The following is a 57,819-nucleotide window of genomic DNA, read 5'->3' on the forward strand; positions in this document are numbered from 1 at the left end:
TTATATTTAAATGTTGAAGTATTTTCTACAGGGAAATTTATTTCAGTGGATTCATAATTAGAATGTCTAGCTGGTAACCATGAATAACTTGAACTAGGTCTTTCTCTTAATGAAGCAAATCTTATTAAAGTGTTTCCATCAGGTTTTTCTATAATATCTTCAGCAGTAGTTTGTTCTATATTTCTTGCTATTTGTGGATTTTTAATTTCGAATTCACTTGGTATGGTTATTTCATTCCATTTTAATCTTTTTGGAGTATAAGTTGTAGGTCTATCTGCATCTACTTACAAACATCTAATATACATTTTGATAGATGTTTGACATCAAAAGTTTCAAAACAACAAGTCCCAAGTCAACTTAGGCTATTAGGCTAGCAAAATTAGGGTTTTCCAGATTTGATTCAGTTTGGGAATTGGGCTATAACTCACTCAATACAGCTTGAAATTGAGAGTAGTTGGTGGTGTTGGAAACTAAATTTAACAAGATATATTTCATCAGAAGAAATCGTTTTGAAATTCAGTTCATAGCTAGCTTGAATTCAAGCAACAATCCTCAGCTCATCACTGACCCTCGAGCAAAGCCGTAAAACAGGACAGGTAACTTTGGTGAACCACTATGGCTGACTCAAGTTGAATTAGGAAATGCATTTTATACCATTAGAAAACAGAAAGTGTCTAGTTTCAAATGCCATAAACGGCACTTGATTTCAACATATGAGTAGAGAGATATGCTTGTTCAAAAATCACTGCCGGAAGACACCTGTTACGCGATTTCCAGTTTTGTTCTTGCCCAAAACTCAACTTTTTCTCAACCAAATCAAGTGATTTTCGATGAAAACTTTCCACACATCCTATACAACATATCTACATCAGATTCAAGGTCATTTGATCACTAAAACTTCGAATCAAAGGCTCGACAAAAACAGGGCAGAATTGGTCAGCAACCAACCGAAATTTTCCTTAACTTTCAATTTTCCAACTAATCTCACCTTGTTTACCACTTAATTAACATAAACAACACTTATAAGCATCATCTCAGCCCAATATATCCATTGTAGGATTTCGTAGAGCCCACTCCAACATTTAAACTCAAACCACAGCCCCCATAATGAAGCTACAAGCTCCAAGGCCAAATCAAACCCACTAAAGCCAAGTTTAAAGGGTTGGATGATTACTACCTCTTAGATGATGAAAAACCAGAAATTTTGGGTCACCAAAAGCTCCAAGAAACTCGGCTAGAAGACCTCCTCCACCAAGCCAAGATGAATCTCCAAGTGTTTGTGAATTTGTGTGAGAAATTTGGAGTGAAATGGTGAGAAGATTGGAAGTGAAATGGAGTGAAACTTCCTCCTTCTTCCTTGCTAAATGTTTCAGCCAGCCTTGAGTGAAGAGAGAGAGAGAAAAATCTGATGGCTAAAGCTTCTCTTGGAAGCTTGATAAAACTTGGGGCCAAAGTTTGGTGAAAGTCAACTATCAATAGTAATCACGCGCACGTGTTTCGAGTCCGTTTGTCTCGGGTTTGTTTCACTTGTGCACTAAACCTCTAATGCACTTCCTTAAACATTATAATTATTCAGTCTTAGTAGTCTAGAATAAGTTTCTTAAATCTCCACTTAGCCGTTCCGGCTCGATATACATGAAATTTCAATTCGCACGCAATAAGGCGAAATTTACGAGAAATTCATATAACGATTACATAATTAACTACTACTAATGTAATTAATTATGAAATAACCATTTTAGAAATAAAACATGAGTCCTCACAAATATTAATTCCTTAAATCTCCAATTTGTCGCGCAGTATGACTTTCGAGAAACTATCGATGCGCATACAGTAAAAGCTTTATTGAAGTTAATCACATCTAATCCCTCAATTAAATTTCTTAATCTACTAGTAATCATTCTTAATCCTCCAAGATTTTTGCACTCTCGAATCGATTATTGCATTAAAAAACGTGTATTCACTATTTCTTACTAAACGAGTCTCCGAAAAATTAAATTTGCTAACGGAACGTTTTAAAAATATAAGCGAGACATTATTCCATGTAAATGAATTTAAAATGGTTGAAATAAATTATTCAGAGAAAACGGATGAATAAATATTTAAATATAGAATTATAAGTGAGAAAAATTCGGGTCCTCACAGAGAATGTGCAGTCTTCTTTGTTGGATCATAAAAAACAAAGGAAGGCAAATCAGGATTTGACACAAAAAGTTGCGGTAATTGCTCGAGGTGAGAATAAAAGAGGAAAACAGTTTGGCGATGAATCTACGGTAGGTAGTTCAAAGGCCAAGAGAAAGGGTGGAATCCAGTGCTTTGGTTGTCATGAGTTTGACCATATCAAAAGATATTGCCCTTATCAATAGAAAAATGATGAGAATAACTATGATGGTGTTGCTAGATATGTATCGGGTGGAGATATTCTCACAATCTCCAAAGGTAATAATACTTCTTCTGGTGATGGTTGGATTTTAGATTCTGAATGTGTTTCACATGTTTGCTCTAGATTAGACTATTTTGATACTCTACAAAGAAAGAAGGCAGGTTTTGTGTCCTTAAGTGATGGATCTACTTGTCAAGTCAAAGGTGTTGGAGTGGTGACAATCAAAATGTTGAATTGAGAGATTCGTTCTTTGGCTGGTGTGGCTTATGTCCTAAAATTACGAAGGAATCTAATTTTTTTGAGTCAGTTAGACTCCAAGGGTTACCATTTTTCCGCTGCAGGTGGAGTCTTGAAAATTACACATGATGAGACGGTCTTGTTGATGGGGAAGAAGTATGGTAATTTGTACCATTTGAATACCTCGATGGATTGGGAGCAGAAGGGGATCCAGGAATGCTCTCAAATTACAAATGGTGATGAGAGAAAAAGTCCTGTTATGGGAAAAGGTGCGAGTCAACTAGATGTTGGACTCGATTAGCTACACATGTTCATTTGCCGATTAAATCAACTGAAAACAACACCGTCTTGATTCGGGTGTGTAGCTAGGCATCAAGGTATTTGGTGAAAAAAGGCAAATGAAATTTTTTGGATGGTTTGCTGTATTTGCTAAAAGAAATATTCGCCAAATTTGAGATTTGTTAGAAAATTGACTTAATTTTTTTAGTCAAAATCCCTATTTGGTGTGGGAAGTAACTAATTTCCTAATTGGATTTAACTACTTGAAGTAGTAGTCAAGGAAACTCCTATTTGACTTAGGATTTAGATGTTATTTCCTATTCTATATAAGTCTAAGAATTAGTATTGGATTCTAATTGTTATTTGATTTTTTGGCTAAATAATGTTCTCTATAAATAGGTAGATTGGCAAACTACAAAGACAAACAAGAAAGAAGTGAGAGTTTTTAGTGGGTAAGAGGGTTATACAAGAGTTGGGACTTGGGAATCAAGTTGTAATCTTGTAAAGTTTCTCTCTCATAGTAAGAACAAGTTTTTCTCTCCGTGGCCGTATAACTTGGTGATTAAGCCGAACCACGTCAATTCTTGTGCGTTGCTCATCGTTCGTGCTAGATATTATTTTCTATTAAATTTTTGGTCTTTTCCTTTTCAAATAATTGGCCTGATACCCTAAAAAGTTTCACCCGAGGTTTACAAGGTAAAGCCTCCCAAGCGGTTCAAGTTTTCGCCAGGAATGGTAATTGTTTTTTCAAGCTTTGTTTTCTTTTTTTTGGAGGTGTCTGATTTTGGACTTAAGCTATCGTGCTTAATTAAATATTGTACCATATTTAATAGCCCCCTTCCCTCTCCCAGCTTCTTAAATTCCACCCTCTCCCCTACTAGAATTTTTTTTAAAAAAAAGTAATGAGCAACTTCTTGCGATTTCAGTGCTCAATGCTAGCAAATATCATGTATTATTGTTTGTGAAAGGGAAAATTTAAACAATGTACAAAAAAATTAAGAAGAGAAAATACACACAAAAGAAGCATTTTTATGGAAGAAAACTTCCAAATCCTAATAATGGGTTCTAGGATGAAAAGCTGAAATTAATTGTTAGCTTTAATATTGCAGTCATAAACTGAATTTCTTTTGCTTTCCTTTCATTTTTGGGTTAAAATATTTAAGCTGCATTTAAGTTCAACTATTACTGCAGATATACCTTATAGTAAAAAAAACAAAATACTTTTGGTTCTCTAATTAAGATAATTGAAAGAGCTACCTCACAAGTTGGAGGGTGGGATTATTTGTTTGAAGTGTTGCTGATGCCATGAGAACCTAAACTGAATCCTTCTACAGAGGAAGAAAAGTACTTTTGTGAGGTTTAGGTTTTTAAATATATTGTCTAACATTTGAATGTCATTGTGGTAGCTGATAAAGCAAAGTCAGGATGATGGAGGCGATGAGGTCACATAGAAAATTTCTTCAATAAATGAACGACTTCATTCCATGTCAAAGAATTTTCCTGAGGTGGTCAAGGTTTTGAACGATTTGACACGGTTTAACTATTTAAATTTTCAGCAAAGTTCCATGACAAAGGTTTCGCAAATATTTTCCTTTTCTCTTAATGTTCTTTTTTCCCAAGGCACTGAAGGCTGAACCTCAATGTTGGTATTGCTATATACAGACTTCTCCCAGTGCAGCAGGAAAGCTTGAAAAGTGGCTTTCGTCTCCACCTGTCAAGGCTACTGAAAATTCTTTGACGTGCTCAGATAGGGTTAGCTTGAGAAAGCATACACGAAGACACATTGTGTGTAAGGTTGAAAATCTTGCAAACAGAAATAGTAAGAATAATTCTGAAAAGGTTTGTAGTCGAAGTCCCTTTAAGACTCCGCCATCCCTGTCCTATTGCCATGATAAGGTGATAATTCTTCATTTTGCAAGATTAACTTGACTAACTCTAGAAAATTTATTTATCTAACAATTTATGCCATAAATTAAATGCAGCCTCATAATGGAGTCATTATTCATGGAGAACCTGATCAACACAATTCAAGGCCACATAAAAAGGTTGTAAGACTACCTTGCATTTGATTTGACAAAGCTATCATCTTGTTCCTAAATGTTCATCCATAAGTTTCAAATACTGCTATGGAGAATTACATGATTTGAGTTGCTCATTGTGCCAATCTCTTTTATTTATGGTTTCGGGCACTGATTGAACTATTGGATGAAGTAGAGGACGTAATTTCTATTGAAGAATCAGTATGTGATAAAACAAAAGCGTGGTTTGATATAGGTAGATCCATTAATGAGCTAGATTTCATTGTAGAACAACAGTTAATAAACTCAAAAGAACTAGTCACGAAGGAACCTTCAAACAATTATTTTCTTGTATTGGAGGTACGGAACAATATTTTTCTATTCAGCTAGACACATGATGGTTTATTGACATTTCCCCCATTGCTGCAGGTTTTTGAGAAGCATGGAAATATTGATTCTTCTGGTTTACGGAATTCTTTTAAGGTTCAATTTACTTAAATATAGAAAATTAAAAGGTTTGATATAAATGCTCATTTTAAAAGCTTAAACTCTGCCTTCTAGATTATGCGGGTACTGAATGAGCAAAATGGAGAAGAGAAGGCAGTGCATTTATGGGATGAATGGTAAGCAAATCTAGAGCCTTCTCTTTATGAGTTGACTAGTATCAAAAATAGACTCTCCAAAGTGAGAGCTTCTCTCTCTAGAATTGAGAGCATCCCCTCCTCAGTGTAGGAGCAAAACTTTCTACACCCTTTTCGCACCACTTTCCACTTCCGTACCAGAGCCCGCTTATCTTTCAAAACTTTTCAAACTTCAAGATCACAGCTTGTAAAACGCATCTGGCCTAAAATTGGGGATACTATTGCAAGATCTATGCTGAGACCATCAAGGAAGAGAGTAAGCTTCGAAGAAGATCCAGCTTACTAATGGTCCAGTAGCTCTCGTATTCGCATTTCTTTTGCTCTGTCTTCATTCTTCTTTGACAACCTTGTTTTTTCTTTACTCATTTTTGCTTGGTCTCCACTTGACAAAGGGTAGAAGTAAGCTCATGTGCTCTGCATCCGAACTGTGAAAATCCAGATTTCCAGCTTAGGAAAAAGAGTGGTTTTTTCCTTGCTTTCTGCTTTTAGTTTTTACTTTTTTTTCTCACATTTTTCTTGTTATGCTTTGGCCTATCTCATGTAGACTCAGGTGAAAGGGTCGTTTGTTCATCCTGAGATAGTACTGGGAACACTGTAGGGTTGTGAGGAAGATGGAGGAAGCTCTAGCAAATGTTTTACAAAGATTTGATCTATCAGAAAAGGAAATGGGTGGAATAGACTTGAGCAATGATGATATAGAACAGAGTGTGCAGGATTGTAGAGGAAGCTTAGTAGGCAGAATCATGGGAGATAAGATAACCAACTTCACTGGGGTAAAAAACTTTACCAACCACGTTTGGGGTTATCCCAGAAACTTAAGAGTTACTGAGATAGGTCCAAACGTGTTTCAATTTCAGTTTGAAAGGGAGGAGGATCGGGAAAAAGTTCTGTAACATCCCGAATATTAGGAGGTTGTTTGTGAAGAAAATATTAAAGTATATTTCTTCGGGTTTGATTTAAAACCTTATTTTATTTTAAAAGACTAGAAACCCTAATATTTTAGTCAAAAACCCTAGTTTACTTGTGACTAACCGGTTCTCTTAAATCTCTCACATTTTGATTGAAACCCTAAATTTAATCATTGGAATTGGAAAATTCCTCACGTTTTCTTAAAAATTTCCTTTTATTTGAAAATTATTATTTATTAAAGCCCTACTACCCAATTGTTCAACAATAAGTGCAGATGAACCTGGAAAATAGGGTTTTACACTTCGGTTTCAAGATTTGAGCAAAATTAGGGTTTTCGCGATTTTCCGCCGGATGAATTTTCGGTACGGAGCAAGGACCAAATTGGGTGATTAAAAGTGACTTTTAAGTGAGAAATAATATGTGAGTAGTAGCAATGATATAAGGTTAGTGAATGGGAAGTAAAAACCCTAGTACGTGAGTTTTAAGAAAAACGGCGCGAACCGGCGGGTCCCGCGCACTACCGTTTGAACGCACCGCTTGACCACCATTTTTCTTACCAAACAAGCTTATTGACTTTTGCACAAAATATCTTCCTAATTTGCAGCTGGTTTGACCGAAATTATAAGGCTAGAAATGTAAGGGAAGAAAGAGAAAAATTTGTGGACAAGATTAGTCCAAGTGTTGGCCAAAAATTGTGGACACAATTAGCCTTAATCTTCTTACTTCCTTATAAGACAAGTTAAGCTCCATTTCCTTCATTTTTTTTGCTCCATAACCGAAATAAGAGAGAGAGGGAAAGACCAAGAGAAAAACTTCTTCATTTCTTCTTGATTCAAGCTACAAAGTGAGAAATCCAAAGAACTAAACCGATTAATCTTGTTCTTGAGTGGTTAGTTAGTGTTTGGTGGTGAAAGTTTGGAAAGGGAAGGCTTGGGCTGCTCTTTGTAATCTCTATTCAAGGTAAGAGAGCTTATCTCTCTAAGTTTTACTTTCAATTTTGTTAAATTAAGTTTAGTAGTTTGATTATAGTGGTGGAATCATGGATGATTAGCATGTTTTAGAGGTTTTTCCCCAATTTATTTGATGAACTAGGGCTTATGGAAATTCTGCCCAAATTGTTGTAAGATGCTTATATGTTGCAATTGAGGTTTCATAAGGTGTTGTGGGAGTGATTAGACCAAGAAATTAAGGAAAGTTCCACTAAAAACTAAAGATTTCAGATTTCTGGAAATTCTTGCTTACATTCTGTCCGAATTTTTATCTGTATGTTAGAGGCCGAATTGGCCTTAGGTCAAAGAAGAAAAGTTGTATATAATGACATTTTGTAGGTGACTGTAAAATTTCAGCTCAATCGGAGCAACGTAGGATGTGAAAAGTCCAAAATACCCTTACTGTTTTAAGTATTTTCCAGCAGTCCGTTTCTTCAGTTCAGTCCAGTTTATCACGATTTTTGACCAGGATCCATTCTGATTTAGCTCTGGGCCAAAACATGAAAGTTGTAGTGTTCTGAAGTAGCTTTAAAATCCCTCTAAGAAAACTTGAATTGGACTCTTGTACACTGAGTTATGTCCATTACAGTGTAATGCGTTTAAACAGCCGACGAATTGATTTCTGGTTTAGTAATTTGAGAATTTGACCAAGTTACATTAGAAACTGGACTAAGTGACCTTCATGAACATTGTAGCTCTGTGTTTTAGCTTCGAAACGGCATAGGTTACGCCTCAATTCGATAAGCGTAGCCTCAGATATGTTATTTCCGCATTCGTACGTCAAATCTGTCTTGTGCTAAGTTGAATTTCTGCACTTGTAATTGTTGTGAATATTGTTTTATGATATTGTGAGCCTATGGAACGGCTCTTGGCTTGAATTGTTGACATATGTGAGGTTGGGTTGTGGTTGAGAAAAATAATGAAGCCTAAATGGCTGGAAAATTAGGTAAACACAAAGGGCATGCTGCCCAAATTTACGCTCGAAGACTAGAGAACTACTTGCAACTTGAGTAAGGGTTAAGAGTGATGACTGCTTGAACCATCTAGGGTACTTGAGTATTCTTGTTCCGAGGTATATAAGGAAGGACTTGGCCGAGGTTGTACCCTTGAGAAATGAAATAATGACTATTTGGAATATGTTTCTCTTGTACTTTCGACTCGCATGGCATTTTCAAGTATAAATGTTACAAAGTTTTACCGTTTAAAAAGCGAGCAAGTGTTTCACGACTACTATCCGAGCGAATTTCAATTTCTTGATTTTATTGAACGAAACGTCTAAGTTTCGAATCTTAATCATGTTTCAAAGTTCTCAAACTGAATTTTATCGCAGATTTGGACTCCGAACCCGGAGTATAACCTGAAAGTGACCAGTAAAGGCACTATATCTTTTGGTGAGTGCTTTCAAATACCGAATTGCACTAGATACTTGAACTTGATACGTGACCAATATGAGTACACGTTATATACGTGAATTGTAAGGGCAAGAGTGTACTTTATCGCACTTGCCCTTACGTGATATACTTGTTTATTGTTGCAATTGACTTGATATACTTGTTTATGATGCGCGCACTTCCTGGAATTCCAGAAACTCTGTGGCAAGTTACTCTAGTCGAGCCGGCAAGGGCTTGGTCGATTGGGTAACGAACCCTGGGTCTCTTGTATTGTCGAGTGGAGTGATATCTCCTCGACTAATCGGTATACTCGAGCATTACCACCCGTGTTCTTGAGGATTTTGGGCCCAGCTGGGGGTTGAACGGTGGACGGAGAGTCGTTTAAGTGGTGTTCTACTGGATTGGTTACTTACTTGAAAGTTGACGGAGTGTCAACTGTTACTTGATCAAGCTCTGGAGATGCAATGGGAATTTGGCTCCTGAGAGCCTTCCGTATCCTTATACTTGAAAATGATTATTGCTTATCGGATTGATGTTTCTTTTGAAAACCAAAAGCATTTTACACTAGTTCATTTGGAAATTTGCTACTTGAAGTGTTGGTGTTCACCTTCCTGAACTTGTTAAGCTCGCTATCTTTTGCTACTTTTAATATGGTCAGTTTGTTATTTGGAACCTCACTGGGCTTTCAGCTCATTCCACTCCATTTGTTTTCCTTTCAGGGGTACGAGCGAGGTGTGAGATATGTAAAGTCTAGCATAGACTAGTTGTTTGATTTTGGCTTATACTCGCGCTGTCACTCGAATAGAATGTTTTGTATCTGGATTGTATATACTTTGAACCAGTTTGGGTATATTGAGGTTTTGTATCTTGATTTCGCATCAATGTAAATTATAAGCTGGAATTGCGACGTTATTTATGGTCTATGGATGTTTGCATGTGATACGAGTGAGTGAGTCCTGGCGAGAGTTGGGCAGGCGGCCCGCCGAACCCTTTGGTACGCCTTAGGGGGAGGTGGGGTCGTCACAAGTTCTGGCAGGAGGCCCTTGGATTTTAGACAATCAGGTGCTCGTTATTAGAGATTGGTGTGTAGGATTTGAAAAAAAAAAGTTGAGAGGTTTAGATTTGCCAGTTTCTGGATCCAAGTCTGGAACCTACCGGTACATTGGATGAGTAATGCAGCAGGAAAGAAAATAGGGGGTGTGTTCAAAAAGGTGAGGGAGGTCCTCTTACCACCTGGGGGTGGAAAGGAGGGGAGACATATGAAAATATATGTTGAGATAGATTTGTTACAGCCACTTGTTAGAAGGATAGCAGTAAAGCTTAATGAAGAGATGGTTTGGATTGAATTTAAGTACGAACGATGTCTAGATTTTTTTACAAGTGTGATATCATAGGACATGGAGACAAAAACTGCAGGATGGAAATGAGGACCAACCAATCTCACAGGGAAGCACAATTTGGACCATGGATGAGAGTAGGAAATATAATGGTGTCACCACTCAGGGGTGAATATGGAAAAGAGTTAAATCTAAAGGGGCAATCGAAATTACCAGAGGGGGCAGGTTTTGGGGGAAAGGGGGATAGGATAGGGGAGAGATTGGTACAGAAAGAGATAATGAGACAAAGAGAAGAGAGAAGGGGAGGGATATGAGGAAACTTGCAGGCAAGAGGAAGGTAGGGGAAGGGCATTAGTAATAAGTGACAAGGTAGAGAGGGTGAGGGAGCCAAGGATAACCGAGGAGAGGAAGGGAGATCAGGATAAGGGAAAAAGAATACAAGTACAGGAGGAGAAGGATATGATAAGGGAGGTGGAGGGTCACATGGAGTTTGAAATGCAGATAGGTGAGTTTGGACATGAATCTATGGAATGGCCAGCGAATAAGAAGAACTCACAGAAGGCAGGTATAGGGGAAAGCCAGGAACATATGATGCAGGAAATTTCTATGAAGATGGAAGACAAATAGAAGCTTCAAAGAGGTTTCCATAGGATCAAAAGAGCCCCACTGAGAGAGATTAAAGAGAACATTCAGATGGGGGATCGAGGAAAAAGGAAGAAGCCTATAGTAAATGAGGAGGGTGAGATAATGGAGGAGGATGGAGGGGACAAAGAATTGCAGAAACAATGGAGAAGGAAAAGTCAGAAAATAACTAAAATAAGGGAACTAGAGGCAATCCCATCAAAGCCTCCACAGTGTAAATGAAGGTCCTAGTATGGAATTGTCGAGGTGTCGGAGGACCCTTGACAATTCCCCAACTAAAGGAGGTGATAAATCTCCACTTTCCAAGTGTTATTTTTCTGGCTGAAACAAAAAACCAGAAGACAATCATAGAAAAGGTACAAAAATATATAAAGTTTGACAAATGTTGTGTGGTAAACTCCAATGGTAAAGCAGGAGGGCTTGCAATGTTATGGAAGGAAGATATAGAAGTGATGAGCATTAATCAGGAGAGTTTCTTCATAGAGATGAAAATAAAAGATACTGAGTCAGGTTGTGAATGGTGGCTGGTAGGAATTTACGCTAGCATAGATGAGAATACAAGAAAGGTACAGTGGAAAATGATAGAGCAAAAAAGGAGGGAGTGGGGGGAACATTGGGTACTGGTAGGGGATTTTAATGATATAAGATTTAGAGAAGAAAAATGGGGAGGGAGGAGGAGACATGAGAGTAGCTTTGCTGAGTTTGATAGGTTCATAAAAGAAAATGAGTTGGAAGATATAGGATTTGAAGGAAAACCATGGATTTGGTGCAATCAGTGGGAAGGTGGGGGGGGGAAGTAAAAGAAAGATTGGATAGGTGTCTTGCTAGTGTCAACTGGTATCAATAGTTTGATGGATCTTCATGTAGTCATATAGAAAATGAAGCATCTAATCATAGCATGCTCATGATGGATCTCAATTCAAATCAGAAGAAGGTAAGAAGAAGATTCTATTTTGATCAGCGTTGGGCCAGGAATGAGGAAACCAAAGGGGTAATAGAAAGAGCCTGGGGATCAAGGATGTTTAAGGTGACAAGAAAGATAACGAAGTGCAGAATGGCATTGTTAACATGGAAAAGAAATAACAGCATGAATTCAGGAAAGAAGATTCAGGAGATAAAAGAGAAAATACAGGAACTCAAGAATAGCAACAACTTAGGAGAGAAGGGTCAATTAGTGGATTTGAAGTTGCGGCAGAGTAAAGCATATCGAGAGGAGGAATTATATTGGAGTCAAAAGGCAAGGACTAGGTGGTTACAAGAAGGAGACAAAAACACTGCATTCTTCCATGCGAGTGTAATGACTGTGAGGAAATAAAGGAAAATCACAAGTTTGCATAAGGATAATGGAGAATGGCGTAAGAACGAGCAGGAAGTGATGGAGGAGATTTGTGGATATCACAAACAGCTGCTCACTACTGGAGATTCAAAACAAATGGAGGAAGGGAGTTCCCACTACTATATCACGACAGATGAATGAACGCCTGATCAGACCTGTGGGGGAACAAGAGATACACAAAGCACTGCTCTCCATGCATCCAAGCAAATCACCAGGGACAAATGGTATGTCTCCTCTCTTTTTCCAAAAATACTGGAACATTGTTAGATTAGATGTGGTGAATACAGTAGCTAGTTTTTTTCATACTGGAAACATGCTTAAGGCTGTCAATGAAACTTTAATCACTTTGATTCCTAAGGTGGAAAATCCTATCAATCTGACCCAATACAGACCTATTAGCTTATGCAACACCTTGTACAAAATCATTTCAAATGTGCTAGCTAATAGACTAAAAGTTGTCTTGAATACATGCATCAGTGAGACCCAGTCTGCTTTTGTTCTGGGGAGACAAATTGTTGATAATGTTCTCATTGCTCATGAAGTGATGCATTTTTTGAAAAACAAAAGAAAAGGAAAGGTAGGATTCATGGCTCTTAAACTTGACATGTCAAAAGCATATGATAGGGTGGAATGGAAATTCATAGGAAGAATGATGATGCATATGAGCTTCCGTCCTATATTTGTTAGGTGGATTTTATCTTGCATTTCCTCAGTCTCTTATTCTTTCAATCTTAATGGGGCTAAGGTGGGATATATTAAACCCAGCAGAGGCTTGAGACAAGGAGACCCCCTTTCTCCTTATCTTTTCCTAATCTGTTCAGAAGGCTTGTCCCACTTGATAAACATAAAGGTTGACAAAAAGATGATCACAAGAATCAAGGTGAGCAAGAATAGTCCACAAATATCACATTTATTTTTTGCAGACGATTCCTTGATTTGCTGCAAAGCAACAATCCAAGAGGCTAAACAAGTGAAGGAGATTTTAAAGAGATATTCAATGGCTTCAGGACAGTTAATGAATTTTGAGAAATCAACAGTGTACTATAGTAGGAACACCCCAACGACAAGTAGAGTAGCCATCTGTGAAGAGCTGGGGAACTTAAAGAAGGCAACCAATGGAAAATACCTGGGGCTACCAATGGCGATAGGAAGGACAAAAAACCAAGTGTTTGGTTATATCAAAAGTGCAGTCACCAAAAAGCTGAAAGGTTGGACAACTAAAATGTTGAGCATGGCTGGGAAAGAAGTGCTTATCAAATCAGTGATACTAGCGATGCCAAACTATGCAATGGCTTGTTTCAAACTGTCAAAAGGACTGTGTGTGGACATTTGCAAGAGTGTAGCAAATTTCTGGTGGGGCAGTAATGAGCAGGAAAAGAAATTTCACTGGATTAGCTGGAAGAAGCTAGCTGATGTCAAAGGAAAAGAGGGGCTGGGATTTAGGGATTTGGAAGCTTTGAATAAAGCTTTACTTGCTAAGCAACTTTGGAGAATTATTTGCTATCCAAATCTGCTTATGAATAAAGTGATAAGAGGCAAGTATTTAAAAGATCATAAATCTTTGGATAACTAGCCTCTTACCTCAGCCTCTTGGTCTTGGAAAAGCATACATAGTGCATGGAGCTTCTTGGAAGAAGGATTATGGAAGAGAGTGGGGGATAGAACACATGTGAACATATGGAATGACAGATGGGTGATAGGTTCAGAGACAGGACGGATTTCAACTACATGTCCCATGAATTGCCAATTACAAACAGTCAGCCAGCTAATACGAGAAGGAAGATGGAATGTGGAGATACTGCAGAAAGTTTTCAATCAAGCAAATAGAGAGCAAATCACTAGCATGCCTCTTAGTATGTTTAAAAGGCCAGATAATTTTTTTTGGAATTTTGCAAAATCTGGAGTCTATATAGTCAAGACAGGTTATGCAAAGGCTGTGCAGGGTGGCAGTAAAATCAAAAGAAGACAAAAGTTGGGGGAGGAAACGAGCTGGGAAATAAGGAAGCATAGTGTCTGGAAAAATCTTTGGAATCTTAATCTAAAGCACAAAATCAAACACTTCACCTGGAAGTGTTTGCAGGATGGAGTTGCTATGAAAGAAGCCATCTATAATAGAACTGGAAGAGGGGATAAGATCTGTACAATTTGTGGGGATGAAGTAGAAACAGTTGAACACATGCTCTTCATTTGCCCAAGAGCCCAAATAGTGTGGAAATTAGCACCAGTTAGATGGGAGGAGCTGAGAAACTTGCAATGTAATTTGTGGAGATGGTGGGAGGCGGTTGCTAGGACAGGATCAAAGGATCATTGGACGGAGCATATAAGTTTGAAAGCAAACATCCTATGGCACATTTGGAAAGCAAGAAACAAGGGGGTTTTTGAACAACAAAGAAGTGAAGCGCAGGATATAGTTCTGAGAGCACATCAAGAATGGTTGGAGTATGAGGAGGCGTAGCAGCAGGAGGGGGTGAACAAAGCGAATAAAAGAGCTGTGAGGCAGGAGGAGCAGGTGAAGGTACTAGCAGTAGGAGGAGTCATCCGAATCAATACAGATGCTGCACTTAATGCAAGGATGATCAGAACAGGAAAAGGAATAGTAGCACGACATTGGACAGGCGAGATTTTAAGAGCAAAGGGAGTAGTAGAACGAAAGAAGGGTGAAGTTCTAATGGAGGAAACACTAACCATTAGATTAGTTCTCCAAATGGTATGTGAAGCAGGCTGGAGGAAGATAGCCATCCTATCAGATTGCAGGATGGCCACAGACTACATCAAAGGCAACAATGTACAAGATGGAATCCTAGCAACCATCTTGGAAGACATTGAGGATCTAATATTAGATTTTGACTATTGCACAATTTCTTGGGTGCCAAGAATGGTTAATACAACAAGTCATAGGCTAGCGCTTTTTGCATCAAAGCTAGTTAATAACATAGATTAGGAAAGTCACTTCCCAAGTTGGTTGATAGAGGCAAATAGATTAGATGAAAGGGCTATTGCCCCTTTTGTAAGAAATTTTTGTAGTATCAAGTGTTAATATTTATAAAGCTATTATCGTTTGTTGAAAACAAAAGAGCCTTCTCTTTACATTCACTTAATCTACTGTCTTATACATAGTCTTTTCTGTAAAATGTCTTAATTTTCAGCACATCATGACTTATCCCGCACCCGCACCATCTCAAAAGATAGAGTTGGAAACTCTTGAGCTTACATATGTCTTGTTCGGGCAAAGTGCCTTTGCTATTAAAGTCTTAGCCTTTATGAGATAGTAACAAGTTCTGGTAGACTATTGGCTAGTCTCAATAAGTTTAGGCTTTCATACTTATAATCATTTATCCCACTCATGACCGGTATAAAATTTTTTGACTGGTCAATAGGAAGTAAAATGAACAAACTGCCATATAAGAAGTATTCTCCTGAGTAGCACCATATTTTTCATATCTCTAGCAACATATATGTCTTGTTCGGGCAAAGTGCCTTTGCTATTAGAGTCTTAGCCTTTATGAGATAATAACAAGTTCTGGTAGACTATTGGCTAGTCTCAATAAGTTTAGGCTTTCATACTTATAATCATTTATCCCACTCATGATCGGTATAGGTGTCCATAAAATTTTTTGACTGGTCAATAGGAAGTAAAATGAACAAACTGCCATATAAGAAGTATTCTCCTGAGTAGCACCATATTTTTCATATCTCTAGCAACATACATTCTTAATCTTCAATAGTTGCAAGGTGAACTTTACTGTTAATATAAGAAGTTCAACTCCATCTTTTTTCAATTTGGAAGCAGTGAAAATCAGATGCGCTTTTTAATTTTCAATTAGAATTGCTAATCACGTTAATGTAGTTTCCATATAAAATCAATTCTGTTACTTGTATTTCTCATCCAATGGTCCTGTTCATCAAATATTTTGAACCACCCCCCATTTGCTCCTTTGGTATTGGATTCCAAATGGCGAATATCTGTGAGTGAAATCTTTGTGTTATTTAGTTGTTATATCTATTCTTTTTTTTTTTCAAGTTTTATAGTGTTGTTGTACCTGGAGATACCGTTCACATCATTGGTGAATTTGATTATGAGTAAAAGTGTGATGTCAATCATGAGAAGAATTTTTTAATTGTTCATCCTAATATTTTGGTGTCTGGAACTCGGGTATTATGAAGAATCCGTTTAGACTTGTCTAAATTGTGCTTTTCAAATTATATCACTTCTATCTTAGATGACACACGCTTGTCTCCCATATCTGAAAACTTCCCATATCAAATTCAGCGCATCTTTTTCCCTAATTGTTGTTATTCAATCTATACTAATAGGTAGCTGCCAGTTTTTCTTGCTCAAGGCGCACAATCCTGGATGAAAGGCTAAAATCTAATGCATATGCAACTGCAGCACTGGATGGTACTTTGTTGTATCAGATATTTCAGGTGGAAATTTGTTTCACCTTCTGTTTAATTTGGAAAATACAATGTTTGTTTTTATAGGAAAACGCTTTCAGTTGTTTCTGTATAGCAAATTTTATATGTTTCTTTTCCTCAGGCTGGGCTGATCAGTGAGTCCCTCTCAAGAGAGTTCTTAGAGCAATATACAACTATTGTATTTCAGAAGAATCTTGACACCTTTTATGCATGTGGAGGTAGAAATTTTTATTGTTATATCGATATATGTAATTTTTATTGTTATATCGCCTTTCTTTGAGGTTTTCAAAACATTAGACACTTTAGGGATGACCAATAAAACTGTCAAAATATTAGACACTTCAGGAGAGGTTTTTGAAAATATCCCTAATTATTATTAGCTATGGCCTATGGATTTAATAATTAAAAAGTGTCTTTCCATTATCTCACTCAAGTGCAATTGATAACATCGTCAACTCCGGAACTAATGGAATAAAAGATTGTGCAATTCAATGACTCTGCTGAAAGTTGTTAAAAGAGAAAAGGGTTCGCAACTGAAATAAAATATGGGTAAAAAATAAAAAAACCTCCTGTGGTAAACCTAATATACAGAAAAACCTTCTATGGTTTCAAAATATACAACACGATCCCTTATGTTTTGAACTAAATTGTAAAGGTGACGGAATCCTTTAACTTAATGAAAATAGACGAAATGACCAAAATGTCTTGATATAATTAAGCAAAAAACATCTTTAAAAAAATCATTTGTTTTATTCTCTAAATTGAGAGAATTGAGGGTTAAGGGGTAGTGTGAGGACTCGTAAATTTATCTATTTTAAACTCCTATTATTAGCTTATTTAAATATTTAATTGTCCGCTGCCCCGAATATTTTATTTCAATCTTTTTAGACCTAATTACATGGAACTATGGCTTACATGCATTTATAAAAATGACTCGTTACAAAATTTATTTTTTTGAAAACTCGTTTAGTGAGAATAGTGAATACGTGTTTGGAGACTATAATCGATGTGAGGGTACAATGAGTTTAGTAAATTGGAGACTTGTACATTCATCTTAAAAGAGGTCTTTTTATGTTTAAGTGCTCAAGTATTAGTTAGTTATACTATCGTTATAAGAATTTCTTAGAAATTTCATCTTATCGCGCATAAATCGGAAGTACGCGTTTTTGCACGCGCGATTAATTGATGGACTTAAAACCTTTATTTTGGGGCTATTATGAATGAATAATAATAGTATGAATAGAAGTGCATTAGAGATTTAGTGTACTAGTGAAATAAACACGAGAGGAATCGAGCACGAAACGCGCGCATACACGCTCTATTTCTAGTTGACTTTTGGAGCAATTCTTGTCCACAAACTTATAAGCTTCACAAGAAAGCTTCTTCATCAGAAATGTCACTTCCTTTCTTCCTTATAGCAGCCGAGCTTCACCAAGAAGAAGAAGAAAAAAACCCATCATCATTCCACTTCAAATCTTGCACCTTTTCTCTTCAAAATTGACACACACTTGGCAAATAACTTGGAGATCAACTTAAGCTAGGAAGGGAGCTTGTTTCTCACGATTTTCTTGAGCTTTAAAGGACCAAAAATTTCTACTTTAGTCATCTTCAAAGGTAAACAATGATCAACCTCTTAAATCTTGGTTTATGAAAGTTATCTTGCACTTGTGAGCTCATAGATTCACATGAGTAGCTTTATATTGTTGGAAATCTTGTGAGTGGGCTCTATGAAATCCCACAATGGTTTGATGAATTGATTTGATAAGATTTGATGTTATTTATTTTGGATTAGTGCTTAATCTAGTGAAAATAAGTTGTATTGTGGAGGAAAGCTCAAAGGAAGTGAAAAGGAAATTTTACCGTTTCTACCCCTGCTATTGCCGTGCACTTTGGTGCAATTTTTTGTGGTCCAATTGACTTGTTTTTGATGTAGATGTGTAATATAGGTTGTGTGGAAAGTTTTCACAAAAAAATTATGTGATTTGGATGAGCAAATATTGAGATTTCGAAATTTTACCAAAACTGGAATTGTGTCCCGTATTGCTCTGGCAGTGATTTTCAAACAGCTATAACTCTTTGCTTCGACGTCAAAATTGAGTACCGTTTATGGCACTAGAAACTAGACATTTCTAGTTTTCCAATGGTATAAAGTGCATGCCCTGATTCCACTTGAGTGAGCCGTACCAACCTTGTAAAATTTCCCATTCTGTTTCTCGTATGTACTAAAAGCCCTGTTTTGAGCTGCAACTTGATGCTCAAATATGGACTAGTTATGGATAGAATTTTAAAAAGATTACTATTAAGAAATTTAGCCTTATGAATGTAGTTTTTAACGCCACCAAACACGCTCAATTCTGAGTTGAATTGAGTGAGTTGTGACCGGATTTCAGAGCTGTCTTTGTGAAAGAAAATCCTAATTCTGGACTGATTTATAACTAATCTTGATTTGGGACTTGTTATTCAAAATTCTTGGTGTTAATCACCTACCAAACGTATTTTGGATGTTTCCTAGACTTTTTCTTCTAAATGAATCATGTTCGAGGAATTTTTATTGGCCAAATGTTTGAGAAAAAAAAAATGAAAGTGCAAGGCAGATTTGCCTTAGCAAATTGTGAAAATTTAATGATTTTGTTAACTGACTTCCCGAATGAATTTTTATATGAAATTTGACATAGAAATAGCACTTACATGGTAGTGTAATCATACCAAACTTGGTGCCATTCTGAGTCCATTTTGATGCTCAACCAATGATTCAAAGTCTATGTTTTAAATCTGGAAAACCCTTATTTGAGGAGGAACTTTCAGTGACTTTGAGTCACTATATGTTGGTACTCAAAACTCCAATTCTTATTCTGCTTATTGTGTTGTAACTTTAATTGTAACTCTAATTGAGTTTCAAATTAGAGAGGCTAGTTCATATTGTATGAATTTTGCCGAATTTCCACACTTTGCCGAAAATCAACTTGAAACTGTCTTAATGGTCCAAAACAGCCACTTTTAGCCACATTTTGAATGTCTTTCAATTGGAATCATGGAAAAGTGTTTTCTAGGAACTTGTAGTACTTTGAAAGTAGTTTCCAACGGTACCAAGTTTTTCAATTTTGGACTTGTAGAGAGTGAGATACTAGTTTTCAAAGATCGCTTGACAAATCTGAAATTTTCGAACTTAAAGGAAATTGAGTTGTTAGAACACACCTTTTACCTTCGATATTTTTGATCGTTTTATCGTTTTACACTCGATTCCAAAGTTGAAAATCAGATTTCTCTTGTGTTTTGAAATCCCACTCTTGAGCCTCGATTTACAAGGAAATTAAGGTTCATTCTTGTGATATTTTTCTAGATTGTACAAGAGTACAATCTTTCCTATAACAAGGGGGTTTTATAAATAACGGTGTGTGATAGTCAATTACTATTTGTCAGGTGCTCAAGAAAACCTTCAAGAGGATCTCGAGGGAAACACCTAAAAGCTTGTTTATGCACTTACTCCCTTGTTCGATTGGTGAGTGTCAAGTGCATGAATTTGTTGCTAAGTGGTTAACTGTTTCTTATCCGTTATGTGAATTTGAAATTTTGAGACGAGTGTGTGCGTTACCGCACTCGTTCTCTTTCGAACGAAATTATATTCGTATTTTGTTATGTAAATTCATATTCGACTTGTACATAGTAATGTGGATGTGATTCGTATTTGTGATTCATATATGTGATTCCTATTTGGAATCGTCGATTTGAGCGTTGCTCATCGACCACTGAACGATTGTAAGTACCACACCGATTTGGTGGGAGGTACCTCTCGAGTCGTCTCAGTACCTTAAACCTCTGAATGATAGCAAGTACCACACCGATTCGAGTGGGAGGTACCTCTCGAATCGTCTCAGAACTATTAAGCATTCTAAGTCGATTGGAGCGGTGTCTCATCGACCTCTGAACGATAGCAAGTACCACACCGATTTGGTAGGAGGTACCTCTCGAATCGTTTTAGACCATAAGTTGAGCGATAGTAAGTACCACATCGATTTAGGTGGGAGGTGCCTCTCGAATCGTCTCAGAAACATAAATGGAATACGTAAAGTGCTATGAATTTAATTATCTACCCGGGTGACGGGGTGTCATCACGAGAAAGTATTGAATTGAACTTGGTGCAAAGTAAACAAAGGTTTAGCTCCTAAGAACTCCTACATCCTACTCAAGGGGGTTTATTATAAATTGTGAATTTCTTGAATGTTATAGTTTTCACTATTGTGTAAGTGCTATTGCTATTGAATTACTTGTCTTGCACGTTTTCTTGGCCTCACGAGCGTCCGCTCATCCTATTAGATTTGTTTTCCTTAACAGGAGCTGAAATGTAAGAAATTCTGGAGAAACTTACTTGATGCTTCACTTGATTAGAATTGTGAATGTATTTGTTTAGAAATTGATTTTGAAAGTTGTATATTTTGGGGATGTAAAGTAATTGGGTAGATTGTGATGTAAGACTTGAACGTTTATTGAGAAATTGACCTTCCTTTATCTCTTTGATTTTTAGTATCGATTAGTTATTATTGAGTGGAAATTGAATTAGTACCGAGTCCTGGCGATAGTTGGGCAGGCGTTCCGCCGATACTCTTGGGTTTGCCCTTGGGAGAAGTGGGGGCGTCACAGGTAGAATAGGTATATTTGATAAAAATTAGGTATAATTTTTTTTAAGTCTCAATAAGTCATTTCCGTTAAATTTAATAGATTCCGTCACCTTTATAATTTAGTTCAAAACATGAGGTGCAATATTATATATTTTGAAACCATAAGGGGCTTTTTTGTGCATTAGATTTACCACGAGGGTTTTTTTTTTTATTTTTTACCCATAAAATAATGACATTTTATTGATTTGCATGGTCCTCAATTCCATTAATTTTACTAACGATATTACTGATTGAATTTAAATCGAACAAATATGAGACATTAGGATGCAAAGTAATTAAAATTAAAATTTATACTGCAAATTAGAATGGAGGTATGAATTTTAGGATACAAAAAATAGAATTAGTCTTTTTTTTGGATACTCCTTCCTTATCAAGTTGCCATAGACTTAATGCACTACCAATGGGTAATTTGAGCATATAATGTTTATACTTTCACATGTGCTTCTATACATGAATAGAAAATATACACTGTTAGGTCACAAAGAAACACCATCATCATTATATTTTTATTTAAGCGGTCGCATCGGTGTTGTTGAAAGTTGAAACAGTATTTGAAGATTTCTTCACAGTCACACACAATATTCATCCCACCCACTGGCCAAGGCAACAGTTTCAACTTGATATTTACTGAGTTCCCAATTAGAAGAAAAAGAAAGAATTGTTACATACAAATGGAAAAATAGTAGCAATGGAGATTGGTGAGTGAAAACCCTCGTCACTTGTAATCCTTCTTTTTGCTTGCAATAAACACAGGACCTACAACATATATACACGCACTGCACTTAGTGCCCTACAGGCCATGGGAACCAGTACTCCAATTAACATCCCCTCTAAAATGAAGGCCTGGGTCTATGGCCAATATGGGAAACCTGAAGATGTCCTTAAATTGAAATCCGAGGTTGATGTTCCTGACGTAAATGATGACCAGGTTTTGATCAAAGTAGTTGCTGCATCACTGAATCCAATCAACTTCAAACACATGCATGGTTATTTCAAGGCCATTGATTCTCCTCCCCCAGTAAATACCTTTTTTCTTTTTTTTAGCCGAAAAATTGTTGTTTGTTTTATTTACTAGGTAGTCCTTGTGTAGATTTACTGTTCTTTCATTTTTCTTAATCTGGTAAACTGTTGCTGGATATGATGTTGCGGCGTGGTAGATAGAGTTGGAAGCAAAGTGAAGGAATTTGAAGTCGGGGATGAAGCATACGGAGACATTCATGAGCATATATGCTTTGTACCCAAAGGAATGTGGGTCACTAGCGGAGTACACTGTAGTGGAGGAGAAGGTACTAGCTTTGAAGCCCAAGAATTTGAGTTTTGCAAAGGCAACAAGCCTTCCTGTAGCTGTAGAAATAGCGTATGGGGGCCTTTAAAGCGCTGGGCTTTCAGCTGGTAAATCACTTCTTGTTCTGGGTGGTGCTGGTGGAGTTGGATCTGATGTGATTTTGCTATACGTACAAGTTAAAAAATTCAATTTACACCCGTTTCACTGCAAGTATACAGGTCAACTAGTAGTTTAGGGTATATATTGGGTCGATCCCACGAGAAAGATTGAACAATTACCGGTATTACTAAAACTTCTCTATTATTTAGACTATCAATGAATTATAAAAAATGAATCCTACTGAACTTATGCAAAATAACGAAAATGATAGCTCCTTAGGTTATGATACCTCTAACTACTCATGCAAGTACTATATTTGGATTATTGAGAACTACTATCTTGACTAGTTATGGTATAATTTCCTTATGCATATGATTTCTACTTTCGTAGTGAATCAATTATACTCATAACTAATTCATACCTATTCTCATGGTTATGAAATAAGTTACAAGTTCATTTCTTCTGTAAAATTACATGAAATGAATCACTTAAAACCACATAGGTGCACCTCTACTCTCGTGACTGTACTTCCTATGTTTAACACTTCTTGAATCAGTGTTAAATCTCAATTTTCATTGCAGAAATAACACCTTAGATAATCACAATTAATGGTACCAGATTAATTATGATTTAAAGAGCTAAAGTGTTAAATAACTTGCTCAAATAATAGCAATCAAATAGTCAAATAATAAACACTAACAATCATAGGAAATTCAATCAAACCCAAGGCATAAACTTTAAAGACACATAGTCAACATAAAATCCAAAACTTGTATATTAACTAAATTTTGAATCAAGTACAAAAGATAAAGAGTTGGAAAGGAAAAGTAACCGTTGTCACATGAGCTCTTCCTTGCCTTTTTCATCTCCATATTCATCTTTGCCTAACTAATAAATAAGTAGGATGAACTACACTACTCTATATTCTACTACTAAACTAATTGAACTAAGAAAAACTAATGAGAACTACATTTTTGTGGAGTTTCTCTTGTCTCCCAAAGTTATGAAAATGTTCTTCAAGGCTTCTTTTTATAGAGGAATTTCTTGTAATAGACAAGTGTTAAATCATGTTTTGAGCCCATGAACAAGTTCAAAATGAGTTGTAAAGCTTCTTTTGCAGCTGTCTTGGGCTGTTTCCACCGATATTCTTGCAGGAAAGATGGGTCAAAAAGCTTATGTGAACAGAACAAAAGTTGGTAAGCCGAAAGTAATGATCCGAGGGCTAGATCCGAGGTCGGATCGCTCAAAATAGCCCTCGGATCGCATTTTTCTTCATTTTTATCTTCACTATTCATTGGAATTTGAGGCCTGCTATAGTGGATCCGAGCTCAGATCCTATGGTTTCGGATCCACTTCTCCAGAAGATCAGACGCGGGCTCGGATTACTTGCTCTATTTTTTGTTCAATTTCAACTGATATTTTCTCGATGTTAGAGGTTGAACTACTTTTTGTGTAAAACACAAAACTTGTAGCCCTTTGAGTGAGCTTTCCAGTACATCAAGAATTACCCAATTTTGAGTTCTGTGGACCAAGAAATGAAAAAATACCCTTGACTAGTCAGAACCTTGTTTCAGCTTTCGACTATGAAATTGCACTTAAGTATTTCGACTTTTTGAATATGTAAAGGACTCAACTAGACTTCAATGTTTTCATACTAAATGTAGATCTATCTCTTGGCTTCAAAATAGTACAAGAATCACTTCAATCCGATCATTGTAGCCCAAGATATAGCCGAAATACCACAAGGTGTCAAAGCTATGAAACTCCTTTTCTTTAGAACTTAATTGCATTTCATCTCTTGCACTTCATATTCTCTTTTTATTACTTCAAACCATCATCAATCATCCAATTCTTTTCTGAATTTATGTTATTTGATGATTGAATCATTAAACTTATAAAAACATGAAGTTTTCACCATAAAAATCCATAGAAATGCAATTTTTTCCATTTAAACCACAAAATGCATATTTTTAGTAGAATCTTAGTTAATTAGTTATAAAAGTTGTTAAAACACACCAAAACTAAATAATAAAACACACTTAAAACACTCAAAATATACACTTATCAAACTCCCCCACACTTGAATCATTGCTTGCCCTCAAGCAATCAACACATCTCCAACAACAATGATTCAAGAGGTGAAACACTATATGCACTTTTTTAAATTAAATTCCTTATAACTTGATAAACAATCATTATGCACTTGTTCAATTTATACTAAATACTTATAATATCAAGTAAAGGAAAGATAATTATGCCCTAAATTCAACAAGTTAAATTCAATCTCTCACCCTAACCTAATTTCATAAATAAGAAAGTCATATAGTCAATTTATAGCTTTCCTCCTCCCAAAATCATCTCTTTTCTCAAAATATTTAACTAAGAGGGATTTATGGCCGGATATCTTATTTAAATAGTGAAAACGTCTTTTGATGCCAAGAGCGACACTTTTAGACGAAGAAATCCGGTTATTCAATATTTCACTTATTTAAATTGCTATGCATACTCTTAATTCAATTACTTGTTTACGCGAATATCGACATTTGTAGAAACCGACCGCCGGTTACTCGGTGCATGAATCATTGGAGTAGAACAAAAAATACTCTTATTCTTCTCTTTTGTTTTTTGATTTTTTTCTTTTTTTTTCTTTTTCAAAAGTAAAAGACAATAAATAGATATTCCCTCTTAACAAATACGCAAGAATAATCAAAGAAAGAGTATAGCTTTTATTGATTATATCAATCACTTACTTGCAAAATTAAGTAAAGAGGAGAATTCACATTAAACATGCAAAATTCTCCTCATTTTACTAGATATACTTTCTAAAATGCAAAAATTCTAATTGCATAATAATCATTTCCAAATCAAATGAGGATTAAATTTTCCAAAATACATATAAAGTTTCCAAAAGTGGAAGAATTAGACACTTAAAGTTGGACCAATTTAGCCCTTCTTAAATAAAAGAGCAAAATTTGAAGAATTTTTAGGCCATAGTGAAATATTGGAAAAGATTTTAGAAAAATTTGGGCAAAGTTTTCCCTTATAAATGGACGAAACTCCTTACCAACAAACCCGATTTCAAGAAAATTATCCACATGGCAAGTATTTCAAACACAATTCCAACATTTCTAAACATTTAAATTCACAAAATATCATCACATGGCATTAGAATGCAAGTTCAAACATTTTCCTCCCCCATACTTAAACTTCACATTGTCTTCAATGTGAGAAAGGAAAAATAACAAAAGTAAGAGAAAGTAGTACTCCCCTAATAAACTTGCGCTATCCAAATTCATGGCCAAGCAATGAACTTCCAACCTTGTTTGCAGAGAAAGGAGAGTTCAATTAATACACTACTTCAAATGGCAAAATCAACATAAAAAAAACTAAGTAAAAATTTGCAACGATCATGAAGTAAGCATGCAAATCAAGGAAAAACGGACAAGGATCAAGAATGTGGAACCATACAATGTTCAAGGGATAAAAACATGAAATGTGCTAATCTTTGCTAATCAAGTATATGCATTAGTATCCAAAGCAAAAGAAAGATAATTTCACAAATAAGCCCATCATTATGAGCAAAGTAAGTTCCATTTATTCATTTTGTCATCAATGATCAAGTCCTCTCAAGTACAAAATGAAAGACGAAGAGAGGGAAGAATAAGGAAAAGTGATTCGAGCCTTCGTTTTTTAAAGGATCCGAGGTCGTTTTTGAAAGGATTCGAGGTCGGATCATAATGAGTGAACTCGGATAAAAAAACTCAAATTTTTCTCTGATTGTAGAAGTAGATCCGAGCTCGGATCCATTGATTCTGCACATATTGCAGAAGTTTCTACAATTTTCAGTTTGATCCCAATTTGAAACACATTCTCCAATTCGTGCTCTACAATGAAATTTTTTAACAATTCAACACTTCACGCACATGGAAAGTGACTTAAACATGAATCTCAACACCTCAAAATAAATAAAAAACATGTAGAATGCAAATTAAGGATTGAGGTTCTTGGATCAAATAGTCCCCTCGACACTTGCAATACACATGATAGCGTTCAAATGGTCAAAAGAGTCAAATAGGTCATGAACACATTTAAATACTTGAATGCACTTCAACTTCATGTAAATGACTAACTTAATCTCATATCATGAAATTAAGCATTGTACACTAAAAAATAAAGGTTAATCTTCCCTTTTTCACATCGGTCTCTACTCCTTATAAACTCCTTTGCATTTGAAATAATTCGCTTCATTTCCTGTCATTGTCACCTATAAAACACACAAAAACACTAGTTAAACAACTAAAAGCTTACTAAAAACAAGAAATCATTGAGTTGCCTCCCAACTAGCGCTTCTTTATAGTCATTAGCTTGACTATATCACCTCAAGTTTTTTAATGAGGTTTAGTTAAAGAATAATTCACCATTGTAGGCCGTGGTGGATCATTAAAAGGTGACTTTATAGCAAAAGCCACATGATCTAATGATGTGAGAAATGGAAGTGACTTACCTATCCCAAGTGTTTCATAGATATTACCTTGAATATGCACCACTTGAGAACTTACCAAAGGAGATGCCATGAGAATATCTTGGGTAGCAATACCCTCAGAACCTATACTTTCAATGCACTCCTTAAAGGGGTGAAAAGTGAGTCAGTAAAACTCACCTCTTGAGATTCAAGATTAGTTCCAAAGATATTATCATGTGAAATGGACATTTGCTCATTGAAAACACAATTGATATTCATCATTTTCGTCAAAATGCAATCAATTTTCACATACGACATTCCCACCCTTCATGCTAGGATCATTTTACAAATTGTTAGAAGAAATAATTTCATACAATGCATTCAATTGCTCATGTATTCTACTAAAGTGAGAAGCTAATTCATCTATCCTTTCCTCAATCCTATCAAAACGGTCGAAAGTCACATTAGCTAAATTTTTCTATAGCTAACTCTCAAGATGATTTTGATTCATATTGGACACTTTCAGGTTTGTAATCATAAAAATTTGAAAAATCACTATAAGTGCCTTGATTATCCAACCATAAGCATAAGAATTGCTCCAATTAGCACTATGTTGATCAAACTAAGAATTGTAATGCTCTAATTCATCATAATAATCCACATTTTGTATTTGCATACATATATTAGTAGCATGATAACCTCCACACAAGTCACAATTCATATGATAAGAGTTAAAAGCATTAGCATTCCTCATTTGCTCAATTTCATGCATAATTGTGTCCATTTGAACTTGTAACATAATTATATCAAATTTTGCCTTTAAACATTTCAAACCATCTTCAAAAAACATACCTTCGGTAATTTCTTGCTTACCTCTATTGAAGGAGCTCTGCACTAGGTAACCATTCATTGTAATCTTCTACTTCTCAAACATTGTTCTCCAAATTAACCTACCCTTCTCATCACCTGAAATTGCTTTTAAATAACGTAAGAGCAAGATTAGTAAGAAGAATAGGTAATTCACACATAAAACATAAAAATAAAAGAAAATAACATTCAATACTAATCAGACTTAATCAACACACACTAGACAATTAATAAAATGTCTAAACTAATAAAGTTGCTCTTCACACCAATATTGCCAAATCTTCCCCGGCAACGGTACCAAAAATTTGACGGGATTTTGTTATACGTACAAGTTAAAAAATCCGATTTACACCCATTTCACTACAAGTATATAGGTCAACTAGTAGTTTAGGATTTATATCGGGCCGATCCCACGAGAAAGATTGAACAATTACCGGCACTACTAAAACTTCTCTATTATTTAGCCTATCAATGAATTATAAGAAATGAATCCTACTGAACTTATGCACAATAACAAATGAAAGATCCTTAGGTTATGGTATCTCTAACTACTCATGCAAGTGCTATATTTGGATCATTGAGAACTATTATCTTGACTAGTTATGGTGTAATTTCCTTATGCATATGATTCCTACTTTCGTAGTGAATCAATTATACTCATAACTAATCCATATCTATTCTCATGGTTATGAAATTAGCTACAAGTTCATTTCTTCTGTGAAATTACATGAAATGAATCACTTAAAATCATATAGGTGCACCTCTACTCTCGTGAGTATACTCCCTATGTTTAACACTTCTTGAACCAGTGTTAAATCTCAATTTTTATTGCAGAAATAATACCTTAGATAATCACAATTAATGGTACCAGATTAATTATGATTTAAAGAGCTAAAGTGCTAAATAACTTGCTCAAATAATAGCAATCAAATAGCCAAATAATAAACACTAACAATCATAGGAAGTTTAACTAAATCCAAGACATAAACTTTAAAAACACATTGTAAACATAAAATCCAAAACTTGTATATTAACTAAACTTTGAATCAAGTACAAAAGATAAAGAGTTGGAAAGAAAAAGTAACCCTTGTCGCATGAGCTCTTTCTTGCCTTCTTCATCTCCATCTTCATCTTTGCCTAACTAATAAACAAGTAGGATGAACTACACTACTCTATACTCAACTACTAAACTAATTGAACTAAGAAAAACTAGTGAGAACTACATTTTTGTGGAGTTTCTCTAGCCTCCCAAAGTTATGAAAATGTTTTTCAAGGCTTCTTTTTATTGAGGAATTTCTTGTAATAGACAAGTGTTAAATCATGTCTTGAGCCCATGAACAAGCTAAAAATGAGTTGTAAAGCTTCTTTTGCAGCTGTCTTAGGCTGTTTCCACTGATATTCTTGCAGGAAAGATGGGGCAAAAAGCTTGTGTGAACAGAACAAAAGTTGGTAAGCCGAAAGTAGTGGTCGGAGGGCTAGATCCGAGGTCGGATCGCTCAAAATAGCTCTCGGATCGCATTTTTCTTCATTTTTACCTTCACTGTTCATTGGAATCCAAGGCCTGCTATAGTGGATCCGAGCTCAGATCCTATGGCCTCGGATCCACTTCTCCAGAAGATCAGATGCGGGCTCGGATCTAAATGAATCCGAGCTCGGATTACTTGCTCTATTTTTGGTCCAATTTCAACTGATATTTTCTCGATGTTAGAGACTGAACTAGCTTTTATGTAAAACACGAAAGTTGTAGCCCTTTAAGTGAGCTTTCCAGTACATCAAGAATCACCCAATTTGGAGTTCTGTGGACCAAGAAATGACCAAAATACCCTTGACTAGTCAGAACCTTGTTTCAGCTTTCGACTATGAAATTGCACTTTAGTATTTCGCCTTTTTGACTATGCAAAGGATTGAACTAGACTTCAATGTCTTCATCTCCAACAACAATGATTCAAGAGGTGAAACACTATATACACTTTTTCAAATTAAATTCCTCATAACTTGGTAAACAATCATTATGCACTTGTTCAATTTACACTAAATACTTATAATATCAAGTAAAGGAAAGACAATTATGCACTAAATTCAATAAGTTAAACTTAATCTCTCACGCTAAGCTAATTTCACAAATAAGCAAGTCATATAGTCAATTTATAGCTTTCCTCCTCCCAAAATCTTCTCTTTTCTCAAAATGTTTAACTAAGGGGGATTTACGGCCAGATATCTTACTTAAATAGTGAAAAAGTCTTTTGACGCCAAGATCGACACTTTTAGGTGAAGAACTCCGGTTACTCAACATTTCACTTATTTAAATTGCTATGCATACTCTTAATTCAATTACCTTTTTACGCGAATGTCGACATTTGTAGATGCCGACCCCGGTTACTCGGTACATGAATCATTGGAGTAGAACAAAAAATATTCTTATTCTTCTTTTTTGTTTTTGATTTTTTTCTTTTTTTATTCTTTTTCAAAAGTAAAAGACAATAAATAGATATTCCCTCTTAACAAATACGCAAGAATAATCAAAGAAAGAGTATAGCTTTTATTGATTATATCAATCACTCACTTGCAAAATTAAGTAAAAAGGAGAATTCACATTAAACATGCAAAATTATAGGCATAATTCTCCTCACTTTATTAGATATACTTTCTAAAATGCAAAAATCCTAATTGTATAATAATCATTTCCAAGTCAAATGAGGATTAAATCTTCCAAAATACATATAAAGTTTCCAAAAGTGGAAGAATTAGACACTTAAAGTTGGAACAATTTGGCCCTTCTTAAATAAAAGTGCAAAATTTGAAGAATTTTTGGGCCATAGTGAAATATTAGAAAAGATTTTAGAAAATTTGGACAGAGTTTCCCCTTATAAATGGACGAAACTCCCTACCAACAAACCCAATTTCAAGAAAATTATCCACATGACAAGTATTTCAAACACAATCCAACATTTCTAAGCATTTAAATTCACAAAATATCATCACATGGCATTAGAATGCAAGTTCATACATTTCCCTCCCCCATACTTAAACTTCACATTGTCCTCAATGTGAGAAAGGAAAAATAACAAAAGTGCTAAATTTGGATAACAAATTTGGATATCAAATACATTTTTGACATACGAATCATTGTTTCCAAGTAAAACAATAGTGAAAGCGTACCTGGATTCATATCAAATGCGACAAATTTTTAATACTTGGAAGCGTATTGTTTGGAAGCAATACTATAATCGAGGTACGCTTCCACTATTCATATGTCAAAATTTAGATACAAAAACTACATTTTTGTCAACCAAAAAATAAATATGCGGAGGGTAACTACTATATCTTAATCAAGTCTGTCACCTTTGCCATCAAAGTGGAAGAACGGGTGAGAAGGTGATTCTCTTGGACTTCTTGACTACCATTTTCGCTACCAGAGTCAGAATTGCTCTAGCAGAGAAAGAAGTCAAGTATGAATCCAAGGAAGAAAATCTAATGGATTTAAAGAAAAGTCCGTTGTTGTTAAAGATGAATCCCATATACAAGAAAATTCCAGTTTTGATCCACAATGGAAGACCTTTTTGTGAGTCCCTAATTATAGTTGAGTGTGTTGACGAGGAGTGGAAGGGCAAAGCTTCCCTCTTGCCCTCTCATCGTTATGACAGAGCTCAAGCTGGGTTTTGGGCTGATTTCATTGACAAAAGGTAACAAATTATGATTTTCTGTTTGCAGGAATACGTGTATCTAAGTTTATGATTTCATGAGTGTCATGTTACCTATTGCAGCTAGACGGTTTTGCTCGTAAAATATGGTCGACAAAAGGAGAAGAGCAGCAGGCAGCAAAGATTGGCTTCATAAATTGCCTAAAGACGCTGGAGGAAGTGTGGCGATCCCACTTCCCCCTAAGGCTGCCCAACTCTCGCCAGGACTCACGCAAGCATTCTAACCCAAAACCTTCCGAAGAATAACCTAATCTATTACAAAACAATTCCTCCGAAGAAGACCGTCACTAAAACCACATTAACTTCATAGATAGCAGTGATTTAAAATAGCCAAACGACGGCTCCTACACATGTCACGCGTTGTGAGCTGCGGAGTAGAATCGTACCGTCCCAACTAAGAAGAAAATTCATACAACAAAATACAACAATCAAGCCAAGCATCCAAAATTAAGTTTTACACATTTTCCAGCTTCAAGTGGCAATCCAAAATAAAAGTACATTATCCAAATTTAACACACTACAGCCCACACAAATAGTCATAGTATACAAATACATTCCAAAACGAAACATGGATAAGTTTCAAAGCTTTCAATTTTCAGGACCTGTCAAGGAAAACAAATAAACGTGGGGTGAGCTAAATCTCAGTGGTGCCCCAAAACATGCAGTCACATAAATCAAACAGCGAGTAATAACTTAACCAAATTGAACAGTTAGGAAAGCGTATAACAGCACAAGGTAGGATACAGGGGCTCTCAGGAGCCATTTTCCTCGCTTGATCACCATTCATCGTAGTTGACCCTCCGTCAACTCTCACTACTTATAGTCCATGTAGATCCACTCATTTTAATCCTAACCCATCACCATTCATACCCCTGTCCCGGGCCCGCTCACCGACTAAGGACGCAGTATACTCGAGATATACCCGTAGATGATTGGTTGAGGGATTCACCCAACGACATTATTGTAGTTAGATTCATGCGTCGAGGGATTCACCCAACGACGTAACTACATTTAGATTCATGGTAGTTGGATTCAGAAGTCGAGGGATTCACCCAACGACGCAACTACATTTAGATTCAAGGATTCAGGAGAAAAATGATTCACGCAAGTCACCACTCGAACGGCTAGTGCGATAAAGTACACACAGCTCACTTCGATGGATCAAAAACTAATTGTGCAAATTATCACATATCGAGTCAAGAAAGCACTTTAACCAGGTAAGCATAGAACAAGCAGGGACACTCACCAAGAGTGGAGTTCAGATATCAAGTTGGGAATCGAATTCCGCGTCCTCGCAATATCCTAAAAACAAAATTTTGAAACTATAAGTCTTCCATTCAATTTTTAAGCTTGTACGTATTGTGGATTATCTAATATTTTACTAGATAACCTTCTCAAAATAATTTCAAAAATCTACTTGGGTTGAAGTTTGACAAAAATAGAGAAAAATGTTTCTTATAGTTTTCCTGGAGATACTTTTCCTTAAAAAAAAATAACTAGCATTATTTTCTTGAAATAAGTCGACAAACCACTTGATATCAGGGCTAGAAAGATACTTTGAAAGATTTCTTTAAAGCTACGGTTCTTGCAAAAATTATCACTAAAAACTATTTTACCTAAAATAAAGTTTCTTGCCGAGCAAGTTTCTACGCTTTTAACTAAAATTATTAAAACTCGTATTTTGGAACTTTTCCTATAGTCAACTAGCCAAGAACAATTCTTGGGAAAAAGAAAAGAAGTAAAACAAAGCCTAGAGTTTTTTTTTGAAACTAGTGAAATCATTTTCTAAAGGTAATAAGGCTAGTTTAAGCTTAAAGGAAGAAATATCGAGTTGACACGGTTTAGAAAATCCCTACATGAAATTTCTAACTTTAACATACCGTGCTAAGTTTTATCGCACCATACTAGAGTGAAGATATATTTAAAATGCTTGCTTAAAACTTTCTCAAGTTCACAGGACCAAACGGATTCCTTACGATTCCGATTTGTAAGCACGTAATATTTCAGATTTGTCAATATACCCAACTCACATTTCAAATGGAAATCTCACTAGGGTTTCGTCAATCATTAGCCCTAGGTTTCAATAGATTCATTTCAAATCAAGAGTAAAATAAATGACCAAGGCTTCGTCAATCATTAGCACTTGGTTTCTGGCAAGTTCATATCACATCTTAACTAAATCAAAAATGAAGGTAAGGCCTCCAAGAAATTTCAGCAATTAAATGTCATCACCCTTTAATACTTATAAAATCATTCAAATGGCCAAGGCTTCATCAATCATTAGCCTTTGACAACCATCAATCACTTCCAACCACAATTCAATTCGGAATTCAAATCACAAATAAGCTAAATGTTCGATCCAAGTCACAATTTCAGTTTCATGAAGGAACAGGACATTCCAGCAGGACAGCCTACTTTGAGGAGTCACGGACAGCAGTACACATGGAGGAAAAATATGAAATTTCTACAGAACAAAGGCCCATGATTCTAGTTTCAAATGCCACTGACGGCACCTTAAATGAATTTTCCTACACCAAGATATAAGCATTTTACTGAGACTGGTCAGTGAAATCCGAAAATCTGGAAACTCATTTTTCACTTGTGAAAAACTCTTTTTTCTCTTTTAACACCATAAGGCTTTTATTCAAACCATCCATACATTTAAATATGACATACATACCAGCATATACCAAGGCAAATAACGCCTAATTCCAGTAAATGGTTCAGCCAAGAAATCATATATACACTAATCTGTCATCAGCTAAGTACAACAGTCATCAATTGGCAATTCAACGTACGATTACTTCCTTAATTTCTCCTTTGTTAACACTAACTTGACATGCGGAGGATGGTTATTAAGCTACAGAGTATATTGTGCAATAATATGAAATTTACAGCTCAAAACAACATTTTCGGAACTAAAATTCGCCACAAGAAATATGGAAAATTCCTTTACTATCTCTATCAACTCGCTTGAAAATTTTCTAGGTCTACACTTCAACATTTTTGATCAATTCAAACCACAATTCAAATGTTTCACATCAACATATCTTATAAAGCTTTAAAACAACATATTCCAGGTATTTGCAATCATTATGCTTTAAAGGAAAATTTTCAAAACCAAGCTAAAATTCCAACTCAACCTGCGGCTATCACAAAAGAAATTCCAGCATTTATATACCAACATTTTTGGTTCAATCTTTCAATATATCGAATATTTCATCGTTAAACATCCTACACAACTTAAAATTTACATCTCTTATGCATTTCTAAACCATTATATTCCAAGGGAAAAATAAAATAAAATTCTAGAAACCAATTAGAATTTCCAAAGACAAACTGAAAATTCTGGTTCATACCTCTTGGCTATCAATACTTTTCCAGCACTTAGGGGTTTATGAATCCAACTTTTCCATGGCTAAAACATGGTTTTAGATTCTCAAATTCGTCATGTGAACCTTTGGCTAGCTAATTAACATTTCTAGTTCAAAATCGAATTCGAATAACAACTACAAACATCCCAAAGATCCAGAAATTTGTCCAGCTAGTCACGGATGAACATGCATGAAGAAATTTTCTGTTTTCATTTTATTTTCTTGGTTAGCCGAGCTACTTAGCCTCATGCAAGCCTCAATCATCATGTTGTTAGCTAAATAAACGTAGGTACCAACTCAGATCATCACCATGTAGAAGATTAGAAACTACATTTCCAATTTAAGCTCACGGTAGTTCCACTTCATCAAAACAGAATTTCTTGCGCACATCAGATTTCTTTTTCTTCAAATCATCATTCAATGGTTTATAAATCAACATGCAAGGTCCTAAGCATCTTAATCATTCATGTTTAAGTTAGCTAATCATAATCTTAGGTTCTGATTATCACCACAAAGCAGATTACATCATGCATTTCTTAATCGATTCTCGGCCAACCATTTTCTTTTCAAAACAGAATTTTCTTATGCTTTAACATCATCATCCGAATGCACAAAGCAATATGCAAAGCCACCTAAAGAATTTACTTATCACATCCAGTTCAGAACAGGTTCGGTCAGCAGCTAGAAACATCCACAAATCCAGAAATTCCTACAACTATTCTCGGATGATCTTGCATGCAGCAGGTTTTCTTGTTCATCTTTATTTTTCTGAGTTAATCCCGTTAATTAGCTACATGCAGAGCTTAATCATCTTGAATTTTACTACTTAATCATGGTTAGAGGCTCAAAACAGCAAAATTAAACCAAATGAAGCTGCATTAATCCAGTCAGATTCTCGGCAGAAACTTTTACTTCCAAAACAGATTTTTTCTACAACTTTGATTTCATCATCCGACTGCACAAACAACATGCATGGTCTTAATCATCAAGTTTTCACTCGGCTAATTACATTTAGGTGTTCAGATTGCTAAGAGTGAACAATTTAGGAGCTGCATTTTCGATTTCAGCTCACGGCCAGAATTTATCCCTTCGCACAGCAAGTTTTTCTTTTCTTTTCCAGATCATCATCCGATCGATTAACTCTACATGCATGCTCCTAATTAACTCAATCAACCTCTAATTAGTTTAATCTAGCTCAGAGGTTACCTCAGATTGCAGCTTACTCACAAGAAATCTGAAAAATTTCCTGGTTTCCCTCTCGGCTCTCGGCTCGGCAGGTTTTGGTTGCAGCTGTTGCGACTGGGATGGTGTTGCAGCGAGGAGTGCTGAAGTGCAGTTGTTTGGAGTTGAAAAATGCAGACGGAAACACACACACACACGGTTCTCTCCCTCTCTTCCTTTCCTTTGTTCTAGCTCGCGGACTGGACAGAAGAGAAAAGAAGAAAAATTGCAGCTCGCTGTTTTCTTTCCTCTCTCGGTTGAGGCTATTCTCTCACTATCTCTATCGTCGATGTTCACAAGGTGGAGAGGAACTGGAATGTGGTTTGTGGTCTGAGGGAACTTTGTGCAGAGGAAATGGGAGTGGTGGTTTGTGATATAGGAATGAGGAGGAAGAGAGATGGTGTCGCGGTTTTGGAGAAGGAGAGGGAATGGCTTACGGTTTTGGAGGCAGTTGGAGTGTAGAGATGGTGAAAGTTTTTCATTGGCCGAGTAGGGTGGTTGATCATAATGCTGTCAGAGGGATTGTTTGGTTTTGCATGAAAATGTTGTGGTTGTATGGGCATTTTAGTCTTTTCACTTTTCTTCATAATCTCTACTTAATTCCTCAATTCTAACTTAATACTAAAAATTATCCCCAAGTGTGATTTGAACGCCTAATTATACCCTAGTCATGCAAGACTTTAATTATCGTAATTTCATGCCTTGAGTACATTTAGCATGTTTGAATCGTGTTTATCTCAAGTTTTATTGGTTTTTGACTTAACGTGAGAATTCCTATTAACATTTAACATTATTACCTAATTATTTTAAACTATTAAAATCAAGTTTGACCTTAATATAAAAATTTGACATTCTTAATATTCGTTTATCCATTTATATCAACATTTATTAACTTAACCATTATTGACGCTTAAGATTAGCTATCGGAATTCAAAGAGGTTTAATTGTTAAATCAATGAAATAATTTACCTTCGAAATATGAATTTAATGAAACAAAACTAGAAATTTAATAGTTTAGCACAATTCCTTTATTTTGCACATAAAATTTATTGGTTTTGGTCTTAACGTGAAAATTCTTATTAGTATTTAACGTTATTCACTAATTAGGATTAATTATTGGAATTCAAGAAATTTTATATAATTAATCTACTCAGGTAGCATTAATTTTTAACATAAAGAAAACTAAGTATTTTAGCATTTTATTTTAAGGCGATAAATTATTCTAACTCCAGATGTATTAATTTAGTCTAGCAAAGTCAAGAAAATTCATAACTTGGGAAAATTATATTATTTCTCACATAAAATTGTTTTTACGGACTTATTTGCAGACAAGGGAAATTAATGCTAAAATTTATTAAAGAGTTAAAAGAAATGCAAATGAAATACAAACTGATATATATATATATATATATATTTTTCAGGGTTCTCACATCCTCTCCTCCTAAAAATGAATTTTGTCCTCAAAATTCTTACTTTCTCAAGAGATAGGTCAGGGTATATATATATATATGTATATAAATTAGGCACTTAATTTAACCATTTATTTGTTATAATATTTCTAATAGCAAAGTAATTAAAATAAAGGATATTCGTAGCGTACATATAATTCATAGCGAAAGATCACAACCTTCAAAGTCTAGTTTAGGGTAACTATAACCTCTATTCCTCGAGTGAGGTCAAACCCTCTTGATTTGTGAAACATTCACTCCTAGGACCCCGTTCATGGCCATTAGCACGAATTACTTCCATCTGGCACTTGGTCGATCTGTAGCGGACTTAGTTATCTGCTGAGTACTTCCTCTTTTTAAATGCTCTAGGGCAATCCGAAATCTTATGCTTGGTACTACCGCACCTCAGACACTTTCTTTGCTTTAACCAACACTCGGCCTCTGTGTGGTTAATCTTGCCACAATATCCACAATTTGCATGAGAGGTGGCGGCCTGGCCATTTCGAGGATTTTCTTTATGTTTCTTCTCCAGTTCTACGTTCTGGCGTACTAGCTCAACTTTCTCTGCATATTCTTGTTTCCATCGTCCTTCCCAGTAGTCAGCCAATTTCCTTTGAAATTCTACCTCATTTCGGAGAATGTCCATTTCCTTACGCATTTCTTCCAAAATTGTCATCTTATTAGTTGGCTTAAATCAAATAGCTAGCCTGCCAGACAAATCATAGGATCAAAATAAGCAACTATTCATACTGGAAGCTTGAGTCGTAATGCTCTTTCATCCTTTTACTAATGGTTACTCCAAAATATAAGCCTTAACTACTTTCTACTTAATCCAACGAGTTCTTAAGTGTCACCGAGATTACCATCGTTAATCACTATCACGACAGAATAAGGTAGCCTTATCCCAAAGGAAAATTTCATGTCTTAGTGCACTATTCAATACTTACCTTCAAAGTTGTTTGAAACCACAGTCATACTTCGTATTCTCACTAGGGCCTTGTTGTATTCCTTCGATTCAATCTTATTATTTTGAAGTCAGATTCCCCATGAAACCTAGATAGACGAATTTCAAGAGTCATTCCATTTTCGCAACTTTTTTGGTTCCTAGGTTAGTTGATTGGCCTAGAGCTTTGGTACTCCACCAACCGTTCTAAGATATCAGTCATATGGTCAGTAGGGGTAGCTACGTGGGTGGGTTCCTTCTAAATTCCCATTGATAGCATCTTTGTCGAAGTCTGTCTACCATTAGCTGTTGAAACAATTATAACATCATTAAGGCTCAACTTTCAAAATTTTACGCACCTTTCGTGACGAATAACAGGATATTAAATACACATTTGGAAAAAAAATTGTGGTCTATATACATATATAAATAAAATGGTTATTCGAATGGAGGACAAGAAGAAAAGAAATTGGTTCTGATCTTGATAGTCAAAATTTCACACTTTTAATCGTAAAGATTTCCGGGTATCCTTTCCGTATTTTATCTTCCATTTCCACATCAATTCGTCTAATCATTCATGTTTGCCACGAAACCTTAACTAAAGGAATTTGGTCTTAGTGTTTTCCCCGTAATTTAAGTGTCGAATCGACTGCTTCCCAAAGTATATAAAAGTTCAACTACTTGAATTTACAATTTATCTGCGCGTCATACTCAATTAAAAATTTTCACCCAAGATAGCATTATCACTCTGACATTATCGCTCCCTAGGCTCTATATTTCTCACAACGAGTTGATTTAAAATAAATAATAACCAATTATGCATACATACGATTGCGGTTAATTTCACTCCATATATATCATTAATACCAAGCAAATTCATGATCAATTTAATTACATCACAGAACAAAGTCAATTACAACATATATCAAGCTCAAGTACACTCTAATCAGAAATCAAACAAATCTCTTTTTAAGTGCATTCAATATCCAAACATGGCAAAGTTCTGACTCCAACATCCCATCCTATTGATTTCTATCCGTAATAGAGTTGGTTAATCCTTGAAATTCCTACCTTTAGTTTATTTCATTATTTCCCTTTTTTTTTCCATTCACTGGATCTATCAAGTCATTGCTTCAACGTTGGTCTAACCTTTCTTCTAAAGGTATGAGCTGATAAATAGATCGAGTTTACTAACTTTTAAATTTTATTCATGTTCTTACCCTTTCCTATTTCTGGTTATTAATAATGGTTACATCAACAACTTGTATACATGATACGATAACTATTTCTTTAACTCATAAACTACAACAATTTACCAAGACATGATTGCCCTAATAATCACCACCTACTCCATATATTATTTATTTTTATTTTTATTTTTATTTTTCTTAATCTCATAGTTCTATACACCACTTTGGTTACCAAAATTCACTCAGGTTAGTAATTATTTAATTCCTAGGACTAATAAATATTACAACGTTACAAAAATTAAACACGTAATCATCAAATTATATACTCACAATATAAGTCACATTGCATACCAAATTCATACAACTTCAAAAGCTAGATAATTCACGAATACATTCAATATTTTCATACATAACTCAAATTTCAATCTTTATAAGCATGAAAGGAAACAATACAACAATACACAAATTATTATAACCACATAGCTAATAGCCTAACCCTTAGTTTAGATTCAACTTAACCTTCATTAGTTTAGTCCTGGACAATTCCACTAGACCCCCTTAGTAACACTAATCAAATTTCCTTAGTAAATTGTAGATCTACTACGTCTAGTGCCAAATCAAATAATATGATCATTACTTAAGTACATCAGTGGCTCTTAAGTATTCTAAATGATCTCAAACATTTCATACATTGGCTTTTCTAGTAAGCTAGCAACTAGTTATCTTTATCCTTTTTAAACATTAGGCCCAAATAATCCTCCAGTAAAACTTAAGGAACCACAATGTCATCGATAACTCACCTCACATGGCAAATTCGTCAACTTATCTCACCTTAGTTTTAAAAAAATTCTCCTCAGGGTTTAGAGCTATTCACAACTGCATAGTTCCTATCTAAACTACGATTTCACTCAATTCTATGTCTAAACCAATATTTTGGGTAAGAGATGGCATATATTCCATTTACCATCGAATGACTAGTAAAATTTTTCATCTCAAAAACAGAATTGGCACTAATCTTCAAGGTCTCACTATTGGCTCTTCACCTTAAACTTTCAAAAGCTAGACTTGGTCCTTTCGATTCTACTTTGCCAAATTTAATCATGCTTTCTAGTCCCATCATAATGCGATATACTAAATTCTTCACAATTTGCAAATACACCATTGAATGAAATATCTGGTATTCGGGTACAAGAATCTGACAATAGGATAATTCACACCTCAGGCTGGCCAATCCCAAGAGTAACTTACCTATATCTGGGATTCCTACCCAACATACATATCTAATTTCCTTAGCAATAGTAATTAGTTCAACACTTAATAGGCCTTTCCCCACGGTCTGAGAACCTTTTCCCGGTTTGAGCTCGATAAGAGCTCTGATACCACCTGTGGCGACCCCACTTCCCCCTAAGGCGAACCAAAGGGTTGGCGGGCCGTCTGCCCAACTCTCGCCAGGACTCACGCAAGCATTCTAAACCAAAACCTTCCAAAGAATAACCTAATCTATTACAAAACAATTCCTCCGAAGAAGACCGTCACTAAAACCACATTAACTTCAGAGATAGCAGTGATTTAAAATAGCCAAACGACGGCTCCTACACATGTCACGCGTTGTGAGCTGCGGAATAGAATCGTACCGTCCCAACTAAGAAGAAAATTCATACAACAAAATACAACAATCAAGCCAAGCATCCAAAATTAAGTTTTACACATTTTCCAGTTTCAAGTGGTAATCCAAAATAAAAGTACATTATCCAAATTTAACACACTACAGCCCACACAAATAGTCATAATATACAAATACATTCCAAAACGAAACATGGATAAGTTTCAAAGCTTTCAATTTTCAGGACCTGTCAAGGAAAACAAATAAACGTGGGGTGAGCTAAATCTCAGTGGTGCCCCAAAACATGCAGTCACATAAATCAAACAGCGAGTAATAACTTAATCAAATTGAACAGTTAGGAAAGCGTATAACAGCACAAGGTAGGATACAGGGGCTCTCAGGAGCCATTTTCCTCGCTTGATCACCATTCATCGTAGTTGACCCTCCGTCAACTCTCACTACCTATAGTCCATGTAGATCCACTCATTTTAATCCTAACCCGTCACCATTCATACCCCTGTCCCGGGCCCGCTCACCGACTAAGGACGTAGTATACTCGAGATATACCCGTAGATGATTGGTCGAGGGATTCACCCAACGACATTATTGTAGTTAGATTCATGCGTCGAGGGATTCATCCAACGACGTAACTACATTTAGATTCATGGTAGTTGGATTCAGAAGTCGAGGGATTCACCCAACGACGCAACTACATTTAGATTCAAGGATTCAGAAGAAAAATGATTCACGCAAGTCACCACTCGAACGGCTAGTGCGATAAAGTACACACAGCTCATTTCGATGGATCAAAAACTAATATTGCAAATTATCACATATCGAGTCAAGAAAGCACTTTAACCAGGTAAGCATAGAACAAGCAGGGACACTCACCAAGAGTGGAGTTCAGATATCAAGTTGGGAATCGAATTCCGCGTCCTCGCAATATCCTAAAAACCAAATTTTGAAACTATAAGTCTTCTATTTAATTTTTAAGCTTGTACGTATTGTGGATTATCTAATATTTTACTAGATAACCTTCTCAAAATAATTTCAAAAATCTACTTGGGTTGAAGTTTGACAAAAGTAGAGAAAAATATTTCTTATAGTTTTCCTGGAGATACTTTTCCTTAAAAAAAATAACTAGCATTATTTTCTTGAAATAAGTCGACAAACCACTTGATATCAAGGCTAGAAAGATACTTTGAAAGATTTCTTTAAAGCTACGGTTCTTGCAAAAATTATCACTAAAAACTATTTTACCTAAAATAAAGTTTCTTGCCGAGCAAGTTTCTACGCTTTTAACTAAAATTATTAAAACTCGTATTTTGGAACTTTTCCTATAGTCAACTAGCCAAGAACAATTCTTGGGAAAAAGAAAAGAAGTAAAACAAAGCCTAGAGTTTTTTTTTGAAACTAGTGAAATCATTTTCTAAAGGTAATAAGGCTAGTTTAAGCTTAAAGGAAGAAATATCGAGTTGACACGGTTTAGAAAATCCCTACATGAAATTTCTAACTTTAACATACCGTGCTAAGTTTTATCGCACCATACTAGAGTGAAGATATATTTAAAATGCTTGCTTAAAACTTTCTCAAGTTCACAGGACCAAACGGATTCCTTACGATTCCGATTTGTAAGCACGTAATATTTCAGATTTGTCAATATACCCAACTCACATTTCAAATGGAAATCTCACTAGAGTTTCGTCAATCATTAGCCCTAGGTTTCAATAGATTCATTTCAAATCAAGAGTAAAATAAATGACCAAGGCTTCGTCAATCATTAGCACTTGGTTTCTGGCAAGTTCATATCACATCTTAACTAAATCAAAAATGAAGGTAAGGCCTCCAAGAAATTTCAGCAATTAAATGTCATCACCCTTTAATACTTATAAAATCATTCAAATGGCCAAGGCTTCATCAATCATTAGCCTTTGACAACCATCAATCACTTCCAACCACAATTCAATTAGGAATTCAAATCACAAATAAGCTAAATGTTCGATCCAAGTCACAATTTCAGTTTTATGAAGGAACAGGACATTCCAGCAGGACAGCCTACTTTGAGGAGTCACGGACAGCAGTACACATGGAGGAAAAATATGAAATTTCTACAGAACAAAGGCCCATGATTCTAGTTTCAAATGCCACTGACGGCACCTTAAACGGATTTTCCTACACCAAGATATAAGCATTTTACTGAGACTGGTCAGTGAAATCCGAAAATCTGGAAACTCATTTTTCACTTGTGAAAAACTCTTTTTTCTCTTTTAACACCATAAGGCTTTTATTCAAACCATCCATATATTTAAATATGACATACATGCCAGCATATACCAAGGCAAAAACGCCTAATTCCAGTAAATGGTTCAGCCAAGAAATCATATATATACTAATCTGTCATCAGCTAAGTACAACAGTCATCAATTGGCAATTCAACGTACGATTACTTCCTTAATTTCTCCTTTGTTAACACTAACTTGACATGCGGAGAATGGTTATTAAGCTACAGAGTATATTGTGCAATAATATGAAATTTACTGCTCAAAACAACATTTTTGGAACTAAAATTCGCCACAAGAAATATGGAAAATTCCTTTACTATCTCTATCAACTCGCTTGAAAATTTTCTAGGTCTACACTTCAACATTTTTTGATCAATTCAAACCACAATTCAAATGTTTCACATCAACATATCTTATAAAGCTTTAAAACAACATATTCCAGGTATTTCCAATCATTATGCTTTAAAGGAAAATTTTCAAAACCAAGCTAAAATTCCAACTCAACCTGCGGCTATCACAAAAGAAATTCCAGCATTTATATACCAACATTTTTGGTTCAATCTTTCAATATATCGAATATTTCATCATTAAACATCCTACACAACTTAAAATTTACATCTCTTATGCATTTCTAAACCATTATATTCCAAGGAAAAAATAAAATAAAATTCCAGAAACCAATTAGAATTTCCAAAGACAAACTGAAAATTCTGGTTCATACCTCTCGGCTATCAATACTTTTCCAGCACTTAGGGGTTTATGAATCCAACTTTTCCTTGGCTAAAACATGGTTTTAGATTCTCAAATTCGTCATGTGAACCTTTGGCTAGCTAATTAACATTTCTAGTTCAAAATCGAATTCGAATAACAACTACAAACATCCCAAAGATCCAGAAATTTGTCCAGCTAGTCACGGATGAACATGCATGAAGAAATTTTCTGTTTTCATTTTATTTTCTTGGTTAGCCGAGCTACTTAGCCTCATGCAAGCCTCAATCATCATGTTGTTAGCTAAATAAATGTAGGTATCAACTCAGATCATCACCATGTAGAAGATTAGAAACTACATTTCCAATTTAAGCTCACGGTAGTTCCACTTCATCAAAACAGAATTTCTTGCGCACATCAGATTTCTTTTTCTTCAAATCATCATTCGATGGTTTATAAATCAACATGCAAGGTCCTAAGCATCTTAATCATTCATGTCTAATCATAATCTCAGGTTCTGATTATCACCACAAAGCAGATTACATCATGCATTTCTTAATCGATTCTCGGCCAACCATTTTCTTTTCAAAACAGAATTTTCTTATGCTTTAACATCATCATCCGAATGCACAAAGCAATATGCAAAGCCACCTAAAGAATTTACTTATCACATCCAGTTCAGAACAGGTTCGGTCAGCAGCTAGAAACATCCACAAATCCAGAAATTCCTACAACTATTCTCGGATGATCTTGCATGCAGCAGGTTTTCTTGTTCATCTTTATTTTTCTGAGTTAATCCCGTTAATTAGCTACATGCAGAGCTTAATCATCTTGAATTTTACTACTTAATCATGGTTAGAGGCTCAAAACAGCAAAATTAAACCAAATGAAGCTGCATTAATCCAGTCAGATTCTCGGCAGAAACTTTTACTTCCAAAACAGATTTTTTCTACAACTTTGATTTCATCATCCGACTGCACAAACAACATGCATGGTCTTAATCATCAAGTTTTCACTCGGCTAATTACATTTAGGTGTTCAGATTGCTAAGAGTGAACAATTTAGGAGCTGCATTTTCGATTTCAGCTCACGGCCAGAATTTATCCCTTCGCACAGCAAGTTTTTCTTTTCTTTTCCAGATCATCATCCGATCGATTAACTCTACATGCATGCTCCTAATTAACTCAATCAACCTCTAATTAGTTTAATCTAGCTCAGAGGTTACCTCAGATTGCAGCTTACTCACAAGAAATCTGAAAAATTTCCTGGTTTCCCTCTCGGCTCTCGGCTCGGCAGGTTTTGGTTGCAGCTGTTGCGACTGGGATGGTGTTGCAGCGAGGAGTGCTGAAGTGCAGTTGTTTGGAGTTGAAAAATGCAGACGGAAACACACACACACACGGTTCTCTCCCTCTCTTCCTTTCCTTTGTTCTAGCTCGCGGACTGGACAGAAGAGAAAAGAAGAAAAATTGCAGCTCGCTGTTTTCTTTCCTCTCTCGGTTGAGGCTATTCTCTCACTATCTCTATCGTCGATGTTCACAAGGTGGAGAGGAACTGGAATGTGGTTTGTGGTCTGAGGGAACTTTGTGCAGAGGAAATGGGAGTGGTGGTTTGTGATATAGGAATGAGGAGGAAGAGAGATGGTGTCGCGGTTTTAGAGAAGGAGAGGGAATGGCTTACAGTTTTGGAGGCAGTTGGAGTGTAGAGATGGTGAAAGTTTTTCATTGGCCGAGTAGGGTGGTTGATCATAATGCTGTCAGAGGGATTGTTTGGTTTTGCATGAAAATGTTGTGGTTGTATGGGCATTTTAGTCTTTTCACTTTTCTTCCTAATCTCTACTTAATTCCTCAATTCTAACTTAATACTAAAAATTATTCTCAAGTGTGATTTGAACGCCTAATTATACCCTAGTCATGCAAGACTTTAATTATCGTAATTTCATGCCTTGAGTACGTTTAGCATGTTTGAATCGTGTTTATCTCAAGTTTTATTGGTTGTCGACTTAACGTGAGAATTCCTATTAACATTTAACATTATTACCTAATTATTTTAAACTATTAAAATCAAGTTTGACCTTAATATAAAAATTTGACATTCTTAATATTCGTTTATCCATTTATATCAACATTTATTAACTTAACCATTATTGACGCTTAAGATTAGCTATCGGAATTCAAAGAGGTTTAATTGTTAAATCAATGAAATAATTTACCTTCGAAATATGAATTTAATGAAACAAAACTAGAAATTTAATAGTTTAGCACAATTCCTTTATTTTGCACATAAAATTTATTGGTTTTGGTCTTAACGTGAAAATTCTTATTAGTATTTAACGTTATTCACTAATTAGGATTAATTATTGGAATTCAAGAAATTTTATATAATTAATCTACTCAGGTAGCATTAATTTTTAACATAAAGAAAACTAAGTATTTTAGCATTTTATTTTAAGGCGATAAATTATTCTAACTCCAGATGTATTAATTTAGTCTAGCAAAGTCAAGAAAATTCATAACTTGGGAAAATTATATTATTTCTCACATAAAATTGTTTTTACGGACTTATTTGCAGACAAGGGAAATTAATGCTAAAATTTATTAAAGAGTTAAAAGAAATGCAAATGAAATACAAACTGATATATATATATATATATATATATATATATATATATATATATTTTTCAGGGTTCTCATAGGAAGGAGCATTAGGAGACGCGCCTTATTTTGGAGGTGACAATTTTGGGTCTCTTGATGTGGCTCTTCTTGGAAACTATAACTGGTTCTATTTTTTTTTCCAACAAACGGTAACATTTTATAGATCTTAAAACACTTGATTTTACAAGTATTACTTACAAAAAATGGGGTACTACCTTGCAGTCCTTCTTGACTAAATGAACCAGCCAGATTGGGAAATCATTTTCCCACTCAATATCATGTACTAGCTTTACTGCAAAACGTGCTAATACATGGCTGATTTCATTTTCCGTTCTAGGAATAAAAACAAAAGAGCATCTCTCGAAACCTGTACTTAGGTCCTGTACATCTTCTAAAATTGTTGCAATGGTGAAATCATACTCCCTGCTCCTGTTAATTTGCTCAACTACTGATTTGCAATCTGAATGGACTATAATTTGTGTCCATCCCTGTTGTTTAGCCATCAGTAATGCATTCCGTATGGCAAGTGCTTCTTCTTTGCTTGCTATTCCCCTTCCCTGTGTGACTACACCTTTAGCTTTCAGTAGTATTCCTTTCCAGTTTCTTGCTATTATTCCTTGCCCGGTCTTGATCTCTTTGGCTGATTTGGCCGCATCCGTGTACATCCTTATCACTCCCTCCCTTGGCATCTCCCTTCTTTGCTTGGGTTCGCAACTTGTCTGTCTCACATTCCACTTCCTTTGTGTCTCCCTCTCTTGCTCAAACTCTAGCCACTCAGCTTGTGCTTTCCGTATTGTTTTGAGAGGATTCTGATTTGCACCGTCAAAAACTTTTTTATTTCTGGATTTCCAGATTTGCCACAAGATGTGTATGGTGAGGTTGACTCTGTCCTGTCCTTGTTCCATTTTTAATGCTTGAGTCACTTGTTCCCACCACAGCCATAGATTATGTTCCTTGTCTTGCAACCCCTCCCATCTGACTGGAGCCATTTTCCATACCTGCGTTGCATTTTCACATTCGAAGAACAAATGTTCCATTGTTTCCTCAGCTTCCCCACAACAGCCACATCTCCCTTCTCCCTTTCTTAGCCTTTTTGACAGTATCTCATTGACGGGTAAGCACTGCTGTAAACATTTCCATATAAAGTGCTTGAGCTTTGCCTTCACGTTCATATGCCAAAGTTTCTTCCACACATTGTGCTTTCTTATTTCCCAACTTGTTTCAGCATCTTGTCCTCTCGGTTCCCTGAATTTTGAATCAAGCTGTCTTGCTACTGCATAGCCTGTCTTTACAGTGTATTGTCCAGATTTTGAGTAGCCCCAGACCAGTTTATCTTTTCTTCTTCCAATGCTGGTTGGGATATTCTTTATTAGTTCAGCATCCTTTTTGCTGAACCATTTCTGGAGTTGGTCAGATTTCCATTTTCCATCTACTAGCAATTCATTTACCCACACTAACGTGCAATCCTCAGGTCTTGTGCCAGATACCATTCCTTTTTCAGATGCAGTTATCCATCTGTCATTCCATATGCTCACCGATCTGCCGTCTCCTATTCTTTTCCACAAGCCAGCTAGCAAAAGAGATTTTGCACTGTGTAAGCTCTTCCAACACCAGGAGGCCGAATTGGGTGGAGTCTTTTCCATCCAATTTGGGTCTTTCATACATTTTGCCTTCATTACCCTGCATACTAGCAAATTTGGAGCTGTTAGAAATCTCCAAATTTGCTTTGTAAGCAAGGCTGTGTTGAAATCTTCTAAATCTCTAAAGCCTATTCCCCATCTTCCCTTCACTTCCGAAAGCTTCTTCCAGCTTGCCCAATGTACACAGGTTTCTTGTTCTCCTTTGCCCCACCAGAACCTTGCAATCTTAGCTGTGATTTGTCTACATAAACCTCGAGGGATTCTAAAACAAGCCATCACATATGTTGGCATTGCCATAATGACTGCTTTGATGAGTATTTCCTTTCCCCCTTGACTTAGCATCTTTTGTTTCCAGCTTTGAAGCTTGTTACTGATTTTGTTGTCTTCGATCTTCCAATTGCCATCGGGAGCCCCAAATATGTGCCATTCCGTGCCTCTTTCATATTTTCCAGTTTGGCTTGCACCTCTTTCTTTCTTCGGGCAGGAGTATTTTTGCTGTAGAAAATAGCTGATTTGTCAAAGTTAACCACCTGTCCCGATGCATTGCCATACCGTTCAAGAATGATTTTGATCTTCCCAGCCTCCTGCTTGTTTGCTTGGCAGCAGAGTAAAGAATCATCTGCAAAAAATAGGTGAGAAATGGTTGGGCTGTCCTTACATATTTTGATGCCTGTGAGCTCTTTCACTGCCACTGCTTTGTTAATTAGACTAGAGAGTCCTTGAGCACAAATAATGAAAAGATACGGTGATAAGGGGTCACCTTGTTGAATCCCTCTACTCGGTTGAATATAACCTACTTTTTGGCCATTTAGAATGAAAGAGTAAGATACAGTAGACAAACAAGTCATAATCCATCAGACAAAGATAGGACAGAAACCCATTTTCATCATAAGTCTCCCCACAAACTTCCATTCAACTCTATCGTAGGCTTTTGACATGTCAAGTTTTAGAGCCATATATCCTACCCTTCCCTTCCTTCTATTTTTCAAAAAATGGAGAATTTCATGAGCTACAACAACATTGTCAAGAATTTGCCTGCCTGGGATAAATGCAGACTGAGAATTACTAATGCAGTGATGCAAAACCTTTTTTAGCCTATTTGCTATGATTTTGGAAATGATTTTATATATGACAGTGCACAAACTGATTGGTCTATAATTCACAACTGAAAAAGGAGCCTCAATTTTTGGAATTAAGGAGATAATGGTTTCATTCACAGTTTTGAGCATACACCCTGTATGGAAAAAACTACTGATAGCTGCCACTAAATCCTCCTTTACAATGTACCAGTAATGTTGAAAAAAGAGAGGAGACATACCGTCAGTCCCTGGTGCTTTGTTTGGATGCATGGAGAACAAAGCTTGCCTAATCTCATTTTCCACCACTCGCCTAATCAGCTGCTCATTCATTTGGCTAGAAATAGTGCTTGATATCTCTGCAAGGATATCTTCAAAATTTTCTGGACTTGTGGTGGTGAAGAGATCATTATAATATTCACTAAGTTCCTTCTCTATCTCTTGTTCACTCTTGCACCATGTCCCGTCCCTTTTCTGCAACATACTAATATTGTTTCTCCTCCTCTTTGCCATTATCGTTGAGTGGAAAAAAGATGTGTTTCTATCTCCTTTTTTGAGCCATTTGCTCCTTGATTTTTGGCTCCAGAATAGCTCCTCCTCTTTGTATGCTTTACTCAACTGGGATTTTAGCTCAGCAATTTGTCCGCATTTTCCACTATCTTTTCCTTCTCTCACCTAAAACAATTTCTCCTTTAACACCTTGATTCTTACATTGGAGTTTCCTTGCACTTTTCTCCTCCATTCTAGCAGAGCAATGCGACAATCTTTTACTGTTCTGGTCACTTTGAACATTCTGGATCCAAAGTGATTTTTTCTCCATGCTCCTTGAATCACTTCAGTTGTTTCTGGATTTTTGGCCCATCTTTGATCAAAATAAAATCTCTTTTTCTTCCTTTTTTGGTCCGGATAAGCATGAGGTGATCTGATGCCTCTGTTTCCACATGGTTGCACCGTACCCTCTCATAAAGTTGCACCCATTCTGTACTACATAAGCACCTGTCCAACCTTTCTTTCACCTCACCATCCCCCTCCCAACTGTTGTTCCATGTCCATGGCACACCATGATAACCTAAATCGAGCATATTATTAGCTGTAATAAACCTGTTAAACTCTCTAAAACTCCCTGCAGTTCTATCTCTTCCTCCCCACTTCTCCTCATTCGATCTCAAGTCATTAAAATCTCCCGTTATTATCCAGGCCTCCCCCCATTCCTTCATCCTATCCTCTAAAACTTTCCATTGCTCTTTCCTGACATTGCTGTCAATGCTTGCATATACACCTACAAACCACCAGTGGCAATTTGTTTCCTTATCCTTTACTCGAGCACTAATATACCACTCCTTGTTTCTTATCTGGTCAATCTTGACCTCATTGTTCCAGAACAACGCAAGTCCCCCTGCTTTCCCGTCCGAGTCAACAAGATGACTATTCTCAAAACCAATTCTCCTTTGCACCTTTCTCATAAACTTTCCCTGGTGCTTTGTTTCACATAAAAAAACCATCTTAGGAGAGTGGAAGTTTAGTACTTCCTTCAGCTGGGGAATTGTCAAGGGGCCTCCTGCACCTCGACAATTCCACACCACAACCTTCATTTACACTGTGGAGGCTTAAGGGGGTTAGCCTCCAAATCCCCAGCTATTTTCTCTTTTATTAGTTCTAACTTCCTGACTTTCATTTGTGGAAACTTAACCTCATCCTCTTCCATTGGTTGCGTCTCTTGTATCAGACCTGTTACCTTTCTTTTTTCCCCCCAGTTCCCTCAATCCCTCAGTATTTGTACTTGTTTTGAGAGAAGTCTTAGCCGGCCTCCCTCTTCTTTTGAAAGTACTTCTGTTATCCTTCTTGTTGTCCATCTCCTCAATTACTTCCCCTGTTCCCGCTATCCTTACGTCTGACCTGTTTGCCTTTTCAACTCCTAACATCAAAACTCCACTTTTCTCCTTCGTGATCTCCACCTCCATTTCCTCATTAGCTGAAATTTGGAGCAGTTTGTTTCCCCTGTTAATATCCTCACATTCCATTTGCTTCTGTTTTTCCTTCTCTCCAGGTGAGGTCCTACCCATGGTTCCCTCCTCATTGATTTCCCTATTCACACACCTCTGATCCTTCAAGAACTCAGCCCACCTTTCTTCATTCAGCCTTCTCAATCTTTGTTCTTTTTCCTCCTTTTCTTTACTCTCCAAACCCCCAGGATTTTGACCACCCATTGCTTCAATGACTTCTTTCTCCTTTGTTCCTGTTGTTATTTGGCAGCTTGTGTTCCCATATTCCCCCTTCCTTTTTGCCGTTGCCTTATCTGCTTCCACGCGTCCTTTTAAAGGAGACACCATTATATTCCCAGCTCTCATCCATGCTCCATATTGTTCCTCACGTTCTGCTATTCCTTCCCTTCCTCCCCCATTACATGTCCTATCACTATGTCCAATGATGCCACACCTATATCAGAAATCAGGACATCGTTCATATCTGAACTCCACCCACACTGCTTGCTCTTTGCTGTTAACTTTTGTCCCTCGAAACAGTGGTCTAGTGATATCTACCTCCGCCAAAATCTTCATGTGTCTCCCCTCTTTTCCACCATTTGCTGGGATAATCACCTCTCTAACTGACTTAAAAATCTTTCCTATTTTAAAACCTACCGCTCTGCTCATCCAATGGACCGGCATGTTCCATAGCTGAATCCAGAGGTAAGCATGCTGGAAAAAGCTATTGCTCCTTTCACATCCTGCTACCCATTCCTTAACTGTTAGTACCTGGTTATCCATAATCCATGGCCCTCCTGACAAGATCTTCTTCTTATCCTCTTCTTCCTCCAGATGAAACTGGAATAGGTTGGGGCCTAGCTCGGTAACTTTCATCTTTTTGGGATACTCCCAGGCGTGGGTTGTGAAATTTTTTATCCCTGTGAAATTTGCTATTTTTTCTCCCACCATCCTTCCTATTAAACTGCCATTACACCCCACAACCCCTTCCTCTATATCTTCCCCACTCAGATCTACTCCTCCTATTTCTGTTTCTGATAGCTCAAATTTTTGGAAAGCTCTAGCTATGGCGTCTTCCATTTCTGTGTCACTTGAACTCCAGAGGAAACCAAGCACTACTTCTGAGCTCTAGAAGTACAGCTGACTGACCTGTGATGAAATCACTAGACAAAGCAAACAATGTTATCTGAAGATCCTGACTAAAAAACCACAAAGACTGAGATATTTAGCTACTGCAATTGAAAAACCAAAAGATTTAAAAGCAGAAATGGCAAAAAAACAGAGAGTTTTTTTTTTCCAGAAGAACAACAGAGAGATGAAACACAACTTTTCAGCTTCCGACCACTTTAGTGCTCCCCGAAACTGTTTTTATGAGCCATGTTTAGTCCACTGTATTTACTCCTCCAATAAATTAACCCTACATTTCTGGCTTTTTCCACACTCAAGATTTCTGAAAATCCATATGTTTCCAGTTGGGTAGCAAAGAACTGTTTTGATTGGGATGCGTGTTTGTGCTTGAAAGGTTGAACTTTTGGATGAAACTGTTGGGTCACTTGACTTTACACACTCTCCTACATCGAGGAGGGAAAACTCTAAAGTTAGAGAGAAAGTCTCTCAAGGAGAGAGAAAAAATACATTACTAACTGGTTCTATACCTATGAGAAATTTGGTAAATTCAGTATAGAAGCTGATTGCCCCAAGCTATCAGGTGTATGGAAAGGGATTCAACCACTCATACAACCAGGAACAAAATCCCTGACTGATGAGGAGCCACCACCAACCACTACTACAGTCAAGAATGGATGTGAAATCCAACTTAAATACTTATTATATATTCAACAATGACAATCACACTACAAACGATAGGGCCAAGAACGAATCGCCGTCGTTCTCACCCTGCCTGGGAATAGGAGCCACCACCAACCACTACTACAGTCAAGAATGGATGTGAAATCCAACTTAAATACTTATTATATATTCAACAATGACAATCACACTGCAAACGATAGGGCCAAGAACGAATCGCCATCGTTCTCACCCTGCCTGGGAAAGTTGTCGAAATTAATGTTTTGACAACAATTGATTGCCAAAATAATATTAGAGGTGGAGCAGAATTTATACGTTGGCGATGATCCACTCATACAACCAATTAAGTGGTTGTATTGTTTTCTGCGTAAAAGAAGAAAGAACTTTTGCATCTCTACTACTTAGACTAACTATTAGTTGAGCTCAATCTGTGACTCGGTAGGATGTGAATATATTCATTTGGTCAGTTGGGGGCAAAATATGGCTGCTTGCTTAGTGCTAATCCAGTCACTCTGAAGTTGGACAAGTGAGGATCGATATGCATAACGAAAACGACTAGGAGTCAGAAGAAGAAATCAAAAATTGGCCAATGTGCATGCATCTGTGGATTAGTAGTAGAGTTTAGCACAAAGATGAAGAAATTGGTGCACGAGTTACGTTGCATGAAAGGAATCACAGACTGTCTCGTCTCTGCTTTGTTGATAGAAATAATTAATAATGAAGTGAAAGGGATCAACGTAGGTCCGACCCCGCTAAATAGACCGACCGCCCCCGACGTGGCATCTTCATCTTGGTTTTTAGACTCTTCCGTAACTTGAAGAGCCGTCCACTTCCTGTGGTAAATTTCAACGAGAAATAGGTGATAGGCAAGGATCAGAAGGAACTTTGTCCAAGAACCTAGATATATATGTATAAATACATAGGGCAAAAAGTCTCAGTGGCCCTCAAATTATTAGCCGGATAAACTTTTGATCCCCAAACAATTAAAAGTAAACTTTTGGCCTCCAATCTATTCAAAGTATAAAATGTTAGACCTTCTGTCAAATTTAGCAGTTGATATTGACAGAAACTACGATCACGTGAGACGCACACCGAAATATGAAGGGCATTTTTGCCCATAATGAGCTGTGTTTCACTTGGTAAAATGGAGTGAAAAATAATTTTGACCAAATCGTTTACTTTTGCCAATATCTCTTCCTCTACCATTGTTGGTGATTGTTGCAACTTCCCAACTATCAACATCGTGCAAGTAGACGGTGATGCAAAATGGAGTGGAGAGCAAAGAGTGACCAAAGGCCTAGGGACCAATCACTTGGAATTTCTGCTGTGTCGGGGTGTGATCCCTGTTGCAGATAGGATCGGGACGAACCTTCGAACCTCCTTTGTTCTCTTCATAGATTATTGCCCCTAAATTCTTTCAGATGAAATTGAGTGAGCTACCATCCACCTTTGAAACCCCTAACCTCATCCACCTTTCCCATTTATATTTTGGGTAGCTTAATTTCTCGAACATCCCAAACAAACAGTCAAACTACTTGTAATCAGTAGGTGGAAGGATTCCCTCTCCAGCATCATCCAGCCAGATTCTATTCTACAAAATATCGGTCAAACCCTGTTTGCTCTTCGTCCGTATTGATCCAAAATATCTTCTTGCATCCCAGCCCCTAACCCAATTTTAGCATAATATTATCAACCTTTTTGGGCATTTCAGCAACTCCCAAAACTTGTTGATCTTTCACACTGGAATTGAATCAAACTTCCAGCTGAAATTGGAATTTCCATTGCAAAACAGTTTTATCGAGTATACTACAATAAAATATACTATCTGATTTGGGTCTGTTGTGGGCTTCTTTCCATCTCTTCCATCGGAAAGATCGATCCTTTTTTCCCCACAGTTTTGATCCGGGCTGATCTCTTACTGCATTTGAGGTATGAATTTCCGAAGCGTGGAGGAGTTTTGGCTATTTTACATGAATCAACACTCGAAACCAGCCACCAGGTGTTGGCATTTTGTGAGCACGCTTTGTAGCATTATTTGCTTGACATATTCAATGGGTTTTCAACTGGTGGTTTGTGATCCTTGTGCCCTTGTTGGGACTTGGCATGGTATAGCCATTTTTTTTGTGGAAGGAAATGTTCCTGCAGCTTTTGGGCATCACTTTTGGTCCCTTTTGTGCGATTTCAAGATGTTTAGATTGATGCTTACTGGTCAAATGGATAGAGAAATCAAGAGGCTCAGTAAGAGGCTAGTTCTGCAAGTTTACTAATTCTTTCGGATTTTCTATTTTACTCTTTTCTTCCGATATGGTTCACAAAACCGCATGAATTTCCCGCTGCAACGGAGTTTTTCTTTGTTCAACTCTGTTCGGGAAGAAGTCCCATTTTACCGAGTGAAACACAGCTTATTGTGGACAAAAATGCCCTTCGTATTTCAGCATGGGTCTCACATGATTGTAGTTTCCGTTAGTCTTAACTGCTAAATTTAGCAGAAGGTCTAACATTTTGTACTTTGGATAGATCGGGGGGCCAAAAATTCACTTTTAATTGTTTGGGTATCAAAAGTTCATCCGGCTAATAGTTTGAGGGCCACTGTGACTTTTTGCCCAAATACATATAACTCCAAGTTGATTGAAGAGTGAAGGGATCTTGAATTTTTTTTTTTTTTATAAGTGAATGGCAACCGCCAATTAAGAATACGCAGCATCAAGTAAATCTCGTTTCGTACAATAACTCGTCAATCATATAAGAGGTCAGACGTACGAAACAAATCTTGTGCGATGAGCGAATGTCTCGATAGAGGTCAGTGTGTGAGCTGATATCGATTTGTTAAGAGAACTCTGGTCTATACGACGGCTCCGATCATGGATAAGGACCCCTTTGGAGAGCTAGAAGATGACCGCTGTATTATAATTGAGTATAGACGGCCATTAGTGAATTGGCCAATCCCATCGTAAACATTATCGACCATCCTATAGGCCGCTAGTAGTATGTATACATCCTCCAATTGCCAGCATATTATTTTGACAAGAGAAACGTAGAAACTTCCTTTTTTCCTCAGAGCAAGATGACAAAAACATATTTAGTAGGTATCCTCCGAAAAGAAACTTGACTTTGTCATGTAATAGATGAATAAATTTGGCGTGAGCATAAAAGCAAGAAGATAGTCGTGACGGTAGAGAAAAGTCTGCGCACATATACAATGTGGCAATACAATGCAATCATAGAACTATGGAATTGAGTGTAGAAAAAGATTTGAACTACTATTATATGCAGGCCACATAGGGAGAGAATATTAAAGGGGGGCGGGTAGTCACTCAAGCTATATGTGAAGGATGGAATTATTAAACTAGGAAAAAGCAGAAGGTTCGCAGTTAATTATTCAACTTTAGACGTGTGTTCAATGTTTCTTGCAAAATCGTACGTAATACTTTTACTTTTGATTGTTGTCTTGTCAATTAGAAGGAAGCTTAAAATTTCCATTCATCCACCTTTTAAACCCTTTTTTTTTTACGACGACTTTTCTAGTTAAACTAGAAGTGTAGAAGGATATATAGTATATACTTTACTTGAGGAAGTAATTGGGCGTGAAATGGACTGCCAATTTTGACTTGCTTGGAATTACCGTACAGTCACGGGCTTCAAAACTTCTGGTAGCTTTTCGTGTACATGAACATTTATTGTTCCTAATATGATGAATACATCAATTGTCATCACACCACTATTCCTAGCATAATTTTGTGGAAACATTTATTATTATTATTGTATCACAAAGTCCAATTCCTACAATTTTTGGCTCATAGGTTAGTGAGATTGAGTTGGACACTTTGACTATTCATGTTACTAAATAGTAGTAATAAACGCTATCTGTTTCTTTCCATGAGCTGTTTTGCAATATTTCGGGGCTTTAAATAAAGTAAGGATTTTTTTTTCTCCTTTTTCTGGGCAAAAAATTTGGTCTTGTATTTGTTTACTGTATACTTTGGTAAAAATTAATTATGGAAAGTGATGATAGAAAAGCTCACAAGAATAATCTAAAGGCGACACTCTTTCTTTTTGCTAGATTTTGAATTTTAAAATTTTGGATTTTTTATTAAAAAAAAATAAGGCCTTGTTTGGATTTTTTATTAAAAAAATTAATTTGATATATGTGAGAAAAAAAAAAGATAATAAAAAAATATGATCACGAAAAACGACGTAAGTTTTGGATGGAAAAATGGCTGTCCAAAC

General features: G+C 36.3%; 1 protein-coding gene and 2 pseudogenes across 1 annotated transcript; 2 read left to right on the forward strand and 1 right to left on the reverse strand.

Moving 5' to 3' along the window:
* Positions 1 to 22,089: 22,089 nt before the first annotated feature.
* On the forward strand, positions 22,090 to 46,139 carry LOC113699873 (2-methylene-furan-3-one reductase-like; annotated as a pseudogene).
* A 4,495-nt stretch (positions 46,140 to 50,634) lies between these two features.
* LOC140010685 (uncharacterized) lies at positions 50,635 to 51,396 on the reverse strand. Its single transcript, XM_072058001.1, has one exon. The coding sequence runs from the start codon at positions 51,394 to 51,396 to the stop codon at positions 50,635 to 50,637; it is 762 nt and encodes a 253-aa protein (XP_071914102.1).
* A 4,038-nt stretch (positions 51,397 to 55,434) lies between these two features.
* Positions 55,435 to 55,859, forward strand: LOC113699874 (uncharacterized; annotated as a pseudogene).
* The last annotated feature ends 1,960 nt before the right edge of the window (positions 55,860 to 57,819 follow it).

This window comes from Coffea arabica, chromosome 7c (assembly GCF_036785885.1).
Source record: "Coffea arabica cultivar ET-39 chromosome 7c, Coffea Arabica ET-39 HiFi, whole genome shotgun sequence".
In the NCBI taxonomy this organism is placed as follows: domain Eukaryota; kingdom Viridiplantae; phylum Streptophyta; class Magnoliopsida; order Gentianales; family Rubiaceae; genus Coffea; species Coffea arabica.

Bases quoted from the DNA above. Each gene is read 5' to 3' on its own strand.
- LOC140010685 (XM_072058001.1), bottom strand. From the start codon at position 51,396: ATGAAGGTTGTGGTGTGGAATTGTCGAGGTGCAGGAGGCCCCTTGACA.